This window comes from Myotis lucifugus, unplaced genomic scaffold (assembly GCF_000147115.1).
Source record: "Myotis lucifugus unplaced genomic scaffold, Myoluc2.0 scaffold_71, whole genome shotgun sequence".
NCBI lineage: Eukaryota > Metazoa > Chordata > Mammalia > Chiroptera > Vespertilionidae > Myotis > Myotis lucifugus.
In genome coordinates, this window is record NW_005871119.1 from 3,391,830 (window position 1) to 3,463,918 (window position 72,089).

The window sequence follows — 72,089 nt, forward strand, 5'->3', positions numbered from 1 at the left end:
CTGCTACTGCCTAGCATCATAAGAGAGCATCATACCATATATCACTAGCCAGGAAAAAATTAAATTTGAAGTATGGCTTCTACTAAATACATATCACTTTTGCACATTGTAAAGTTAAAAAAAGCTTATGTTGAATTATTGTAAGTCAGAGACTATCTACATATTTGTTGTATTTTCCTGGTAGATTAAACTTTTATCATTACAAAGTGTTCATCTTTGTTTCTAGGAATAATGTTTTACTTTAAGTCTATTTTGTCTATTATTAATACAGCTCTCTTTTGGTTACTATTTGCAGGTATCTCTTTCCCATCCTTTTACTTTCAACCTATTTGTGTCTTTCTATCTGAGTCTCTTTTAGGCAGCAACTAGTTTGATTATGTTTTTTTAAATCCATCTGCCAATCTTTGTCTTTTAACTGGAGAATTTAATTCATTTAATGTAATTATAGGTAAGATAAGATTTACATTTATTTTGCTACTTGTTTTCTGTATGTCTTATGTCTTTTGTGTTTCTCAATTCCTCCATTACTGACTTCTTTTGTGTTAAATAGATATTCTATCGTGTGCCATTTTAATTCTCTTGTACTATTTTTAGTATTTTACTGTATATTTCTGAATTATTTTCTTAGTGGTTTCCTGGGGATTACTATTAATATCTTAAGGTCAGTCAATTAGTCATATTAATTCCATCTGCAACCTTCTTTGCCATGTAACATAATTTATTATCAGGTTCCAGAGATCAGGAGGTGGACATATTGAAGGGACCATTATTCTGCTCATCATAGGTACTTGCATGCCAGTATGTCCAAGACCTGTTCATTAAATATGTGCCCACAAATACACACACACACACACACACACACACACACACACACACATAGATCCCACAAAATAAATAAGCATATGACAAACTCCTGATACTCTTCCAGTGCTTCCCTACCTCAGTGGCTCCCTGAATCATCAGTGTAGTTGAGTAAACTAGACCTAGAAGTAATCTTTGACAACTTCCCCTCTATCATTTTTCAAATCCCACTCATCATCCAATTCTAGTGATTTACCTCCTCCAAATTTTCTATATATCTACTCCCTCACCCTAATCTAAGCCATTTTTATTAACTTTTTCTTCACTATGATGCCATAAAAAGTCTATTAAGATATTTTTCCTAATTGTTCCACCTAAGAAATATTAATACTACAGAAAATACAGTGTAGCTGTGATTTATACATAAAAGAATACATATAAAGCTCAATATTTGTATTCAATATTAGATGAAGAACTACTAAGTAGAATTTCCAAGTTATAAGTCAAATTAAACACTATCAATATTTAACTTAATTTTACAGACTGGCAAATCTCAGAGGGAAGTGGGGAGGAGGGTGGGAAGAGATTAATAAAAAATCTAATATGCATAACCCATGGACATAGACAATAGTGCAGTGAAGGCCTGGGAGGTGGAGGGGGGGCCATGGAGGGATACCTGTAATACTCTCAACAATAAAGATAAATTTTTTAATACCTGTATATGCTGAGTAATTTTGAATGCAAGTGATATGCTTATAAATTTTAATGTGTCAAATATATGTATATACATAAATACATAATAATAATACCAGTGGAATTAAGTTGTAAAATAACATGAAACTATATTTTCCAGCAAAAATAAAACTATTAAAAATTAAATTAATTGCTTAAAAATTATTTTTAGTGAACTTTTGTTTGATATGAAAAAATAAATGTTAATTTAATTAGCTGCTAGATATACATTCAAATATTACTGACATTTTTTCCTTTTCAGCATTTGATGAAATGGATGATGAGTTGATTAACTTTTATCTAATTAAATAATAAAATAGAAACTATTTTTATTTAATTCTCAAAGTCCAATTCACACACAAAAGCATGAAGATCAAACATAAACAACATCTACAAAGTGGCCAATAGCAGCCCATAGGCTTTCTTGGACTCATCTGTTACAATATAATTCAGGATCAAATAACCATGCAAAAGAAAGTCCCCAATCATAGCAATCTCTTCAATACTTATCGAGCATTGATCTTCCATATACTTTGTATATGTTCCATGAATTCAATGCCAATGCTGCTCATATGATACCTCCAAACAACACCAAAACCCCATGAGAGAAATTAATTACTAAGGCATAAGATTTTATCAGTTAGGACTGAGCTCCTGAGGGCCACAAATCAATGTAATTAGGGGTGTTTTTTTTTGTTCCCACTGAATTAATTTTTGCCTTGTTGAGGATGACAGTCACCCCTGTTGAGAGTTCATGGTCTAAACAATCATCATTTATTACTAGCATTCTTAAAATAATCTCCTGCTACATCTCAAGAACTCCTTCTTGCCTCTCTGATCTATTCTTCAGAATGTTATCAAACGATTTTCCAAAAACATAAACTTGATCACCCCACCCCCTTCAATACTTCCAGTGACTGTCAGAATAATGCCCCAAAGCCTACCACTGCCTAAAAATCATGTGTGTCCTGGTTCTAACTCACATCATCACATATAACAACCTCCAACCCAATCTGCACTCCCGTAACACTGGCCTTCATTTATCTGACCTCTGGCCACAGGGTTTGCACATGTTGTTCTTCTGTCTGAAAGCTTCTTCTCTGCCAACTTGCTTATATAAAGGCTTTTTCTTCAGAATTTTGCTTAATAATTCCTTCTTCAAGGAATCATTTCCTGTATCCGCAATATCTCCAATAACACCAAATCTACCTTTTAAAAAATCTTTGATACCATCATACCCTCCCTTCAATAACACCCATCAGTTGTAATTTTATATTCATTTGTGTTATTAGTTCTATAGACTCTAATAAGTTTTTTATCATTTTTCACCAGTATCTCCCCAGTATCTCCCCAGTATCTAGCATAAATCTGTCACATAGTAGGTAATCAATGAATTTATTAAATGAATGTATAATCGATGAATTAACTGTGTGCTAAAGAACTCAAAAAACTGAGTAGTTAAAATCAGTAAGAAAGAAAAATCAATGAAAGCCATAACATAATAGTCAGCAAAGGCTTGATGAGGTAAAAGTAAACTATTCTAACAAACATAAACTATAAAAATGAGCAATATGACTCTAGACCTTGAATCTTCTATTCAATTTTATTCTGGAAATCTTACTTTTAAGTCCAATTATACAAATAATGTTTGACTGAGAGCTGCCATATTGTCACCTTGGAATGCTAGCCTGTGTAGTAAATACTAAAATTGTTCCAAATGTAATGTCTTGGTTTAGATCACACCCTGGAAACATGCAGTGCCTTAGGACATTGCAAGCCACAATTATCACAGCACAACTCAGCAGTCACAGACAACACGAGCTTGCTTTTAGGGATCTGTCAAAACTGCTGCACCAGCATTTTGCCTCCCGGACTTCTGCTGCGCTGTGGGCTGAGGATAATGCCCTGGCATACAAATGGGCAGTCAGAGCAGCTCTCATAGCCTTAGGGTGTGAAGGCAGCCACTAACCTCTATCAACAGAAAATGGCTTTCATGCCAGTTACAGCACAAGTGTTTAATGCCCTCCATGCTGAGGCCAGCATTAATGCAGTGAAAAGTATGACAGGTTTTAGTCAGAAAGTTGGGACTCATTCCTACCTCATCATTAACCAGTTTGATGACCTTGGAAAATGCATTTGACCTTTTTACATCTTTGTGGGACATTAAACCAGATAAGTAGTTGAAACATTTCACTACTAAGCTCTCCTGTTAATAATATTTAACCATGCACTTTGTCCTTCAAAACATTATGTAGAATGATATTTAGATAATAGAAAAAGGCACTTGGTGAGCAATAATTGCTTCATTTGTTATTTTGTTAAAAATTCTGCCAAATCTCTAAGGGGGAATCAGGAATGGTGGTGACTCAAATGAGGGAAGCTACATTCGACAGAGAACAGGGTAGGTGATTGGGCTAGAAGGACATGTCAATTTCCTCAGGTAATTTAGCGACATTGTAATGTTTTGTTTTTATGGAACAAAATCCTATAAAACTTAGCACATCAGAAAATAAAGCCCAGCAAAAGTATCTATTACTTTGTCTAGGCATTTTGAAATATTGAAAATAGCTCATGATATTTTATTACCACCTCCGGAATTACTTAAAGATCTCAGGCTAGCCTGGCCAGCATGGCTCAGTGGTTGAAAGTCAACCTATGAACCAGGAGGTCATGGTTCAATTCTTGGACAAGGCATACGCCCGGTTTGTGGGCTAGATCCCCAGTGTGAGGTGTGCAGGAGGCAGCTGATCAATGATTCTCTCTCATCATTGATGTACCTATATTTCTCTCCCTCTCCCTTCCTCTCTGAAATCAATAAAATATATATTTTAAAAGATCTCAGGCTAGACACCACTGTACAAGATGGTCCCTGAGGTTCCTAGAAAAAGTGTAGTCCAAAGTAAGTTTCCATTAAATAAGCTTTGGGATTACTGACTTTTGTAATCAAAGTAGGGAAATTGTTTTTGGAAGGGAGCAATTATCCCTTGTACATATAAAATAAAACATGTAAGAAGGCAAAAAATTAAATTATATAATTCAAAGGAAAATATATCTTACTTGCAAGTATTCCTTTTATAAATATTTTTTATCCGTGGTTTAAATTCATTTACATTATGCATTCTCACTGAAGAATACTGCATCCAACAGGACAAAAGTTCTTCCTGGGGACGTGTTACTAAATATCTTAATATTACAACAGATATGGCCCTTCGAATCTCAATTCTCACTAATAAAATCGTATCCCTTAGTATTTAATTCCTCTTGTTAGGTTTTTGTTTTTTAGGGGTATCACACGAGCAGCATTGATGAATTCAACAAGGATACACAAAACGTATGCCAGGTCAGTTCTACAAAACTATGGCTTTGAAAAGGGTGTGAATTGAGGACTTTCTCTTGCTCCATCTCTGTCATATTGTGAGAAGTGGCCTATGCATTGGCTATGGGTTGCTGTTAATCTTGTGAATGTTTTCATGTTTGTTTGTTTTTTAATATATTTTTATTGATTTTTTTACAGAGAGGAAGGGAGAGGGATAGAGAGTTAGAAACATTGATGAGAGAGAAACATCAACCAGCTGCCTCCTGCACACCCCTACTGGGGATTTGCTGGCAACCAAGGTACATGCCCTTGACCGGAATCGAACCTGGGACCCTTCAGTTCACAGGCTGACGCTCTATTCCCTGAGCCAAACCGGTTAGGGCTTATGTTTGTTCTTTATGCTTTTGTGTGTGAGTTGTATTTTGAGAATTAAATTTTAAAAGTTTATATCTTATTTAATTCAACAAAAAGTATTTAATTCATTACTAATTATGTCAAGTGCTGAAAAAAATGTCAGCAATATCTACATGAATAGCTGCTAACAGCTAAAATAAAAAGTATAAAATAAATAAATAAATAAATAAAATAAAAAGTATATTCTCATATCAAACAAAGGTCTAAAGTTAAGTTTGCTAAAATAATTAGAAGCCCAGCCGGCGCAGTGGGTGAGCGTTGACCTATGAAACAGAAGGTCATGGTTCAATTCCCAGTCAGGGTACATGCCTGGGTTGCAAACTCCATTCCCAGTGTGGGGAGTGCAGGAGGCAGCCAATCAATGATTCTCTCTCATCATTGATGTTTCTATGTCTCTCTCCCTCTCCCTTCCTCTCTGAAATCAATAAAAATATTTTTTAAATAATTAGGAAATTAATTTTATTCCTTTCAATTATTTCACTCTTGCTGGAAAAATGACCCTTTGAGTTATTTTTTTAAATTCAGTTACATTACTACCATTATACATATTTATATACATTGTTAGGTTTTGTCCCCTCTTCTTTGCATTCAATAGCTGTCTTTTAAAAAATATGTTTTCTTATTTTTTCTAAATTTTTTTTCAATTTAAGTATGAATATGATTGTCACAACTTTCTATGTCCTCACTGGAGCAGAATGCCACTTATTTTAATTCCGCCATGTTGATGAAGGAAAAAATACTATACAGGGACTTTATATGTTTGAATTAAACCTTTAAGGACAGAGAGGCACCTGAGATGAGGATTACTTCTCCTTCTAAAGACACTGACACACCAGCCAATTGACTCTGAAGGGGGTCTCAGTACAGGAAAGTAGCAAAAATAAAATTTTTAGAAATGAGCCATAACCCTGGAGACAATGCTGATTCTCAGATTGTGGGGCTAAAGCTCTTCACATCCTTCTTATATAAAGTTAGTTGGTCCTCATCTTTGAACTAAAATTTCTCATGGTTTCCTTTTAGGGTCAAACACAGGTGTGGAGCCTCATTGGAGTCTTTTATCTTTGGTCTAGTAGATGTTAGCTAAAGTAGTGTAAAATGCAGATCAAGGAGCTAGAAAGGAGTTCTAGCTTCTGATGTCCCTGCATGGTGGCCCTGTGTGTGGCACAGGTTACAAAGGCCCAGAAGCAGGCAGAGCATGTGTCCTCCTGAAGTTGTGTGTTCTGGTAAGTGATCATGTCCCTGAACTGAAGGGTTTTGTACACCAAGTAAAGAATATGATGAGTTAGCTGAAAACTGTGTAAAAAAAAAAATCTGAACAGAAAAAATATACAATCATTTTACTGTGTAATGAGATTTAATTTATTAGATTGAATGTTTCTTCCTGCCTTCATCCTAAAACTCTAAAATACTTCTTTGGAAAGCACTGATCACTTCCCAAAGCTTTTCTTCAAGGCCAAAGGCATAAGCAAAGCTCCTTAAGCTTCTTTCCCTGTCTTTGGGAAACAGAGTCAAATGAAACTCCCAATTTTGTTCAGGGTCCAAAATACAAAAACTGGTTTGGAACTTAAAATGTTCAAGGCTTTTCCCATCATTAAGAGAGCAAAACAGGCCCTGAGCAGTTTGGCTCAGTGGATAGAGCGTTGGCCTGCGGACTGAAAGGTTCCAGGTTCAATTCCAGTCAAGGGCATGTACCTTGGTTGCGGGCACATCCCCAGTAGGAGGTGTGCAGGAGGTAGCTGATCGATGTTTCTCTCTCATTGATGTTTCTAACTCTCTATCTCTCTCCCTTCCTCTCTGTAAAAAAATCAATAAAATATATTTAAAAAGAGAGAGAGAGCAAAACAGCTTGTTTTATCATACCTAATATTACAGAGTTGGCTCTAATATTAAGGAACTGTCCTGGCATCTGGTTTTCCTTACAGCAAAAGGGATGTACTTGTGTGATGACTAGCCATGTGAAGATCATGCTGACTCTGGTACCTCAGCTTTGCAGAACTCTGTAATCTAGGATGCACACTATCCAGTATTCATGAGGTAGACTGTTAAAAGCAAAACCTATGTGGGTCTTTGGAAAGCTGACAGGCATAGTTGAACACCTCTACATTCCCATTTACCTATTACCTAGCCAATGTAGAGAATAGTTAAGGTACCCAAAATGCTAGTAATAAAAGACGGGAAATGCCAGCCATGCCTCCTCCAGTTCTTTTCTTGGTTTCATCACTATGAGCTCTCAAAACGTTTGAATGGCAACATTTCCTCCTCAATGATCATTTCAGAAATGCAGCAGCACCCATTATAATGCAGCTCTAGCTAGTTCTACTCACCAAATTCCGTGCTGTGACTTAGCTGATGTCCACAAATCAAAGCAGACTGCAGCGAGAATGCAGCTAACTACACCCTAATTCTTCTTCAGTAATGAAAGCCCCAAATGTTAGCTAGGGATATGGACACCCAAAATAAGGACTACATTTTTCCTTGTAGCTTGGGGAGGCTATGTCAATTTCTCACTGATGGAACAGTGGGTGCAACTTTCTGGAAGACAGTTTTAAAGAGAAACAGTGAACCCTTTTCCTTCTCTTTTCTTTTTTCTCTCTCATATCTGATGGCTACAATGCAAACATGTTGGCAAAAGGTGGGGCAACCATTGTGGACCTCAAAATAGAATCTGGATATTGAAAATTAATGAAGCCTTGGAATCCGATAATTGTGACGGTGCCAATCAGCCCCAGACCTCTCTTGTACATGATACAAATAGATAAAAATCCACCCTGGTTAAGCCACTGTCATTTTGAATATCTGACACACAACAAACCTAATTAGAATTTGGTAGCTAGAAGTCTGGTGCTACAAGTAACAGAACTACACATGTGACTTAATGAAAGTGGCCAAACAGTGAAAGATAAGCAAATTAGAATGCTGTGGTAAATATTCGGTAGTAAAGTTACCATAGAAACCTAGGACAAGCAGGAGCAATGTTTAAGAAATATTCAGAATATAGGTATGTTTTGAATGTTTCTTGCCTCCAGCAAAGTCTTACAAGGAAAAGATATATTTGGTAACAGGACTAATTATTACCACAGTCTCCTCTTCTGGGAATGAAATATTTCTTCCTGCGTACAGAATTCACTCACTCCCTTTCCAAGGAAGATAACTCAAAAGTCCCAGTGATGCTGTCAGTCAAGCTCAGGATCTCTGGGTGAGGCATAGTAGTCTTTATATCAGGGGATATTGTGCAAGTAGCCTCTACAATAAGTCCATGTGCAACTCCTCTTGATCATAAACCCTTCCTCACCTCCACACACACACACACACACACACACACACACACACTCCAGTGGTGGAGCAGGGTTAGGATACCTTGAATAAAGTTCTAGTTCTCCTAACCCAAAGGAACAGGATCCATGGGCGTTTCCTATGAGGGGCTCCCCAGTCTGTTGATCTCCATGGCCCTTGGATTTTCTCTTTGGGAGGCTTCTTCTTTCCATTATCCTCTGGGCCTTGTCTGAAGTAGGCATTGAAGAATACCTCTGCCTTACAGGATGAGCAGTTTTCTCAGCGTACTTCTTGCCCATCAATGGTATGGAATCCAAGAGTCATTTTAAGTCACAATAGCCACAATTGCATTTAATCCAGATTGGTGCCTCTTTCAGCTGTAAAACTATCTTCAAAACTTAAACTTGGTTGACTTACCTATTCCCACATTTCCTTTCTAGGCATATTTCTTTGCTGTACTTCTGTGGTCTTTTGCCCGAATGCCTCTCTCATTCTCTCTCTCTCTCCCACCCAAACCCTCCCTCCCTAATCATAGGTTCCTTGAGCAGAGCAGTGAGAGCAACACCTTTTCAAATTCTGAACCATTTTAAGTCACTTTGAGCCATTTGGTCCAATAGAAAGGAATTCCAGGTCACAACACCCGCATCCATGTTAAGTGATCTGATCCTTCCTGCAGAGCTGAGTTTTAACGGGCCTTTCTTGTTAAAGTATCAATTTTATCTTTTACTGTTTGTGTTGAGAAGCAGCTGTCTTCTCCAACCTGACAGGTTCTTGAATTTGTAGTCTCTCTCATCTCTTTTATTTATCCTTACAAACTGATCGATTCTTCTCCAAATATATCTCTTGTAATATCTTGCCAAATGCAGCTAATAGCAACGAATTAGGCAGTAATAATAATTTGTTTTCCATCTCTTCCCTAAAGTTAGGTAGCCTTTTACTACAGGACACACTTTTGCCAAATGTTTCACCACTAGAAAACCTGGATTACCAGACTTTAGTAATAGTTTCCTTGATTCTCTCTGACCAGCTGTTAAGCCAAGGCCACAGATTTTAGGGCTTATTTTATTATTAAAGCAGCACTTCACTCTTATTTCTAAGTTCTGTGTCATTTAAGGATAAGATAAATAATCCTATGGTAATAAAATTTCCCCAAATATTAACAGATTAAATAAAAGGTTTATTTTCACTTGTACCCTACGTCCATTGGAAGTGTCTTCAAAGGCTCTGCCCACTGTGGTCACTCAGGGGCACCATAGACAGTCTCTATCGCAACACCCCTCTCCATAATCATAGCTTCAGAGGGAAGAGGGGGCTCCTCTTAACGCTGAAACTATTTGGTAAGCAACACAATAGAAGCTCTATAGCTCTGAGTTCAGATGCAGGGAACAGATCCCACTGTATCTAATTTAAGGAGGAAGAGACAGATTCAAGGATTCAATGGCTTCTGGATAGTTGGGAGTTATAAATAGACTCTAGGTTGAGCTTTCATAAAAACTCTCCGAAAGTCACACCCCAGAACCAAGTTATCAAAAGGAGCTGTGCCTCTACTGCAATCAGGAATCCACCAGTGTCAGCACTCCATGAGAATAAAAACAGTCTCAATCAGGAGGTTACTATTGCTGCCAGTTCCAGGCCACACCACTTCTGCTACAGTCTATGTCTGCAGAGTGGATGCAGGGAGTCCTGCCTCTCAAAAACCCACAAAGCTGGTGCCTTAGATCTCTGCTGATATTGTTGTAGGAAAATGGAAAACACCAGACCCAGTAGACATAGCTAAATGTGGTCTCCTCCCCTCACATTTTGGCTCAGCAGATAGAGTGTCGGCCCATGGACTGATGGGTCCCAGGTTCGATTACAGTCAAGGGCATATACCTCAATTGCAGGCTTGTTTCCCAGCCCTGGTCAGGGCTCCTGTGGGAGGCAACCAATCAAAGTGTCTCTCTCTCACATCGATGTTTCTCTCTGTGTGCCTCTCCCCCTCCCTTCCACTCTCTCTAAAAATCAATTGAAAAATAGCCTTGGGTGAGGATTAACAAAAAATAAAAATAAATAAATGTGGCCTCCTCCTACTTTACTTTCCAAATCTCATGCTAGTGCATACAACTGGCCAAATCCAAATCATGCCCAGAACCCTAGTTACAGTGGGCTCCAGCATCTGCAGTACAGAGAGAAACACTACAGCAAAGATGGAGTTGAACAAAAAACCAACATGTTCCTCCCTTTCTATGCAGTAATAGGCCACATATAAGGCAGTGCATTCTACAGCAACTGTAATACTTGTATGTAATATTTTTTCCCTGCTTATTTTAATTTTAAGAGGCTTACACTAAATGTTCCTAATCAAGTCCTTAGGTATTCAGGAAAAGTTAAAATTTTCCTGTGCTCTCTTTTATAATTCATGGGGAAATATAAAACACTTTCTTCAAACAAAATATGTTAAGCACTATGCTTCAGGCATATGTGCAATCCCATAGTTTGTCACCATCAATTTTCACACCAATTCTATGAGGTAGTGTGTCCGTTAAGGGTGGCATTCAGCTGCATGTCACAGACACCACCTACAGTGCTCTTGATCACGCATGGTGTTCATTTTTCATATGTAATAAGTAGTCTGGAGCTGGGCAATCCAGGGCCAGTACAGGGACTGAGACGCCTGTTTTTCTGCTCTTTCCCCTAAACTTGTAGCCCCCATCCTCATAGGCATAACTTAGCTGTTCTACTTCCACACATTATTATCAATTTCCAGGGAAATGGAAGAAGGGGAAGAACAAAGGCAGAAGGCAGCTTCGAGGCTGGGTCTGCCTCTTTTATAGGTGGTGTTTATTCTAGCTACCATGTGACTTCTACACACAACTCATTCGCCAGAACAGTGTCACATAGAACCTCTCTCTGCTTGAGGAGCTGGGGAACTAAAGTTTGTGCTTTGTTTTTGGCCAGGACTATTGCCAGAATCAGAATTCTGTTGGTGAGGAAGAAAGCTAGTGTGAACACTGACAGGTAACTAGCAGTGTCTGCCTCAGATCAACATCATTACCTTCATTTTACAACAAGGAAACAGGGTTCAAAAAAGTTAAGTAATTTGATCAGAGCACAATGACTTGGGATTTGAATTCAAGCCTTATGACTACAAATCCAGGGCTTTTTGATAAGCATTTATTTAAAAAATAGTTTAAACTTATTTTTGTTTACATATAAAGAAGCAAATCAGATTACTCAGGAAAAAAACACCCCATTTACTAAAGACTCTAAAGAGCAGAAGTAGGAATCGGAACGAGAAAGGTGGACAGGATGAGATTTTCTGTGGGAATAGCATGATCCCATGCTTAAAAAACCACAATAACAAAAAACCCACTGTGCTTAAAAGCAGGCTTAAAGATTATGGCGCATTTTCAGGCTAGTTTTCCAGTACTGAGTAAATATGTATTGCCTTGTGACTAGCATTCATTATGGCCTGGCAAAACTCACTTTATTGCCTGCATTAACTCCTACCTAGTGCTTGAGATTTGTAATAGTTATTAACTAAGCTAAGCCAAAAATTATCTTTAACTGTTATATGGTATTTTCCAGAATGATTTGTCTCATTCTCATTTCCCCAAACCTGGATTTTTCTGTTCTCTTTTGGCTTTCATTGAGAAAAGGAAATAGTTCTCTCTGCCCTGAAAGGCAGGCCCACTGTGAATAATGCAGGACGAGGGTGCTAGATGTTTCTTAAAGCTCTCAAGAATTCTGAGGTTTGAAGAAAATGCAAAAGAATCAGAAATGGGGCCCTAACTGGTTTGGCTTAGTGGATAGAGCATCGGCCTGCGGACTGAAGGGTCCCAGGTTCGATTCCAGTCAAGGGCATGTACCTTGGTTTCGGGCACATCCTCAGTAGGGGGTGTGCAGGAGGTAGCTAATCGATGTCTCTCATCGATATTTCTAACTCTCTATCCCTCTCCTTTCCTCTCTATAAAAAAATCAATAAAAATATATTTTTTTAAAAAGAATCAGAAATGGGGAGCCAAGTTCCCCAGCTTAGAGGGCAGGGTGTGGTCCTTGAGAGAGGGTGCTGGCAATGGCAGCTATCTACAGGAGTGTATTACTCAGTCTGAGAACTCCACAGCAACACCTAACTGGTCTTCGGTACCTTTCAGCTTGTGGCTTTTCCCCTAATGGGATGAGATGTCCTTACCTTACTGTATCCTCACCTTGAACCTAGGGAAGTCCCTGCCTTCACTTCTGCCTCCTTAAACATGGCTGCTTTTGGCACTGGACTTGCTAACAATCTGGCAGAAAGGGATGGGTGACCGAATGTAGCCCAATCCCTGGTTCTATCTACAGAACATGGCTCATTCGTCCCCAAATAGTTACTGGTATTTGGGAGCTACAGAAAGCAAATTAATTACACTCCTGTGACTTTAAACATCAGCAACAAGGAGACATAAATAACACAGGGATTGAACCTGAAAAGGACTGGGGGTGGGAACCTGCGTAAAACATACTTGAGAAAAGAATCTGCACACAGATGAAATCTGATTGAAAGCTGGGAAAAACAAAAACTGGGTTCCAGTTGGAAGATCACAGGACTCCCCGGTCCCCCTTGCTATTAATGCAATTACAAGGTATGCTTGTACAATCATTGAAATAATAAAGCCTTGAGAAGGTGTGGCTTGTGGGGGTTTGGGCAGGTTAGGTTCCTATTGAGGATGCAGGGCCAGGGAATGTAATCTTGTCAGGGGCTCCAGGAGCCTCCTGCAGGGCTGCCTGGGAAGATGGGAGGGGGTGCTATTCTAGAGATCTGAGATGTGCAGTTTTTAATCACCCTTCAGGGTCCTTGCAAGTTGAGAAGAGGAAGAAGAATGTGAAGGAAGCAGGTAGTGCCAAGCAAAACTGGAATTAAGACGAGATAAAGCACAAGCACAAAGTGAGGTCTGTGGGAGTTTCACCCACAGAACTATGCTCCTGCTTTGAAAGTGTGCTAAGAAATCAAGAGGCTTTCGCAGATATACATCATTAGAACTGCAGAACCAGCATTCAGCAAATATTTGTTGAGAGCTAAGGCCTAGTCCAGAATTCTCAAATTCTAGTATAAAAATACCCGCATGTTTGAAATGCAGATTCCAAGGTCCAGCCATAAAGACTCTGATTCACTTAGTTGGGGTCCAGCCATAAAGACTCTGAATTATTATCAGGCAGCTCCTGTGACTTTGGATGGGTGGCTCTTAGACTGTCCTAATGACTTTGTAAAAACAAAATGTGGATTCTTCAAAAGTTAGCATCCAATCAGAGACTTGACAAATAAAAATAAAATGGAATATTCTTTTGCCACCTTTTGTTTGTTGTTTTTGCTGTCGTTTTGTTACACTCCTAGTCTTATTCACCTCTGGCCTGTTTACTGGAGAGTAACATAACCCAAAATCACACACCTGTCAGAGCAACAGTATATAGATTCTAAATCTGACTTCTCCAGTATTTGTCATTACTTAGAGCAAAATCCTACTAGTAAGTGAGCCTCCTTGAAAGAGAGAAGAAGGGACAAATCAAGAGGGAGGTGATTTGCAAGTGATCATTTCCTTTCAAAATTTCCTTTCAAGATTTGAAGATTAAGGACCTTTCTTCTGAGGAACATATTGATGGAGCCCCACGGATTCAGAAGATTCATTAGGGCTATGCAGTAGCTTTAAAGTTTGTCCACGAACCCATCCTGAAAGTACATTTCAAGTCACAACCTATAAAATACACAACAAACATGCTACATACGTATATGTAATTGTGTGTAGTGTATGTGTATGTGGGAATGTATGGACAAATGGAAACATTTTATAAGACACTACTTACCTTTACCATGTGAAATGCATTCTGATTCTTTCTATGCTCTGCCTTTTCTTCTCTCTCTCTCTTGTTTCTTTCTCTCCCCCACCTTCCTTAATGGTAGTCAGGACAGCATGAATGATTTTGTCCTGCTGTTTGAAAACTGCTGAGGTAGGTGTAGGATTCTAGCCTCTTGGAGTAGAAAAGAAGGGAGAGGAGTTGGAATTGGAAAAGAAGCTTGCTCACGAATTTGTCCTTCTTTCTTCCTCAGGCAGTAACTCCCTTCGTCCATCCACTGTCTATCTTGGCTTAGATAGTATCCACATCCTGCAGAGAAGACTTCAGTCTTAGAGTTGATATATCAAAGCAGGAAAAATGCTCAGGGGAATATACTGATAAGAAAAGGAGTCTTTACTTCCTACCAGGTTGGCCTCCTCACTGTCTTGCATGTGGCAGTCTCATTTTTCTTTTATTGCCTAACCTGTAATTCTAGTTACCCACCGAACCATTCTCTTTGCCTATTCCTCTTCCCTTCAGGGCTGCCAGAGAGGTCCACACTTCTTTTCCTAGACCTTGAAGGCTACTGAAGGTACAGGGAGAACCCTCCATTCTTTAGTGTCCAGCTCAGGGCAGGTGCAATCCACTTCAAAGGAAAGAGAATCGATGTTCTTATTTATTTTCAGCTAAAGTTCTTATTTCCATCATGTGTAAATGAACTAAAGAGACTCAAATGACCCACGATCCCCACAATCAACTTTCTTCATCCAGGTAGCAAGCTTCATTTTCACTGCAGCCACTTTACTATGTGTAGTAAAAGCATTCACACTTTTCTCTGCTCTTGATTGTGTTTAGTCTTGAAAAATAAAAGAAGCCAATTTCATGAGTCATTTTTCATCACAGGAGGAAATAACTCACCCTAGCCCCATCTTTGTTGTGACACCTTTTTATCTCCATAAAGTAAAACAAAAATCCCTGACTGATTGGTTGGGTGTCGTCCTGTGCACCAAAAGGTTGCTGGTTCTATTCCCAGTTAGGGCATATGTTGGGTTGGTGGCTCATCCCGGGTAGAGGGTGACTGATAGATGTTCCCTTCTCACATTGATGTTTCTCTCTCTCCCTCTCCCTTTCTCTCTCACTAAAAATCAATAAAAATAACTAAAGAAAAACAACAATTCAACCCAGATTTCACTTGCTACCAGCTTCCTTCCCATACATATCTTATGAAAACATGTATTCAATGGCTTTTTAAAAACCATCAAGCACTTTGCAAATTAATTCTCTTCTAAGACAACTTCATTATAAATAGGATTTTTACATAAAATTATTAACCTTGAAGTTTCTATCCAGTTTTAGAGCAAAGAACTGGTTTTATCCCAGTTCTTTTGAGTACATTGCCATCCACTGAAAGCAAAGAATCTATAAGCACTAGTTTGAAAAGGTTCTCATATTGAGACAATATGAGCATAAAAAATAGCAATAATGGGAATAGGTTGAAATAGATCCAATATATAAAAATCCACAGGTTCCTTGAGATAGAATAAAAAAAGAAAGTCATTGACCACTTCTGGAGTTTGCTAGGATACCAATTATTCTGAAATTAACAAAGAAAAAAATCAAGCATTAAAATTACTTTATGATGTTGTTTTATACATATTTACAGTCTCTGTGTGACCAAAGTGGATTTGGTCATATTTACAGTATAAGGCTTCAATGTACTTTCCTGTGATGGAAACTTTTGTCTTCTAATATAATTTTGAAACTAACCTTGCCTAATTTTGCTTTTCCTGTAATTTCACATGAATGAAATTATTATTATAGTCTTCTGTATTTGACTTCTTCCAGACAACATTTTGTTTTGACATTTATCCATGTAGGAAATTTTGTTCCTCTTTAGTGCTGAGTAGTATTTCATTGTATGTGTTTATCACACTTTGTTTACCCATTCAGTAGTGCTTTTCCTATAGCTGTTGAAATGATCATGCTGGCTTTTTCCTTTATCCTATTAATATGGTGAATTACATTAGACGATTTTCAGATGTTAAACCAACTTTGCATTCCCAGGATAAACCTCCCTGGTCATGATGTAGTATCCTTTTAAATGTTGTTGGGTTTGATATACTAAAGTTTTTGTTCAAGATTTTTATGTCTGTGTTTATAAAGGATATTGGTCTTAGCTCTCTTTTCTTTTTAAGAAAGAAATGGCCATGCAGTGGCTTTTGGTATCAGGGTAAAACTGATCTCATAAAATAAATTTGGAAGTGTTTTTGTAATGCCCATTTAATGCCTAGCAGATCTTTGAGATCAAACATCAAACTATGCATATTTAAATCATGTATATGAAAATACATGCTTCAAATATAAAAGAATCTGTTATGACCTTGTTCATTCTTCTTTAAATTTCCATGACCAATATATCCTATTCATTTTCAAGCCTCGTTTGAAATAGCCTGGATTAGTGAGTGATTTATCATCACAGATTTTTTTAAATTGTTGACAGTATTTCAGATGTCCCCCATTTTCTCCCACCTTGTCCCCTTCCACCCAGCCCCCGCCCCTCCCCAGGCCTTCACCACACTACTGTCTGTGCCCATGGGCTATGCATATACGTTCTTGTAATCACAGATTTTAGGAAATAAGAGCTAAACAATTTTAGAGGTTAATGTCACTAGATATCTAGAGGCGAAACCAAGACCCTTCGAGATTGCCAGACTTCCAGAACAGAGCACCTTCCCACACTTAAAGGTCTCCATCATATAACATTCCTTACAAGCCTTTATGAGTCGTAAACGTATAATGTGTCTGCTGTGTATATACTTACATTAAAAAGTTAATGTGTCCATCCTTAATAGTTTTCCTCCCTAGGAAGGTCCGCCCACACTGGCACAGTCCAAAGAGGGAGCAGCAAAACAATGAAACTCCAGGATCCTGTGGCTTGGGGTTTACTAGTAGAACTGGGCATGCTCAGTCGCCAGGCAGATTTTTTCCCGTGAATTGGAAACTACAACAGCGCCTACTGAGCGCGCAGAGGTGGGCGTGCCCTCGTGGAATTTAGAACGTTGTCGCAGCCAATGGGGCCTCGCGGCCAGCTGCCGGCGCTTCCCATTGGAGGAGCGGGGAGGCCAGCGAGTAGAGGGCCCCCTGAGGGAGCAGTGGAGGTGCAGGTCGGAGAGGCCGTGCCCCGCGCGTGAGCAGCAGCAGCGGCGGCGGCAACATCCAGCGGCGGCACCAGCAGTTCCAGCCCGTGGCTTTACTTTTTAAGCTGCACGAACATAGTCATTATGCCGAAGAGAAAGGTAAGTCGTACAAAAAAAAAAAAAAAGATTTCAAAGGCCTTCAAATTGTGCTTCCAGCAAACCTTGTCATTGCCATGGCTTGCGCGGAATGCGCCCGGTGCTAAGTCGGCGATTGCGAATCTCTTCGCTCCCTACGCGTGTTTTCAGATGCTTGTTGTGGACATGGCTCTCCCTCCGCCCGTCCCCATCGGTCTCGGAATGTTACTTTCTGTCCGGCGACGCGGTTTCCCCTCTTTTTGAACTCATTCTCTGCGGAATGGTTTCCATTCTCCTGCAAGAAGCAAACGCGGTTTACCTTCCCCTTTCCAGGAGGGGAGTCTCCTCTGCAAACTGCCCGGTTGTAGTTCGTGTGGCGGAAAAGCGGCGGGAGGGGGGAACGAGGACGCGCACGAGGAGATGGAAAAGATAAGTCGGGCAGATGTTGGGGCTCTTCCCAAGGGGGCCGTGCCCGCGGCGGGTGCGCCGCGAGGGCTCCTGCGGCTCCGGCAGAGGGAAAGCCATGTTTAAAATAGCGCTCACCCCCCTGCTCGCTCCGCGGCAGACCCGTATGTACCAACTCCGGTGTCAATCAGGGCCGGGGACGCCGAGGCGGGGCCGCAGTTCGCGGAGAGCGCGGCGGAGTTGGCGCCGTGCACACGGGCGGCGCCTGGCCCCGGGTCACCCACCGTGGCCGCCAAGGGCAGAGGCCACCCCAGTCCGTCCCGAGACCCAATCCCACCGTCGGGGAAGGCGGGGTCCGCCCTCTCCAGCCCCCCTCCGTGCGCAGAGGGAACTGGGGTCACCCTGGTCTCATCCGCTGCTTGCGGACTATTATGTCCCCTTCCGCGCGGGCACCGGACACCAAGTATCTCGCACGCGGACGTCTCTTTCTCCCGGAGTCCGCGCTGCGACTTGTCATTGTCCCGGGGAGGGATGGGAAGGCGTCCCTCCGCCCGGAGAAAACAGGTGTGTGGCGGCTTTGCGCCCTCCCACTGCCTGCGCCCATGTTCCCGACAGTGGCCGCCAGTGAGGGTACTACCTTTGAAGCATAATTACAAATAATATCCTGTTTGATCCGTTAAAGACTGTGGACTGATTTGTGTGTTTAAGTGAATGCATTCCTTAAAAATATTGAAGTTAAAAAAATACAGCAGCTTTTGCATTATCTGTCCTTATTGAAAATTTGATGAAAACTTGTCTCTACTCCTTTTTAAAAAAACATTAATTAAACCAGTTTTTTAAAAAAATAATCTTAGTTTATTTTGCACATACTCTGTGCCTCTTACTGTGAGAATATTTGACTTGCATTATCTATCTCATTTAATCCTCAAACACCTTGAGGAGTGTTATCACCATGGTACTGGGTATTAGAAACTTGAAGTACCCACTGTCGCACCAACCAATAGCTAGTACCAAAGATTTAATTAGATTCTGTAGGTCCAAATTTCTTACCTTCAGACATTATTTACTCATTCTCTTCATTTAGTGCTGGGTGGGTCTAGAGGAATTTAGGAAATCCAAGATACTTCAAGCCTAAGAAGATGGATGGCTTGTTGAGAGTGCCAATACTTGAGATTCATTATTTGAACTTAATTTTTATGAAAGTATTTTGTTCCAGCCCTGTTGTATTAAAATAAGGATATTAAAATGATTCACCATTTTCAGCATTTCATCTGAGCTTTAATGACAAGGCTTGAAATTCTAGTAGAGTCAAAGGAACTACTCATCAAGAAATGGGCTACAGGGTTAGTTGGTGCCATTTCCTTTCCTTAGAATTATTAACAAATTTAGATGAACAGTAGGTTAGATGTGCACAAACCTTTTATGTTTAATGGACCCTGACATGGTAGAATCCTTGTTGTTCAAGAGCCAGAGTTGGTGAAACCATTACTTTTTCTTTCCCTCATTGTCCACCTCTCTTAAGGAAATAGAAGGAAGGGAAAGAAAAACAGTAGAGGATCTGGCTTTTGATTATTGTTTTATTTCTCTGGAAGGCAGCGAACCCCTTGAAGAAGCTAGCCAGGCATTCTGGGACTAGGGACAGACCTCTGTACAGGCACCTGTGTATCTTCCTTCAGGACATCAAAGTGTTCTTCAGAGATGACAAACTTCTCCTTGATTAGTAGAAAGGTCTTCATTTGCACCTAAAGCTCAAAGACCTGGAGAGGAGCAGCCACAAATTAAACATGGCTACTTGGCCATTCCATCCATCAGTTCAACTTTATAGCTGCCTCATGGAATCCTGGAGTTCACTGGAATGTATATTGGAAGCCATTGTCATTAGGTAAAGCCTGCCTAGATGCAAAGAAAAGAACTGGACATAATCCGTCCATAGCTTTTGGAGATCTGTAAAGCTGGAGTAACTGTCAAAACATTTACATACTCAGTGTTGTTGTTTTTACTAAAGGACTGCCTGTTCTACATTATAATAAGTTTTAAAAGTGCCCTCACAATACTTTGCCATCTTGACCTCTTTTTTAACCTGTTCGCAGAAATCAAGAAAAATTATTTAATGAGCACATGTTTAGGCTTCTGCAGAATAAGAAGAGGCATAAACCATCTGGAATAAAAGTATAATAAAATTTAACAATAATAGAAAATCATCTGGAGTCCTTGCACTGCTTTAATGCCATGGGGATGCACAGGTTGTTCTCATGGAACTTATATTTAATTCAATGAGGTGACGAGAGTGGCAGAATCAAAACAATTGAATAATATTAAGCCTATATGTATGTTCTAGAATATGTAGTATAGATTCTAAAAGGTGTAGGATAGAAAAGGAAAGAAGGTTGAATTTGGGCTGGTCTTGAAAATGTGGGTAGAACTCATATACAAAGAAAAAAACAGTCATTCTCTGTTATCAGGCATTTGAATGCCTCTTCAGATTGTAACTTGATAAGGCCTCAGTCACACAACTCAAAGCCCATAATATCTACATTAATGTAAAACATTCTTACATTTCTTTTTTTAATTAAATATATTTTTATTGATTTCAGAGAAGAAGGGAGAGGAAGAGGGAGAGATAGAAACATCAATGATCAGAGAGAATCATAAACTGGCTGCCTCCTGCACATCCCACACTGGGGATCGTGCCTGCAAACCAGGCATATGCCCTGACTTAACCGGGAATCAAACTGTGACCTCATGGTTCATAGGTTGACACTCAACCACTGAGCCATGCCAGCCGGGCCTTACATTTCTTAATCATATATTTATTTTATCTGTATCTTTGCATGTGATGACTACATTAAACCAATTGGCTTTTTATTATTCCTGTAGTATTTTTTTTTAAGTAGTACATCACTCGACAGTGAAGAGTTCTTCAGTTACATTAAATCTCTTTCTGAGTTTGTGAGATTTAAGTAAAATTGACTTTCCCATATATTTATTACCTAATGGGTGGTGGCTCAATGGGTTACTACTCATTACTAGTGAGTGGAATGGCAGGGAAAATGACAATATTCGTGGACTAAGGTGGTGGTGGGATAGTGTGTGACTGAGTTCTAGACTGTTCTGGTCAGATGTCCATGAATGTCTGCAGTGGTCACGTTATTTGGTTATGATCTGATGTTAAGAGTATCAGCCAGGCAGGCCTAGAGTCCTGGCATAATTAGCAATAGCAAACACATTTTCACATCCTTCTTTTTTCCCCCCCAGTTCCTCATTGCTAGAATTATTAGAAACTAGAGGCCCAGTGCATGAAATTCGTGCATGGAAGGGAGGGTCCCTCAGCCCGGCCTGTGCCCTCTTGCAGTCTGGGATTACTCTGGGGATGTCTGCCTGCCGGTTTTCTTCTGTCTGTTTTTAATATGTTCTCTGCCTTTCTTTTTTTGTTTTGTTTTGTTTTTTGTAGTTTCCCTCTAATGCACCCAGGTATTAATTTTCTTTTTCCTCGCAGTCCTCGCAGTCTGGGACCCCTTTGGGGGAGTAGCAGTGCACCAAGTGGCAGGCGGCCAGGAAGGAGCCTAAACTGGTGCTGGGCACCAGGCCACTCGCGCTCATCCTGGCCCATTGCACCTGCCACCGCCACTTGGTAGTACTGTCTCGGAGTCAGGACGGCTCCTGTCACCGCAGCTGCGCTCACCAGCCATGGGCCCAGCTTCTGGCTGAGTGGCACTCCCCCTATGGGAGCTCACTGACCACCAGGGAGCAGTTCCTACATTGAGTGTCTGCTCCCCGGTGGTCAGTGAGCATCATAGCAGCCAATCGTTCTGGTTGTTCTGCCGTAATAGTCACTTAGGCTTTTATATATATAGATGTCTAGTGTATCACATCAGAAATTCTGTCATGAGAAGATTTTCCATGAATTTGGGATGTAAACACTAGTGTTTCTTTATACTTAAATAAAGGGTTAAGGGGATGGGAGGAAGGCTGTCTGCCTCCTGTTTTGAAATATGAAATTAGGTTTGTTTTTCTTAAAATGGAAAGGCTCAGTAGTGCTGGGCTTGGCACAGGGGATGCTTAACTAATAATACTCAAGATTCCTGATTAATCTTTCATAATAATACCACAGGTTATAACACCAGAGACAGATATAAATGAAAATACAGATACATTTGACTATATGAAAAGGAATATTTTGATATGGCAAAAGAAGAACTGTTAAAATTTAAAAACCTATGAAAAACTGGGGGAATTATTTGTACCAGATATCACTGAAAAAAAGTTTGCTATTTTATTTTATTTTTAATAAAAAAATTTTATTACATTTATTAGAGTGACATTGGTTAATATGATCATACAGGTTTCAGGTGTGAGTTTCTATGTTACAAGATCTGTATATTGCACTGTGTGCCACCACCCAAAGTCAAATCTTCTCCCGTCACCATATAGTAGGGCCCTTTTATTCTCCATTCCCTTCCCTCTGGCACCACCACACTGCTGTTTGTGTTCACGAGTTTCAGTTTTATATCCCACATATGAGTGAAATCATATAGTTTTGAGTTTTTTCTGACTGACTTATTTCACTTAGCAAAATATTCTTGAGGTCCATCCATGTTATTGTAAATGGCAGTATTTCATCCTTTCTTATGGCTGAGTAGTATTTCATTGTGTATATGTACCACATCTTTATCCAGTCCTCTATCACAGGACACTTGTGTTGTTTCCATGTCTTGGCCACCATGACTAATGGTGCAGTGAACATAGGGGTGCATATATCTTTGCAAATACATGTTTTTGAGTTTTTCGAGTATTTACCCAGGAGAGGGATTGCTGGGTTGTATGGTAGCTCTATTCTTAATTTTTTGAGGAATCACCAGACTGTTTTCCATGGTGGTTGTACCAGTCTACAGTCCCACCAGCAGTGAATGAAAGTTCCCTTTTCTCCACAACCTCTACAACATTTGTTATTACTTGTCTTGTTGATAATAGCCACTCTAACAGGGGTGAGGTGGTATCTCATTGTAGTTTTGATTTTCATTTCTCTAATTGCTAGTGAGGTTGAACATCTTTTCATATATTGTACATCTATTGGCTGTTCATATGTCTTCTTGGGAGAGGTGTCTGTTCAGGTTCTCTGCCCATTTTTTTATTGGGTTATTTGTTTGGTGAGTTTTATGAGTTCTTTATATATTTTGGAAATTAATTATTTGTCAGAGCTACTGTTTGTAAATATCATCTCCCATTTGGTTGGCCGCCTGTTGTCAGTTTCTTTTGCTGTGCAGAGACTTTTTAGTTTGATAGTCTCAAATGTCCTTATGGAAAAGATGTATATTCTTATAAGAAAATAACAGGCTCAAATAGATGAAGATGTTTAGTTGTACTATAAATCAAAGAAATGTATATTATTAAGAATAATGAGATGCAGTTTTTAAAAAAGATTGAAAGTACCACTGCCCATGGCTGAGTGAAATTGACACTCCATGCAACTCTCAAGCAATGTGTTTGGGAATATAATTTCCTTTAAAAAAAATTTATCCAGCCAGTTGAACATCAAACTATGAACCAAGAGTTTATTCCTGGTCAGGACACATGCCAGATTGCCTACTCGATCCCCAGTGGAGGCGTGCAGGAGGCAGCCGATCGATCAATGATTCTCTTCTCCCTCATCATTGATGTTTCTATCTCTCCTTCTCCATTCCTCTCTGAAATCAATAAAAAAAATATTTTTAAAGAAACTTTATTGAGCTATGATCTACTTACCATAAAGTTCAGTCATCTTTTCAGAGTATACAGATCAATGATTTTTAATAAATTTATAGAGTTGTATAACATTACCATAATTCAGTTTTAAACCATTTCTATCACTCCAAAAAAAGTCTCTTATGTTGTTTGCAGCCAGTCCTTATTCCCACCCCAGTCCCAGGCAACCACTAATCTACTCTCCTTAAGGTTGCCTTTTCTGGAAATTTTATATAAAAGGAATCAAACAACATGTAGTCTTTTGTGTATGGTTTCTTTCATTCAGCATGTTTTTTAATTATAGCACATATAAATATTCATTCTTTTTTATTGCCCAATAATACTCCATTGGGTGGATTTACTACTTTTTGTTTATCTTTTCACAGTTTGATAGACATTTGGATTACTTCTATATAAGTGTTTCATGGACATGTTTTCATTTCTCTAGGGAAGTTTTCAAAAGGTAGAAATGGTGGTACCATGAAAGTGTCTTTAACATTTAAGAAACTTCTGCACTATTTTCCAAAGTGATTGTACCATCAGTGCATGAGAGTTCAAGCTTCTCTACATCCTTGCTCATACCTGGTATTGTTAGTATTTTTGCTAGAGCCATTCTGATTAATGTAATTTAGATTTCCTATAATAACTAATGATAATGAACATCTTTTCCTGTGCTTACTAGCACAGTGTATATCTTAGGTGAAATGTCTATACAGATATTTTGCCCATTTTTGAATTGTATTGCTTATGTTACTATTGAGTTGTATGAATTCTTTATATTTTCTGGATGCAAGTCCTTTATCAGATGTATGATTTATAGATATTTTCTTCCAGTCTGTGTCTTTAAAAAAAACCCCTGTCTTAATGATATATTTTAAAGAACAGAGTTTTAAATCTTTGCCTAATCCAAGGCCATAGGTATTTTCTTCTAGATTTTTTATCTCATATTTAGGTCTATGATCTATTTTGAGTTAATATTGGATATAGTGTGAGATAAAGGTTTAAATTTTTTTTGACATGTGGATATCCGTTTGGGCCAACACCAATTGTTGAAAAGATAATTCTTTCCCACTGGCTTGCCTAGGTACCTTTGTTGAAAATCAATTTATCATGATTGTAAAGGTTTATTTCTGGGCTCTAGGTGGTGTTCCATTCTCTCCATGTCTATTCTTACATTAATACCACATTATCTGGGTTTTATAGTAAGATCTGAAATCTAATAATGTCAATTCTCCACTTTGTTCTTCTTTTTCAAAACTGTTTTGGCTATTATGTCCTTCACATTTCCATATAAATTTTAGGAGCAGCATGTAAATTTCTACAGAAATGCCTGTTGTGATTTTGATGGGAATTTAATTACATTTATAAATTAATTGGAGAGAATTGCCATCTTAGCTATATTGAGTTTCCTGGTCTGAATATGAAAGGGTCTGACCGATAGTATGCCATCCATAAGTGCTTACTGAATTTGAGTTAATATTGATATGGAGCCTATATTTGAGTAAAGACTCCCAAGGACTCCTTTGTTCATTTTGTTTATTTACTAGATGCCCGGTGCATGGATTTGTGCACCGGTGGGGCCCCTCAGCCTGCCCTGCGCCCTCTCTCAATCCAGGACCCCTCGGGGGGTGTAGCAGTGCACGAGGCAGCAGGTGGCCAGGGAGGAGCCCAAGCCTGAGCCGGGCACTGCTCCTGCTCATCCAGGCCCCGCTGTGTCTGCTGCTGCCGCAGCTTGGTAGTGCTGCCACAGAGGCAGCCGCCACACTGCCCTCGCCAGCCATGATCCCGGCTTCTGGCTGAGCAGCGCTTCCACTGTGGGAATGCACTGACCACCGGGGGCAGCTCCTGCATTGAGCATCTGGCCCCTGGTGGTCAGTGCACATCATAGCAACCGGTTGACCGGTCGTTCAGTCATTTGGTCATTCAGTCACTTAGGCTTTTGTATATATAGATTCACTCACTCCATGTTAAATATACATTTCTTGAGCATCATCTTTATGCAAGCACTTCAGGAAAGTTATTATTGTTTTTATCAATCCTTTTAAAGTAAATGAATAAATGCCCTGTTTTAAGGATCTTTCAGTCTGACAGGGTAGGTTATATACATATGCAAGTATTTATAATTCATGACAAGAAGTGATAATAAGCCACAAGAAAAGCTATGAGCTATGGAGCATTTCAAGGATTGGCCAGAATACATGTCCAAAGGGAAAAAAACAAAAAACTGACAAAAGTTGTTTGGTTTAAATGGTTGGGGGTTATAGCTTCTTTTTTTTTATTCTTAAGAGGATGAGTGCTAGTTTGTTACTACAGGTGATCTGTCATTGGTCTTTCTATGAAGTATTGCTTTCTTTGCTGTATGAGGAAGTTAAATTCAATGCCTGTTAGTACAGTTGAGATTGGATTGTGAACAGTAGCCATCCTTCTCATTAGTAGAGATTCAGTGACTTCTTGATCCCTATGCCTTTCTGTTAATGACCTTCTTGTGTTTTAAAGGTGGTTGTCTGGGACCACGTTTCTAAGTTGGCTCACCTTATTTGATTGATTACCTAATTTTGAATTAACTTTGTAATCCTAATTCCACTTTAGCATGAAGTCTTTGATGGCTCTGATCTTTTTTATCCCCATAGCTCCTAGCATAGGTACTGTAACTGTTTGTTGAATGAGTACATGAATGAATGGTTTTCAATAAGTATAAATATAATTATACTTAAGTATAAATTTAATTATTTCATATACTTGTTCGTAAGATTGTCCAATTTGGTCTGGCTTTACAGTTTACTAGATATATGATTTAGGGCAGGTTACTTCTTCCTAAGCTTCTAAGTTCCTAAATCTCTAAGACTCAGTTTCCTCATCTATAAAACCAGAATAGAATTATCTTCTACCTCATTGGGTTGTTGGAGGAATTAAATGACATAGTGAATGCAGAGTTCTTAGCACAGTACCTGGCACATGTAAAACAGTAGAGATATTCGTTATGGGATAATGATATTTTTAATTATTAAGAGAACTACTGTGAAATAATAGGCTTGTAGGAAGCACCAACCTTCTATTTTGTAGGAGAACAAATGGCACACACAGTGGATAGGGTGTAAGCATCTCACCCTGGATGTCTAATTTACTGCAATTATAGGAGTAAATGTTCAGCAACCAAATGAAAATGTAGTACTTTTGAAAGAACATAAGCTTTAATCTGGTTCATTTTCTTGCAGAAAAGAAATGTGTTTAAAAATATCTTCACATAACATTAAAATTCCCTTAGCAAATCAGTTATCAAGTGATCCTCTTCTCTTATATTTTCCTCCTAAAACATTGCTTTTGTTTACACCAAAATTAAATGTATTCCACTTTTCTTCAGGGTACAATTTGGAAATGGTGATTGAAATAAATATCATTTAAATTGACTGCTTTCATAGTACCTAGTATGTTGAAATATGAGGTTAGTCTCCTGAGTAATTTAAAATTCAGTGTTGAAGATAACAAACCAAATCAAAATGTTGAATTCTTTTTTCACTGGCTGCTTATTTATTGTACATTTCATTTTCTTCTCAGAAAAATTCAGTCAAATCACGTATTCCTAGTCAGGATTTTTATAGAATCTAATATTCGTATATCTGTGGACATGTCCAGAAACAGCCATTTAAATATGCTCAAGGCAAATGCATATTAAGTCGCCCATAAAGTAAATGATATGCATATTCACAAGTAAAGAATAGAGAAAACAACTTTAAATTTCAAAATTGGTTCTGAAATTTAATATTTGAAGAGAAATGAACATCAGTAACAACATATAAATATATTTTTTACTATTAAAATTTAAATAGCTACCATTTATTGAATGCCTGTATGTGCCAGTCCTGAGCTATGGGCTTGATATACATTAGGCACCTTAGTTTTAATAAAAAAATATGTGAAGTTATAAAAATATATGTGGGAAGTATTAAGGTATAATTTCATATAACTTCATTTTACTCTCACAACAGTTCTGAGGTTGTCCTCGTCTCACAGATAATGATATGACAGTCACAATAAATAACAGTTAGGTAGCTTTCTATAGCACAGGCACTGTTCTGAGCACTTTGCTTTAATGCACTGAATCCTCCCAGGAAGGTGTGTACTCTTCACACTGCCATTTTGCAGAAGGCCCCTGTGCTGGGGAATGGCCGAGCTGGGATTGTGGGCCAGGCAGCATGGCTCCAGAGCCTGTGCTCTTAACCACTGAGCCCTCGGTCTTTCTCATACACAGTAAGAATATTAGGATTTAGTGAGATTGAGGCATTTTCCCTGGGTCACACAGCTAGGAAGTGATAGAATCAGGAATTCTAACCCAGCCTTCTTTTACTCAGGAATTTTGCTCTTAACCATTCCATAATACTTCTCATAAATATTTATTTCTTTTTTAAAAATATTTTTAATTGATTTAGAGAGGAAGGGAGAGGGAGAGAGAGATAGAAACATCAATGATGAGAAGGAATCATTGATCAGCTGCCTCCTGCATGCCCCCTACTGGGAATCGAACCCAAAACCCAGGCATGTGCCTGGAGTCAAACCCGGGACCCTTCAGTCCGCAGGCGGACACTCTATCCGCTGAGCCAAATTGGCTAGGGCAAAAAAATGTTTTAATAGAAAACTATAGTACACCTGTTATCAGACTCTAGTTTTATTCATTTTCTTGGAATGTTTTTTTTAATCTACCTGTAAGCCAGAGGATCACCACAATAGACCATGTATGGACAACCTTCATGCTTGTTGCATGGGCCACTCACCACACACCCAAGGGCATCATCAAAGACAGGCAAAGTGCAAACCAGAAAACTCCATCAGGTTGAAACTGCTATTCTCATCCCACTATCTATAGATGCTTTGTACTCAAATCTAAATATTTCTCAATTGACTGCTCTCCAAACTCAGAAATTGAGTTTATAATTTACTCTATTAACCTTTGTTTTTCTTTTGTTTCCATAGAAATTTCTCTTATTAAATTACCTGATTGCTCACATGGTTACAGGCTTAATCTAGGTGGAAGCTCACCTGCAACACCAAACATCAATGATGAGAGAGAAATGAAATGAAATATCCTCATGTTCATCCTGTCCTAGGTAATCATGAGTATATGCGATTGCTAATACATCATATTGTGCGATGTACATAATAGAAGAAATTGAAACCCAATTACCCATTATTCCCAAAAATTTAAACTGACTTAGAAGTGTAAAACCTGAATCTGATTATAACCTAGTTGATGTATTTAAATCTTGGCTCCTGGGAATCTTTGCTCTGGGAAATTTTTCACTCCTTGCCTATTATTCTCCTCATAGTTATCCTATTAACCTCCCTAGCAATTGTATCCTTGCAAGACTTTTAAATTCCTTTCAGCAGCCACTCAAACATCAAGTGATTTCCAGCAAGATTAGACAACTCAAAGAATTCATTGATCCAACCACACGTGAGATATGAGACCGTATAGAATGCAGGCTTCTGACCTCAGTCAGGTGTTTCCTCCATAAGCTCATCCCATACAAAACCACAACACATGGAAAAAGATAACTCTCATGAAAGAGGCAACTCATAACAAAGAGTTGTGTAAAATATTTTGAGTTAGCCCTAACTGGTTTGGCTCAGTGGCTAGAGCGTCGGCCTGCGGACTCAAGGGTCCCAGGTTCGATTCCAGTCAAGGGCATGTACCCTGGCTGCGGGCACATCCCCAGTTGGGGGCGTGCAGGAGGCAGCTGATCGATGTTTCTCGCTCGTCGATGTTTCTAACTCTCTATCCCTCTCCCTTCCTCTCTGTAAAAAATCAATAAAACACATTTAAAAAAATATTTTGAGTTATTTATTTCATATTAACAATATACTCCCATTATTGAATTATGCATATTTATGCTAATAAAATTTCACTGAACCTAGTTGAATATGGCTTTTTCTTTACTTTCAATTATCTTTTAAAACGTGAGATATTTTTCCTAAAAGTATCCCTCAGAAAAGAGAGAGCTGCTGTTTATTTCCATTCATCCAAAGTCTTTTAAAGCAAAATTATTACCCAGTTACTTTTTTTTTAAATATATATTTTATTGATTTTTTACAGAGAGGAAGGGAGAGAGATAGAGAGTTAGAAACATCGATCAGCTGCCTCCTGCACATCTTCTACTAGGGATGTGCCCGCAACCAAGGTACATGCCCTTGACCGGAATCGAACCAGGGACCCTTCAGACCGCAGGCCGACGCTCTATCCACTGAGCCAAACCGGTTTCGGCATTACCCAGTTACTTTTATCATAAACAACAAAATATTACTTTGGGAAGACACAAGGCTGATACGACTTCAAAGTACAATTTGGGTTTATAGAAGTTGATGAAATCAATTGACATAAGCAAAGGAGGAAGTAGCAAACATTTAGCATTTGTTTGATTATTACTCCTCTGCATATGATCTCTCAATTCCAGTATTGGATTTTTAAAGATTTATTTTAAAAAGCAGTATCGTGGAGGAAGAAGGGGGTAAGAGATCAACCAAAGGACTTGTATGCATGCATATAAGTATAACCCATGGACACAGACAGTAGGGGGTGAGGGCAAATGCTCGGGGGTTGGGAACGACAGGGGAAAGGTCAATAGGGAAAAAAGGAGACATATGTAATACTTTAAACAATAAAGAATTTTTTTTAAAAAAGCAGTATAGTATTGGAAGGTCCCAAAATTCACTTTTAGGATGAATGAAAAACAGCCATACTAATGTAAAACAAGGATACTGATGGCTTTGAATAAAACTTTTAGTGTCTATTTCATGTATTATAGGAATATTTGAATTTAAGGGAAGTGTTATTTGAAAAACCTGACAAGATTTTATGGACAATGTAGAGGGAAATTAACATTGCTTTATTCAAGTAGTTGAATTATGTGTTAATTTTAACAGACATGTTTCAGTCTTCTCTGGATTGGTTATTTGGATTTTTTGTCCTAGAATGGTTGTCCTTTGCTAACCAGCTCACTTTTTTCTCCAGCCTTGCATTTGTAATAAAAATTGTAAATTAACTCTAAAAGAAATTTCAAATAATAATTTTTAAAATATTAGCCAACAAATTAAAGACAAATCACCTCCAAGTAATACATTCCCAGGTTAAAAGAAGTGATCATTGGTTATATCTACTCCCAGCTTTTCCATATTAGCATGGATAACCCAGTTGTTGAGACTGGATTTGTTCTATGGCTGCTGGCAAATGGTTATAATAATGCAACTAATTCACTTAAGTTATAAAGCAATAGCTTCTGTCACTAAAAATTTAGAAGTAAAACTCTGAGAGCCTATACTTACCAGGAAAGACTTTGGGGAACTTTAATATCAGGTCCAGCACACGTTGCTGAGAATCCTGAACTCTCCTCTTTCTTGTGTGAGAATGAGAAACATGGCACCAGGGGTACTAGACTCACACTTCCCAGCTTCCTGCCACACCCTCAGTATATCTTCCTCTGCAAACCCACAGGCTATTGCCATGTGGAAGTGTTCCCGAGTAACTATTGAAAGGATTTTCTCATCTTCTCTGATCCCTTCCTGAGTTTGGAGGGAGAAAATTGGGCTCATGACCCCCACAGTGCCCTCTATAAAGTGGTATCTGCTGTTTATTGAAAGAGAAGCTCAGCATTTGGGTAATTTTTCCTGCTGATTCCATATGGATGATCTATAGCAGGGGTGGGGAACGTCCGGCCCAAGGGCCATATAAGGCCCGTGAAATCATTTGGGCTAGCCCTGCCAATGCATTAGGGGTGAGTTAATTCAATGTTTGACCAAATATAGCAGGCTAATTTTTAAGTTGATAATTTTGAATGGCCCACAACTGATGTTATAAATATCCAAATGGCCCTTGGCAGAAAAAAAGATTCCCCACCCCTAGTCTATAGAATAAAAATTCCAAAGTTCTTTTCTTGCTTTCCTGATAAGGACTGCTGGTCCTGTTGTAGTCTTAAGGAAAATATAGTTGTGTCCCCTTCAGTACACTACAGTGCCCTCAGATGCAGGACCCAGGCATCTCTGTGTAATGAAAGAAAGGGTACAGTACCATTGGCCAGCTGCTGAAGGAATCCATGCGCTCTCTGCCCCACTCTCCTCCCACACTAGTGCGAGAGGGAGAGTTTTGAATCAGTGTTCAGAGGCTTCTAGTATTGCCCGACTCCAGTTCCTTCAGATCAGCACAGATGAAGCGATTATGAATTACGTGTCTTGAACAGAAAAAGAAGAGGCAGTGTATGAACCAGATTTATAAGCTATTGAAAAAACACAGAATATGCTATGAGTAAACCCAGTCATGGAATTTGTAGTAGAGAATAGATGTGGCACTGTTAAACTGGGCTTTACTTCTCGCCCAGTCCCCACAATATTGGTAATATTGTTTGAAAAAAATTAATACAGAAAAATCCAGGAAATAATATAATATTCCCATTTACCCACTGCTCAGAGTTTACAAAGTTGACTTATTTTTTTAGCATATTTGGTTCAGATATTTGTAATAAATAAAATGTTACCAATAAAGTTCAAGTTTGAAACACCCTTGTTTCCCTTCTCTTGTCAGCCTCCCTAGAGACAACCATTATGAATTTGGTGTGTATCCTTTCAGTCCATGATTTTATGGATTTATGATATATATTATATATGACATATACAAATCCATAATATTGATTTGTTCATGTTTTAAAATTTGTGAAAGTGGAATCACTTTCTTCTTTTATTCCTTCTGTCACTTGACATTGTAATGATTTAGTATAACTTGCTTAGTTATATTGTGATTTTTAATGTATTTGGACCTTTTCTAATGACTTATTTTGTGGTTTCTATTTATCATGTATTTTTCCTTGCTTTGTTTTTTTCTTCCTTGCCTTTTATTTGTAAAATTTGCTTATTTTCACTTCTCTTGACTTGTAAGTTTATAGATCCTATTTCTTGTCTTAAAAATGTTAATGACTGTCTTTAAATTTTATTTTAACAAAGCCTAAAATTGTTCTGTCTTTATTGCCCTTGAGAACAAAACCAAGACCTTTGACTTCTGATCTATTCTACTCTCCTCTTTTGTGGTGATTATTGTTTAGAACTGTGCTGTCCATTATGGTAGCCAGTAGCTTTATGAGGCTATTAACCACATAAAAAAAAATAAGCTCAGTTTTTAAAACTTAATTTTTAATCTATTTAAATTTAAAAAACTGATATTAGATTCAGTTATTGGAAATTGTAATATGTTTGAAACAACCTGGATATGTAAAATCACTATAAACTTTATGAACTTTAAATACATAAATAGGTGTTCCTGGTGAAAACTTAGCACTTGAATGAAGATGTGTTATGAGTATAAAATACATGTCAGATTTTGAAGATTTAGTACAGAAAAGTTTGTGTAATATTTCAAAATTTGTATATTGATTACACATTGAAGTGATAAAATTTTAGATATATTTAGTTAAATAAAATATTATTGAATTAATTTCATCTACTTTTTATTTTTTCAATGTGGCTATTAGAAAATTCAGAATTATATATTTCTATAGGACAGCACTGATCTAGGATTTCTACTGAAACTTTTAAGCTGATGTCCTGACCTGCATTCGTAACACAGTACCACACTAATCCCTGGGTAAAGATCAGTTGGGTTGTTCCTGACTGTAAATTTGTTACCTGCTTGTTAGTACAGTGGTTCTCAACCTTCCTAATGCCGCAACCCTTTAATATAGTTCCTCATGTTGTGGTGACCCCCAACCATAAAATTATTTTCGTTGCTACTTCATAACTGTAATTTTGCTACTGTTATGAATCGTAATGTAAATATCTGATATGCAGGATGTATTTTCATTGTTACAAATTGAACATAATTAAAGCATAGTGATTAATCACAAAAACAATATGTAATTATATATGTGTTTTCCGATGGTCTTAAGTGACCCCTGTGAAAGGGTCGTTCGACCCCCAAAGGGGTCGCGACCCACAGGTTGAGAACCGCTGTGTGAGTAGAAAGCACTTGTGGAGAGATTGCCAGAGAAACCAGCTTTGCCTAGAGTTGTAGTTCTTATGTTCATTCATCTGAAGGCATTAATATTTTCAATTACACCTGTTTTTTTTAATGTGGCATCTTTTCAAGTTTCTCTTTTTCAGTAACTTACATCCAATTCAAACATTATTAGGTCAGTGTTTAGAGAGTGATCTCTCAGTCACATTGCTGTCACTAATCTGCTTAGAAAAATATTGAAAATCATTTTTTGTTTTTTAATGTCATTTAATATCAATAGCTATGTGCTGCTTCTTTAAATGCCTATCAGTAACAGGTAGAAGTACTCCAGATTTAAATCTATCTAGTGTCCTGACAGGTATACGGGCAGTCCAGCACTCCTTGACAACAGAGGGTCTGGTTTGTGACCAGAAGGGTCGAGTTTGTGAAGTGAGCCGCGGATGTGAGCACAGCTGAATAGCCTGGGGATTGTCTTTATGTGTTCAGACTTGCCCTCCCTAACTCGGCTGACTGATGTAGCACTAGATCTGTGAACCAGACAATCCTGTGCAAGAGAGTGGAGAACAGAAAAGGGAGGCTCAGTTTCCCTTTATGATAGAGGAGGTCCCTTGGAGGAGGGGAAAAAGTTCATTGATTTGGGAAACAGAAGAGAACTCCATAGGTCTACGGAGCTCTAAAAAAAGGTTGAACTACTGGGTAACAGGAAACCCTAGGAAGAAAGAAGATTTACTAGGTCCTTTGACTTGAAGAAAAGCTTTTGTCTTTTTCAAAGACTTTATATACTTCTGACCTATGTTTTATACAGTATTTTGTGTTTAAATTTAGCATTATTTTATGTGTTCTTTCTATGTAGTCACATAGTCTAAATATTTTAATCTCATTGCATTCATAGTTACATAGTGTATTTAAACATTTCCAGTAACTCATTTCCAGTTATTTCATATTAGAAAAAATACAAATAAAACCATATTTTTTTCAGAGTCTTTCTTTGAGTCCTGGTTCTAAAATTGGAATTATTGGGTTATTATATGACTAGTTGTATGTATCTTTTTCATATTCCCAGTTGTTCTTTGAAAATATTATATTAATTTACAGTGTCTCCTGCCCCACCAAACAGTGGGTTTTACGATCTTATTTTTCCCCCCTCATATTAGATAAGGCATTAGCTGCTTTATTTTGCTAAGCCAAACATTGTGCCAAACATTGGTTTGCTATTTGTATTTTTTTTTCTAATGGGAACTCTATTCATATCTTAAATAGTTTAATTTTCTGATTGTTTTAATCTTATTGTCTTAGCCAATAAAAATATATTGGGGTATATAAAAATATATTGGGGTAGTTGGTATGTCATGTAAATCTAAATATACTTTCCCCATTGTATGCAAGCCTATAAAAGAAGCAGGTTTTAACTGTCACAAGAGTGGGTAGGTGCTGCACAGGGCTGGATTAAAATCAGGGAACAAATCAGCTCGGGTGGCAGGGCTCTTGGCTGTCCTGTGAAGCTGGGAGTGTGGTAGAGATGCTGGAGTTGATAATGGAAAAATAGTAACCTTTTTTAAAATTTATTTTTATTGATTTCAGAGAAGAAAGGAGAGGGAGAGAGAGATAGAAACATCAATGATGAGAGAGAGTCGTTAATCAGCTGCCTCCTGCAGGCCCCCTGCTGGGGATGGAGACCGCAACCCAGGCATGTGCCCTGACTGGACTAGAACCTGGGACCTTTCAGTCTGCAGGCCGACGCTCTATCCACTGAGCCAAACCGGCTAGGGCAAAAAATAGTAATATTCTATAAAAATAATGAGTATCAAGTCAAGTGATATCAAGAAATGGGCTAGAAATCAAAGCGAGACATCCTGCCCTCATCTCAGAGAATCAAAGGAACTGGAACATGCAGGTGGATCGCAGGCACCCCTGCCACTGACTACTGGGTTTCTGTTCTTTAACTCACAAGAATGAAAATTGCTTAGTATGAATGTACATTGAGAACAGGGACTCATATCAATTCTTGCACCACTCCTCGTTTAAAAATGAGAGCAGTTTTGCAGTGTGTGTGTGTGTGTGTGTGTGTGTGTGTGTAAACAACATATTCTTTTGTAAACTTACTTTTCCCCCCACAAGATATCTGTTGGTGTATGTGGTCCAGAGAAATTAAATAGCTTAAAAAAAAACTCCCTCTGATGTGTGTTTCCCAATTTAAATACAATTTACTGAAATATTTTCTTTCTAGTCTCCAGAGAATACAGAGGGCAAGGATGGATCCAAAATAACTAAACAGGAGGTAAGTGTATCTTTGACATCCTGTATTCAGTTATGTAACTGGAATTTTTAATATTGTTATGATTGTCTGCATCTGAATGAATACTATTCCTGTACAAGGTTGTTGAGACTACATAAGCCAGAGAGTGTCACTGTGTAGTCTCCCTTGGCCTAGGTATATTTCAGTCGGGTTCACAGATGAGTCATTTTCCACTTACTGTGTTGCTTATGTTTCTACCTGTGGGTCCTGCTGTCTTATTAAAGCAGATACTGAGAATTCCTTCTGGGCAAAAATCGAGATAATAGGTAAATTCATCTAGGAGAACAAAGTCTGCCTTTTACAGCAAGGAAATCAAAGACTGTTGATTTAATAAATTCTCTGCTCCAGTGAGTGAATTATATAATACTTTTTAGGTTCTGAAATTTGCCTAAGGAGTCATGTCTAAAGCCAGAAGCTATGGAAGGATACACAAGATGTCAAAATACTAAAGTTGGGTTTTTTAAATCAGAAAAAGTCTTAGGGTTTTTTAAATCAGAAAAAGTCTTAGGGCTTAGGATAGTTAATTAGGCAATAATTCAAAGAAGCTCTGTATTAATATACAGAAACCTCCAAACAGCTAGGATCTTGGAAGAGATGCTTGCATTTGACCCGCTGTGTTAATATCATAAACTTCTAAAGGAGATGGATGAAAAAGTAGCAAGTGAGATGGTAACTATGGTGACAGTCATTCATTTTTGCACAGAGTTTGCAGTGAACTTATAAACTAAAATGGGTCGTGAGATAGATAAAAACAATGTCTAGTTACAGATTCTTTGATTGGGTGGTTCATATTGAGGATAATAATCCAGAAGAGTTTATCGTGGTAGTAAAATCCCTACAGAGGATTTGTACAAAGAAATTCATTCTGCCAAGTGGAAACCCTTTAACAGAATCTATAAAGAAATAATTTAAAAGCAAAACAAAACTGCCTATAACCACATCCCCACCATCCACCTACCGAGCATTCAGTCTAACAGTTTGAGAGGTGAAGTTTGTGATCCAAAATCAAGTCACTATACTAATGTTAGAACCAACCAAAAATTATGAATGTTTGAATTTTCTTGAAAATATAATTTGTAAGACAGTTGGCTACGTGTCACGAACATTAATGTTTTCAGATTTGGGCATGAAATGCATTTGGGTTTCTCCCTAGGGATTGCTATTGAAATTGATCTGTCAGTCAGAAAATCTAGAAAGCACTGCACACAATAGATCTTGGATAGTGAAAACAGTCTTTCCGATCCTTCTTCACTAAAAGCAATAGAGCTGCTTAGAATACATGTAAAAGAATTTTGCTTCTACAGCTGTCTCAGACATGTTGTTTTGGCCCTGGAATTTTTATTATTTATATTACAGGCACACCTAATTTTGTGACTCACTTTATTGTGCTTTTCAGATCTTGCATATTTTACAAATTGAAAGTTTATGGCAACTGTTGAAGGCTCAGACGGTGTTAGGCATCTTTTAGCAGTAAAGTATTTTTATTGAAATATGTACATTGTTTTTCTAGCATAATGTTATTGCACACTTAATAGACTGTAAACACAGCTATTATATGGGCTGGGAAATCAAAAATTTGTGCAACTCGCTTTACTGAGATATTTACTTTATTGAAGTATTCTGAGAGGTATGCCTATATTATTATTTTTTTAATTATTATTATTTTTAATATTCTATTTTATATATTTATATGTATTATAGTATTGTTAACCAAAATATTTCCTAGACAAGACTCTACTTGTCATTTAAACTAAAACCAAATTAAAACTCATGATATTCCTTCAAGACATCAACACAATTGTTTGAAAAGTGAAAAGGTCATTGGGTTAGCTAGTGATTTAGGGTTTAGGATAAGAACTGTCAGACAGATATTGATTGATTTTACCCGCACTGAAGTGTTTAGATTTTCTAGTTAGGCCATTGAGTGTGCTCAGCCCTGACTATAGCGAAGGTACGAAGGATTTAAAGAGCTTCTATTCCTTCCATAATATTTGCAGGGTGTGGTGCAGTTGAGTATTTGGACAATAAGTGACCAAAACAATATATTACAGTCATTACACTTGGCCGTTTACAAAGCCCTTTTGCATACATTCTTTTTTTCTGACCCTTACAATAACCCTGGAATGTGAGCAAAACAGATTCATTCCTTGAAAGAAATGTATTGAGCACCCTTATGCACCAGGTGCTGTCCTAGGCTCTGCAAGAGTCCTCAGTGAACAAAAGAAGCAAAAATCTCTGCCTTCATGGAGCTTCCATTTTAGCAGGGGAGAGAGTAAAATAAAACAATTGGATATTTGCTATAAAGAAAAATAAAACAAGGCAAGCGAATAGCGAATGTCAGAGAAGTGCTGTTTGATAATAGGCAATGTTATTGTCTTCATTTTCACAAATGCAAACAGTGTCCTCAGAGACATATATGGTTTTCCCCACGTGTCGCAACCTGTGAATTGCAGAACCAGGAAAGGTAGCTGCATGTCCTGCTTCAAAGTCCTCAGTCCTCGTGCCCCTTTTGTGGTCATCATAAAACTCTGATCGTCCAGTGCTTTTTCTCTGCCAAGGCTCTGATTTACATCTTCCCCTACCTCCCAGTTTTGCAAAGGTCATTTCTATTTAGTTCCTCGTTTGTTTGGGGGAATTAAAAGCAGCTTGAATTTTGGTTTTGTTTGAAAATACCTGGTCAGACTCAGGAGCATGAAGAAATCTCATAAAAAATAAACATGTTTACAAATTCCAATGGAATGACCCATATACTTCAAGCAGTATTCAGCAAAGTCCAAAGATTCTACGTGAATCTAGCTATCTCTAGCCCAGTGAACTTTGTAATAACAAGGTTAGACTTCCATGTTGCTTTTGCCTCTAGGACATAAAAGTAAAAGAATCCATGTCTTTCAGAGTAGCCTTCACCAGAATTGTCTCCAGCCCAGGGAATGATAAGCTAGTTAGTAATTGCATACTGAATAATTCCATTGTGACCAGCACCTATATACCACAGTGACAAATCCTCACATTTTTCTGTAGCTCTCTTGGTGACCTATCACTCTGAAAGTCTTCCTTCCTTCTTTGAGGACCATTCTTTTGGCCACTTTTCCTGAGGATTCACAATCAACAAATCAAGAGAAATTCTTACTATATTTATTTTCATAGTGGCCCTGCCCAATAACCTGAGTCTCAAATGAATACTTCAAATTCGAGTGTTTCAAAGAGGAAAGAAATAGCAGTCTAGTCTATTTTATGTCCAATAAATATAGTCCAATCATTTACAGATTTTAAGGCTATGAACGCTGATAGAACTTTCCAGGAAGGTGTACACCAAGCATGTCAAACTTGCACATGTACCTAGTTCTGCTGGTTAAGTGAAAGGTTCCTCTCAGCCTCCACTGTTTTCAGTGAAAGAGAAAATCTCTTCTGATGGTTCCCAGAAAGGAAAATTTAAGAAAATTCTTTTTTTTAATAGCATAGAAAGAAGAGCTGGTAAATTGTCGGCAGGCAGTCATAAAGTGATTTTACAGTAAAAGATGTGCTTTTTAGAAATTAGTTACTTTAGACAGCCCAGAGAAAAAACTTTGTTTTTGCCTTAATTTCCTGACCTAGGCTTTTGATTTTCCAGCTCTGGTACTGGGCCTGGATTATAAAAGGGCAGGGAGCCTTTGCATCAGAGCAGCTTCCAGGCCCCGCAGAGCAGTGCTTCGGCTGGAATGTCTCTCTGGAAATCCCACAGGGCTCTCGGACGTCACCCCGCCTCTTCGGGTGTTTGGGTGTTCACATTGGGAGGAAAGGAGCGATAGCAAATGTGGGGGAATTTTTTATGTGCTTTGGCCTCACTTCAGTGATTATCAGGACAGCTAGTTGGCGGTTAGGGAGGCAGTTATGAGTAATGCTTAACATATTTAGCCCCTTTCAGGCCCTGCACTGAATAGGGCCTGACTGAGTGCAGGCATACATCAGAGATGTTGCAGGTTTGGTTCTAGACCAGCCGTGGGCAAACTACGGCCCGCGCGCCGGATCCGGCCCGTTTGAAATGAATAAAACTATTGAAAAAAAAGACCGTACCCTTTTATGTAATGATGTTTACTTTGAATTTATATTAGTTCACACAAACACTCCATCCATGCTTTTGTTCCGGCCCTCCGGTCCAGTTTAAGAACCCGTTGTGGCCCTCGAGTCAAAAAGTTTGCCCACCCCTGTTCTAGACCATAAAGCAAATATCATAATAAAGCAAGTATATGAGTTTTTTTGTTTTCCAGTGCATATAAAAGTTATACTTACACCCTGGCTGGGTGGCTCATGATTGGAGCGTTGTCCCATGCACCAAAAAGGTAGTGTGTTCGATTCTTGGTCATGGCACACACCTAGGTTGCTGGTTCAATTCCCGGTCAGGGCTTATACGGGAAGCAACTGATCAATGTTTCTCTCTCTCTAAAAATCAAAATATATCCTCAGGCAAGGATTTTTTTTAAAGTTATATTTACACTATACTGTAATGTATTAAGTGTGCAAGAGCATTATGCCTAAAACACAATGTACATACCTTAATTTTAAAAGACTTTATTGCCAAAAATGCTAGCCATCACTGGAGCCTTCAGGGAGTCATAATCTTTGTGCCCGTAAAGGGTCTTGCCTCGCTGTTCATGACAACGATCGTCTGCAAAGTGCAGTAAGATGAGGTGGTGACCGTAGCACCCCTCCCCAGTTCACACTGCTGCACATTTCTAGTGTTCACCTCCACATTTACTGAGGGCCCAGTAGGCACGGGAGCTACTGTTAGAGAAGAAGGCCCTGTGCAGGAGGGGCACAGATGTGAGACAGACGAGGCGAACAGTGAGGTGAGGCCAGTGCGGTACACAAGTGGAGAGGGATCCGCAAGGTCCGTTCACCCCTCTTTAACGTAGAGGCTGCCACTTTCCCTCTCCTAGACTATTTCTAAGCACTTTCATGCTGACTGGGCCTTACTGTGAGACAGTGTGAGTAGTTCTTGAGGCCACACAGAAGCATCAAAGCTGAGCTCTGTTTGGTAATTGCCAGGTGCTCATTGCTTCTCCATGCTCTGACTCTGCATTGAAGAACAACTCACCACGTGCTGCCCGGTTTAACTGATAATGTTGCCTTTTCTTCCATCATACCAATTTATGCAACTCCCCATCCCGGGAAAGGCATCACAGATTTTGGGTTCTGCTTCCAGTGCGACGTGGTGCATTGTCATGATAATCCTAACAGACACGGTGGTATTCCCCATGGAGCATCTGACACAGGCAGTCCCCCCGTGCTGTTAGGATGCCCAGCGGTACATCCTCTTTCCCTATCACAGCCACCACTTAACCTGCACAGCCCCCTAGTCCCGGCACATTCTGCTGGTCGCCTGAAGTCCAGTTCTGATCTTTCCTTGAGATCCCAGGGTTAAAACTATTCATGAAGGCTCTGGTCCTTCATTTTTTTTCTGTAGTTTAAAGAAAGATGAGTTTAGCTTCCTGTGGCTATTTTCAGCAAGAAATTTCTTAGATCTAGAGATGGCAAGAAATAGTTCTTCCAGTTTGGCCTGACCAGATGACCTAGACTGACCTAAGCACAGCTTCAAGAATTTCATGATTCTTTGCACTTATGGCACGGGCTGCTACTGATCATTTTTGCTAAGCCCTTAAAGAATTATTTGAAACATTTAAGCTATTGGAATAAGACAAAGTCTGCATAAGGCAGCAAGAATTAGGAAAAAGCTTGAGTTCATTTTTTGACCAAATGTTATTGAGCATCTACAATATGTTAAGTGGCGTATTATTCTACTAGAGTTAGAGCAGGGAATAAAACAGACAAAAAGTGTGGAGTGTTTATTTCTAGGACACATAAAGAAAGGCAGTTGTACTTGTAGAATGTGAAATCCCTTGGGGAGCCATCTTTTGCTGGTGGTAAATGGAATATCAATTCTGTGTGCTTATTTCTGAAATGCCTGGAAGAGTTCTGTTATTTTAAATTTTCTTTGCCATCTCATTTGCTAACTTGCACCATCACTGAAGAAAAGATTTCCTGAAACACATCATTCTCAGCACGGTTTCTCTCTAAATTCTATAAACTTCCAAATTAAAGGAAAATATTAGTGAAACTATTTAAATCTTTAAACATATACATTTAGTAGAGATATAAATGTGTTTATTTTGTTTCAGTTTAAAGCAGCGGTTCTCAACCTGTGGGTTGCGACCCCTTTGGGGGTCGAACGACCCTTTCACAGGGGTCGCCCAAGACCATTGGAAAACACATATATAATTATATATTGTCTTTGTGATTAATCACTATGCTTTAATTATGTTCCATTTGTAACAATGAAAATACATCCTGCATATCAGATATTTACATTATGATTCATAACAGTAGCAAAATTACAGTTATGAAGTAGCAACGAAAATAATTTTATGGTTGGGGTTCACCACAACATGAGGAACTGTATTAAAGGGTCCGGCATTAGGAAGGTTGAGAACCACTGGTTTAAAGGAAACATTTCTCATTAACTGCCTAAAACTTGTTGTCATTCTCTTTTCTAACATATAACAAGGCCGAGTCCTATTATTTTGATTTCTACACAATTATGTAAGTCTCTTGTATTAACTTAAAAGTTTTAGTTCCATTTGTAAGGAACAAGAGTCACACTGGAAGCTAGTTCTTAAATAGCACCTCAATGTTCCCACTGTCAATTTTATCACAAAAGTAGAGATTATGAAAAGTAGAGATTATGGTTTGGAGCCTAAACTCATCTTCCTTTTCTTTCCTTAGTCGCCACACCCTTAGTGAAATTATTAAATGGGAGAGGCCATTTCTTTGAACAGTGTGCCCACACCCTTCAGAAACTTCCTCTTGAGCTTTAGGGTGCCCAGGGTGATTGAACTCACCTGGAGAGGGTGATGGGAGCCATACATTACATTCTTTCCACGAATATTAGACATCAAGAAAGAATTTTTTAAAATCAACTTGGTTGTGTATAATTGTTGCAGGAGGATTTACTAGGCCAGATTTCCCACTCATGAATGGGAATGAGGTTCTTGGGGTACTGCTGAAATATGCATTTTCAGAAGCCCCCAGGAGAGGATGGGATGTGGAAAAGGCCTTATTTGCATGAAGTTACTTTTCTTGGGTTCCAAAGTCCCCTGCCCTTAAGCCAGTCCTGGGAAAGGTGCAGCTGGGAGTTCAGCAAAGCCAAAAGTAAGGCCAGTGTCCAGAGCTTTCGTTCCATGTTGCTACTGGGTGTAGTTCAGCATCCAAGCTAATTAAACTCCAGGTTCAGTCCATTGTGTAGTCCAAGATGGCCATGAGGGAGCGCATCATCCCCTGCCACGGGAGAGCTCAGAACCCTGTGCACCAGAGAGAAAGAGAGTGAACTTCCTTTGGTTGGAATATTCAGGTTTTTCTGCACTGGCAGTGGCCACGCCCATCTGGCCACTGACTAGATTCCAGGTGTGACTGACAGGCAAGTGACTTCCCACGTCACTCAGACCTTACTGGGCATGCGTCTGTCCGGTCTTCCCTTTCCTCCTTTCCTGTTAAATAATAACCAGGTTATCACAATGGCATCATAATCATCAAAAACATCTTTTTCCATTTCCTTTGTAGCCCACAAGACGGTCTGCCAGATTGTCAGCGGTGAGTACTCTAGAACCCCCTGGTATTAGTTCCTCTGAGTTCATGTTCCCCGTGTCCAGAGCAGAGCAGCAGAAGGAAGATTGTTTCCCTTGAGTGTTTTATTTGCTTTTTGGAAATTACGTGGGTCACAATAGATAGCAAATTCAACCATTGTTGCCAAGCAATTCCCTTGATCAGATGTGTCCGTGAAAAACAGTGCGCAGCCCCATTACCAAGAATATAAAGCACAGGAAGTTGTTTGACATTGCTAGATTTCTGAAACAAAGGAAATATATTAAGCAAAATCGTAGCCTATGATGTGCTAAAGTGGACAAGAATTCTGATTCTCTGTCTACAATGCATACTTTAGTCAAAATGTTCTGAAAGTTATGACTCCGTATGCTTTAGCCTCATTTCAGAACTAGAGAATCTTTGAAAAAGTAATGATTCCACTTTGCCACTTGGAGTCTGTCTTTGTGGGCCAGGCCCAGGGAAGAGGTGAGGGTTAGATCATTAAAGCAGGGATGGCAGGTATGCCAGGCCCGGTGATGTGCGCTCCCGCTCTTCTCACCACGCTGGCTCCTCGCTGGCTCTTGTGCTCCTCCTTGTTGCTGCTGATTGGTGTCTGGTCTTCATTCTGCGAAGACAGGTCAGCCTGGCTCTCTGGTGGAGGATTTGGGTTAAAATACCAGCAGCCCACACTGCCCACTGAGATGTAGGGGAAAAGCATTGACCTCAGCTGACAGCTTATATCCCCATACTAGATTGTACAGGAGCTGCAAGCTCCTTTGGCCTTTGAGGAAGCATGGAATTCATCCTCCGCCAATACCCGTGCCTGGCACAGGTTAAGAAATCAAAGCAGAAATGTATATTAGGACCGGTCACAAATTCAGAAGTGTAACTGGGTTTGAGTTGAGTGAGCCAGTGTTTCACACGAGTCCCAGCCTAAGGAAGTGGTATCAGAGGGAGAGATGGGAGGTGCGGTTGTGTGTGTACATACTTATTCCAGATTTTCCCAAAACCCCTCAAAGATGGTGTGCTCTATCTCAGAGTAACTTTCAGCGAGGCTCAGAAGTGAGTTTAAACGCTCTTTAGCTTAACTATAGATTTTACTGAAAGCCATTGTATTCCATGGATCTCTAGCCCATTAAGGGGTTGTAAGTCACATAATACCCAAATCTTAAAACAAGGCTTTTCCTGAGCACCAGGAACCGGCAATATAAGCACCTGCCACTGAGATCATCGCTGCCGGTGCTGACGCAGAGCCTCGTCAGAGGCCAGTGGGGTTACAGACTGAAACCTCGTCATTTCCTGTCCCATCAAAACACGTGAATGCTGAGTCGGGGGGGAGGTGTCTTACAGAAATACTAGAAAGGGAAATTCTTTGCTGTAAATTGAGAAAACAAGTGTATATTAATACAATATATCAAAGCTAAAAATAAAACTTAAATCATGACAGTTTGGGGGCCATGCAAGCCGCTGTATTTGGGGAACAGACACAGATTTAGAGTGGTAAGAAGATGAATAAAAACATTCCTGACTTTTCAAGCTCAGTTTTCTTTTTTCATTGGAAAGGTCATGTCTAACAGCCAGCCTTCAGGAATTGAACTGTCTACAATTTTACTTTATGCCCTTGATGAAAAGGGCCAGATTCAATATGAACCTGAAGCACCTAGAGGCCTTGGGGAGGAACATGTATTTTTCTCCACAGGGGGAGACCCTGGCCCGTGTTTTCTATCAAAAAACCATTCCCCCTAGTGCCAGGAGAGATGTACATGCATTTTTTCTAGCTGAATGAGAGAAATACTTTTCCTAAAATAGCTATAGGAAACTAGAGGTCTAAACTGGTTATTTTCCCCAGCGTCCTCATGTGCCACCCATTCTCAGGGCCCTGAAAAGCAGGGCGAGGTGGAAGCCCTGTGTGGAGGGGACCATGGCCACAGGGCACGCCAGCACTGCTCACAGGAATGGGAAGGAGAACCATACGAGGCAACAGAAAAATAGTTGCCTCGTGGGCTCTCTGGTTAATACCATCTGTGAAAAATCTTAAACTTTGGGGGCTAACAGTAGACATTTCGTCATTACAATCGTGTTCTTAATAGAAAGCTCCAGGGGCAAAATGAGCCAGCGTCTGGGTGGGCAAGAGATTCTGTTCACCTTGAGCTGGCATTGGAGACGACGAAAGTAAGAAGGTGCTTGGCTCCAGAACTTGAAATCTACATCAGGGGTGAAAGGATTTGGAAATGATTTTGAAATACTTCCCAGGCAGCAGTCTTCATTACCGGATGGGCTTTGCCTGTGATTATGCTGTGACTTCTAGACTGTTGGGAAGGCTAGTGTGACTGAATTCATTGAGTCATTTGGACGAGAGCCTGAGTCATTCCTCCTGCTGCTGTGCTGTGATAAAAGGAAGTACCAGACATCAGAGATAGAAGCTTAACCTGTTCCCGGAGAAGAGCTATTCTGGACTCGGGAATAATGAGTCGGCTTTTAAATCTCACCTGCCGTTCACTTGAGGACCCAGATGAAAGTAGTTATGAAATTGCAGAGAGCTTTATGCTGTTAGCTGATGCTGAAAATAGAACGAAATATTTTTTAAATGAACAAAATCATAGTCAAAATGCACTGTTGTCTTATGTAGCCTTTTTGTGTTTTTCTGGTTTAGTTTTTTTGTTAGTTTTTTTGGGGGAGGGGAGGGGGGAGGGTTGTACTGAGGGTTGCCTTTGTCAGTATTGGCATAATTTAATTTATCTTTGCAGAAACCCGCTCCACCAAAACCTGAACCTAAAGCAAGAAAAACATCTGCTAAGGTAAGAGGTGCTCCCACTCCCACTTCGGCTTTTTAAACAATGAATAAATTATAATTTCATATCCAAAAGTCATCCAAGGAAAGATCACATTTAATGCTTCAGGCTAAATGTACTGACTAAAAACCTGTTACCCCTGCTACAGGCTTTCTCAACAGGCATAAAGCACAGTTAAATGCCTTTACCAGGGATGTGTTTTCCATCTGGTCAGTAAAGCGAAGGAAGTCAGCGAACGATGCTCTGAGAAGCCTCATGTCCATGTGGGTTTGGTACTTCCTCAGGAGCACGCTGTTCACACGGTGCTCAGAAGGGTGGGCCTGGCCGTGGGCAGTCCTACTGCCGAGAGCGGAGGACCTCGGGAAAGGGCTTCTGACTTCACATCACTGGTCTTAGTCGGCCAGTCTAACTCATAATAATCACATGCTAACTAATACTAGCAAATAACTAACACCAGCAAACATTTATATGGCCCTTATACTAAGCCAGACCCTGTTCTGACTGCTTTTCTCATGTAACCCTCACATCAGTCCTACTGAGGTAGGTGCAAATAGCCCGTGTTGCCGATGAGGAAACTAACGCACAGAAACTGACCCAAAGTGGCTTTTCTCTACTCTACTCTGCCCTTCAGAGCCTTGTCCCTTCTTGTGAATTGTTTTAAACTGTGTGCTGTGGTGTGAGTAGGTGATGCTGAAGCAGCACTCACTTCTGTGGCTTGGTCTTAAAACTAGGATCTGGGTCTTCATTTTCAAGTTCTCTCTCAGCTTTGTAGTCACTCGAGCCCATGTCCCCACGTGAGGTGTTTCATGTGCTGGGTTCTTCCCTGGCTTTGCCTCATCCTTCACCAGCTGCTGCTGTTCTCTCCATGGCAGAACCACCTCCCACTTCATCAGGAGAGGAGGGCCACCAAACAAATACACGAGGGGAATCATCATGTTTTCGCAGAAGGGAAGGTCCAGTGGGCTCGAAGCAGCCTGTTACATGTTCAGAGACTCCGCAGAACTCAGTTGGTGCCCAGAAAAACTGAGTTCCCATTTTCCCCCAAAAGCTACCGAGTTGGCCATGGTTGTGCTTTACCTTGTGTTTGGACGGAGACTGACTGACGTTAGCTGACAGCACACCGTGTCTAACATACTCTGTGCTTTGATTCTCTGTTAGAAAGAACCTGGAACAAAGATTAACAAAGGTGCTAAAGGGAAGAAGGAGGAGAAGCAGGAAGCTGGAAAGGAAGGTACTGCACCATCTGAAAATGGTGAAACTAAAGCTGAAGAGGTACTTTGCATAAATACCTCCCACTGATTGAATCAGTGTCTTGAGAAATTGCTGGATCCTTCAGCTGCTGGTGGCATGTTCTTAATGTCTCTTTTCATTGCCTGTAATGTTATTGCAGATCCACATCTATCGCTCAACTGTTAGTGTCTCAACCTCCAGAGGTACCCCACCCAGCACACTGTCAGGAAAGGGGCAGATTGAAACAGTGAGAGTTAAGGGTACAGTAGAAAATTCTGCATGTGTGCAGTGACTAGAATTAGATAGTGGTGTGGTGCTGTTTCTTCAGAGCCGTGGGAGCTTGTAGGGAAAGCTTCTGCGGTCGTTTGAAAAGCAGAAAGCAATAAATGCAGCAAAGTGTTTGCGTAATATATTCCTGCCTTGTCTGTCTCACACCCAGAGTTGAAATAGGTTTTGGGGTAGAGCTGCTAAAAAACAGATGTTCTAAAGTGTGTGTGTTGGCGGGGTGGACTTTTATTTGGCTTATAGTAGTTTTAATAGTAACTTTGTTTTTTTTTCCCTTTTTTCCCCCACAGGCACAGAAAACTGAATCTGTAGATAACGAGGGAGAATGAATTGTCATGAAAAATTGGGGTTGATTTTATGTACCTCTTGGGACAACTTTTAAAAGCTATTTTTACCAAGTTTTTGTAAATGCTAATTTTTTAGAACTCAACTAGTTGGCATACAAAAATATATAAGGATGGACATTTTACCTTCTTATAATACATCTTTTTGGAGATTTCCATCATCCTCAAGTCAAATAAATTTAATATTGGAAGCTGTGTGTAAAATTGATTCAGCATTCCATGCATTCGCTTTAAAAACTTAGTCCTGTGCATACTGTGGTGTTTTTACTGTGCATATTTGAATTTTTCATGCAGTTTTTCTAGAGCAATAATCAGTGGTGCTTTTGTACCTAGGTCTATGTGATTTTAATGAAACATGGGTAGTTGTGGCCACCTGCTGACTATTTGTGGTTTAAAATAAAAAGGTGTTCTTGCCTGCAAAATACCTGCTTCTTAGTGTTTTCACTAAATTTAGGCAGTGTTTCATTTTTGCAGAAGATGTAAAGAATTTCTACAGTCTGTGCCCTGAGGGTATCTTTAATAAGTCAAGTAGGATTGTTTCTTAATTTTCTGGCATTTAAAAATGCCACTATTTTAATAAAGTCATCTGTGAGTGCCAGTGTGGAATCACATCTAAAACACTTCATACCAGAAGTGGCCTGCAATGATTACCATATATAAAACAATAAGACACCACTTTTTTTGAAGTCCTTATAAACAGATAGTGTTCTGCTAAACCACAACTTGTGAAAAACCATAAACTCAGGATCATCCTTGAAAAGTCCCCACTTTCAAAATAATACTGAGTCACATTCTTTGAGGACTTCGCAGCTTTGAAAACACTTTACCCAGCGTGACCACATTTCAGCCTTGGAGCAGCCTGAGAAAGGAGTTGGCATAGGTATTATTAGAGCTCCTTTCTAGGCTAAGAAATAGGGACATGGAGCGTATGTGACTTACTTCAGGCCCATGGGAAGAAGAAAAAACAGAACTTGAACCTGGTCTTTTGAATTATATACGTAGTGTCTATTTTAGTCTGTTCAAGCTGCTATAACAAAATATCACAGACTGGGTAGCTTATAAACAACAGAAATTTCTCTCTCACAGTTGTGGAGGCTGTAAGTCGAGATCAGTGTGCCATTCAGTAGGGTGAGGGTCCTCTTCCAGATCGCAGACTTCTCATTGTATCCTAAGGTGGCAGAAGGGGCCAGGGAGCCTCTGGGACCTCTTTCATAAGGGCACTAATCCCACTCACGAGAGTTCCACCCTCGTGACTTAGGCATCTCCCAAAGCCCCACTTCTACTACCATCATCTTTGAGTGGTAAGATTTCAGCATGAACTTTGGAGGGACACAAACATTCAGACCATAGCGATGTCCTTTTGTATCTGGGAGTCCATGGCTGTGTTGGGAACAGAGGAGCTATTTTATTGCTGTAAATTTTTTTGTTCGCTTACATTTCCTGAGAAGTTTAGTAACTGCATGAGCACTCAGGGAAGCTGAATTCTGGGCATTCCTCTTAGATGAAGACCTCCTGAATTTTTAGGATGTGAATAGTGCCTGTGCTGCTCAGGGACTCTTGCCAAAAGGCTGTTGTTCCTCAGAGCCTCAGATGCTTTTCTGTTGTGGTTATCAACAAACACAGGCCCCTCCATCATGCTTGTATTTTGTGTCATTGTCCCTAATCTATAATCTACTGCAGATAACAACCTTAGTACACAGAATAATCTCATTCGAAGTTTCCTTTGCTTCTGATTAGGCAATGTACCTTAATTCATGAGTGTTATATGTACTGAAAACCACTTTTACCCCCAAGAAAAAATAGCTGGTATCCTGTGAGCACTTCATAAAAATATTTTCAATAATTTTTGGTACATTGCTGGCTAGCTTCCAATTCAGAAGTGGAATATAAACTCCATAGACTTACTTTTTTAAAAATTATAAAGGTGCTACAGGTAGTTTTTTAAAAATATCAGACATTACAATAATAAATAAAAGGAAAAGTCAAAGTTTTCCTTTCCCCCACTCGTGAGTTCCAGAGGTAATCCCTGCACACCATTTTCTCTATGACTATGCATACGTGTGTATGTAGGTATGCGCATACATAAACATGTACACATGATTTTTAAAGGAAGGAAATATACAGCCTATCTAGAATTATTCAACCAATAAATTGTAATTGGAGACAGATTTCAAATATTGCAATGCTGCCATTGATACTGCAATAAACATTCTTGTGCACAAAGCTTTGCCTACTTATATATTTCTACTCCAATAATTTCCTAGAAGTGGAATATCTGAAGCGGAATGTCAACGGGAAGGTACATTTGACTATTGCCAAAAGCATTGTGCCCATCCACTCTGTCAACAGCGTGCAAATGACATCTCTTCTTACCTTATTTTAGTCTCATAAATGAAAAATAATGCCTTAGTATTTTAATTTTAAATTTATTTTACCACAAGTAAAATGAGTTTTTCATGTATTTAATGGTCATTTGAATTTCTTCTGTGAATTGTGATTTTTCCCCCTATTTTTTTTACTGGGAAGTTGCTGTTTTAAATCATTATTATTTACAGTGTCCATTGATGCCATTACTTTTATTTCAAACATGGGTTCTGCAGGCCATGGATGTGTATCTATTAAAATGTATGGGTATTATTACCACATTGACAAAATAAGGGACTACTTTAAAGCAGACAGCTACCAAAATAACCCAGAACTTGAAAACTTGATGGATGTACTTACTGCAAACACATAGAAGGTGGGGGGTACCCATTACTGCCACACTGCTACCCCTTCGGTAGATTTATACAGGCTAGGAAAAGGATCCCCTTCTCCAAACATGTGTGTTCATTTGCAGGAAAATTGTAATAGCCCTTTGCATCTATAATGACTTTGAGTTACATGGCACCCCTGTAGTTAAACAGTGAACTGCTTGTACAATCATAGGTGATGTCCTCAAATCCTTCCTGGAGACTGCCCCACAGATTGTGGTGGAGTAAGAGGGGCTTTGAGAGGCAAATGCCCTGAAATTCCTATTTTTAAATTCTGTGAAAAGATAATCTGAACCAAAAGTCAAGACCCTTGGTCCAACTTTAGTGAACTGTCCCATAAAATTTTGAATGTACATTTACATAGTTAAGGAGTTTGAAACAGGTCATGGAAAAAAGATTTTCCTTGTCCTAAATTTTTAGAGGACTTCACTCTTTAAAAAAATATATTTTTATTGATTTCAGGGAGGAAGAGAGAGGGAGAGAGAGATAGAAACATCAATAATGAGAGAGCATGATTGATCGGCTGCCCCCTGCACACCCCATACTGGGGATTGAGACTGCAACCTAGGCATGTGCTCTGACCAGGAATCGTACCGTGATTCCTGGTTCATAGGTCAATGTTCAACCACTGGGCAACACTGGCTAGGCAAGGACTTCACTCGTGATTAGAGGTACAGTGCTGTTCCTTAGGTTGCCAATCCTAACAGGCATGGGAGGTTGTCTCAGCTTCTCAAATAGTATAAGAGCCATTACTGAAGCCTAACCTCTTCCACAGTAAAACCTTCTTATACCTCTAATGGAGTCCATTTTAGAAAGATGTTAGCCACAAACCCACAAGAAACTAAATAACTTAACTTATTGAATGGCTTTTTAAGTATTATTCACTTGGTTGTTATAGAGTACCAACAAACGACAGTTTGGACTTGGTATAAAGAAAGCGTAGTTGTACTTCCAGGAAATAATTGGTCCTGAGTATTTCTTGTGGCTCTTACACAGCTGTCTTTTTTCCAGTCTGTCACAAAATGACCTGTGGAATTTGAATGACTTGGCAGGTAAAACAGAATTTGAGGGGAGTAGAGGATGGGAGGAAGGGGGTCTCAGAGTTGGGAATCACAGAACTGGGATAGACCTTTGTGAGTATCTGATGTCCTTTCCTTCTTAGAGGCGAGTCTCCTTTGAATTCCAAAAGATTTGTTTTTTTCCCCTCAGAAATTTTCGAGGTCTTCTAATAGTAGGCTCTAAATCAGGATAAGGTGATTTAAAAATATGCATTCACTCTTTTTGATGGAATTCAATTTGAGAAATGGGTAAGCTGCATTCTTAAAAACTGGTTTATTCAGCACATACTAAGTCCTACAAGCTGCATTTAACTAGCGACTGTTAAGCAGCTACTGTGTTCTGAGCACTTTACTGGAGAAGTAGTAGCAACCCCAAGAAGAGATGTCATTTTTGGCTTTGTTCTTATGAGATAAGACAGGCCTTTGGCCATATGCACTTCCAGATTTTTTAAATAGAAAGTTTAATACTGATTCATCAAAACTGAGACAGTAAAATCCTTGAGTGTCTACATTGTTCCCATGGTGGAGAGAAGCAAATGAGAATTGCACTGATCTTCTCTGACACAATGAGTTGCTTTTCCTCTTGCATTCACACAGCACTTTTCTTGACCTAAATTTTGTACTTATTTCATTCTGTCCGATTCTGTAAAACAATGTTTCTTTTTTATTTCCTCAAGTAGAATTTGAGCCTCTCCAGGCAGGGAGTTTTTCTTCCTTATAATCTTCAATGTACTTACCTGGTGCCTGGTACTTAGTAGTTACTCAATGAATGTTTATGGAATGTTGAGATGAACTAATTGTAAGTCCACATTGTTCTCCCAACTTTCAAAGTATTACTGATCTCTGAGGGAGGCAAAACTAAAATATATAAAAAAAGGAACAGAAGACTCCAGGGTACAAAATTAAGTGTTAAATGTGTTAAGTTCAGACAAAAGACTCTAGGAGACCAGAGAAGAGAACCATCTTGAGCAGCAGGGGAGAGATTTAATGGTGGTGAAAGCATAGTACTCCCGTTTTTGAAGGAGGTATGAGTGAGTCAGAAAGGGGCTGAAGGATCCTTCAGACAAGGTAACGGCCTTTATAAAGCCCAGAGGAAGTATGTGGAGTGAAACATTCCTGGAGTAGAACCGTGTTTTAGATACCTGAGCAGATCCATTCACTGTCTCCTGCTCCCATTTCTTTTGTAAAATGATTGGGTTGGATTTTGATAATGGTTTGTTGAAACCACTGTTTTTAAAGCAGTAGGATACCAGTCATTCTTTCTTGGTGGGGCCTTCAGGGTGTGGATGACACACTTTCTTGGCCATGACCTCACCCTTTGAGGCCATTCCTAAGGCTCATTGGCTGGACCCACAGAACACAATGTGAAGGCCAGTGAATCAGGGGATATCTAAAGGCCTGAGTGGCATGATGACTGCCCAACCATCAATGTGCACAGTTTGTGCGGAAAGACAGGGACACCGTGGCTGGAGTAGAAAGTTGATGGTGGGAAGCAGGGGAATGGACTGGGAACATCCAACACTCAGGACCATGCCTAGCACAGTAAGCACTGGAGAACGTCATGTAAACGCCTGTGGGAGTGTGATGTTGTAGGCTAGGAATGGGAGATTCACGTGCTCAGGAAGCCTTGAGTGCTGGTCACCAGTATTGGTACTTAACTCGGCAAGAAACATGGAGCCTCCCTAGATTTTTTCCCCAGGGAAGAGGCAGGATGAGCATGATGTCTAGGGAAGAGGAGCCTGGCAGCTAACTGGGTCCCCCAATCAACCTATATTTTCCCTTTAATTAGAATATAGTCTGGATATTGCATATTAGAGAACTATTGTTAGTTTTTCTAAGATGTAATTATGGTTATTTTTAGGAAATGTGTGCTGAAGTTTTTTTTAGGAGTGAAGGGTTTTGATAGCTGGAACATACTTTTAAATAATTATATACATAACTTATATATGCAACATATGTGCACATATACCATCTGCATAGATAAAATATGGCAAAATGTTAATTGTTAGATCTTGTGGTAGGTATACAAGGGTTCCTTATACTTTTCTGTATGCTTGCATATTTTCATAAGAAAAGGTTAGAAAAGAAGTGGGGGAAATGTTTGTTCTTTAATCCTCTTATCAGAGCAAGAGGACAATTAATGATGATAGTCATACACATCAGGAGCATACTTACCCTGTGCCAGGCTGTGTAGTAAAGAATTTGTCCTGACCCAGTCTTTGTCCCTAGCTCAGTGATGGCGAACCTATGACACGCGTGTCAGAGGTGACAAGCGAACTCATTTTTTTGGTTGATTTTTCTTTGTTAAATGGCATTTAAATATATAAAATAAATATCAAAAATATAAATCTTTGTTTTACTATGGTTGCAAATATCAAACAATTTCTATATGTGACACGGCACCAGAGTTAAGTTAGGGTTTTTCAAAATGCTGACACGCCGAGCTCAAAAGGTTCGCCATCACTGCCCTAGCTCCTGAAAAGTAATCTTTAAACCCTTGGAATTTCCCAAGTGATAAGAGTGTCTTTGTTATTCATGTTATTCAATTCTGGACAGAGGTGGAATGTGGGGGGTGGGGGGATGTACTGGAGACTTTGTTCAAACCCCTGGGCAATCAATCAATCATGCCTATGTAATGAAGGCCCAGTAAAAAAAAACTCTGGACTCCAAAACTCTGATGCACATCTCAGGTTGGCAGCAGTCCATGTGTATTGTCACACATCCCTACCAGAAGGATGACTCGTCCTGAGGACAATGGAAGCTTTCCTTTGGAACCCTCCTAGACTCTGCCCCATGTCTCTCTTCCTTTAGCATGTTCTAATATGTATCCTTTCCCTGTACGTACCCACACGTGTAATAGCTTTCAGTGAGGTCTGTGACTCCTTCCAATTTTATGGCAGCATCAAACCTGGGGTTGGTTTTGAGAACTCCCTGAACTTGTGATTGATGTCAGAAATGATGACAGTCTTGGGGACTGTGCCCTTAGACTTTGCAGTTGGCTAACACCAAGCATGGCATTCTCCTTTTGCATGCATATTTAATACTCATGAGTTGGATGGGACCTACCATTTTGCCTGTTTTACAGATAAGGAAACTCCAGAACAGATAGATAGCGAACTTGCCCAAGGTGATACAGTGAGTAGAATTTAAATGCTGGCAGACTGCCCCAGAGCTTGTGCATCTTGCTGATAAGAAAACCAGCTTGTATCAGGGATATACAATGGAAAGAATCCCAGGGTAAGTGGGTTCAGGGAGCAATGTAGTCTGAGTCTTGTCTCCTTCATTCTCTAACTGCAGTTCTGCACAATAATAATGAACCTTCCGAATCAAGACACTGAGGCAAAAGAAGACACAGTGCCCTGAAAGATTCAGTGATGTTGAATACTCCACACTTTGTTTTCTTTTTTTAATTTTTAAAAATCTTTATTGTTGAAAGTTTTACATAGGTCCTCCTTTTCACACTTCATTTTCTAAGGCCATTAAGTGGACTAATTAATTTTATAAAGAAGTCCAAGAGTTCTGACAGAAAGGGCTTTCTCATCAACTTTTCCCTTATCCAAGTAACAAGACTGCCACATCCCCTGTTAATAGGAGGCTGCTGTACAATTCCAGTGGCACGGAAAAAATGCTTTCAGAGCGAGAGAGCAGTCCCACACCTCTCGCCACTAATTGATAATTGACAATAATCCAAATCTAAATAACATGTGCTTCAGAATTCTAAAATAAAACTGGTGAAAATCTCAATACGCTAAAGAAATTATTTAAGGGGAGATCTATGTAACAAGGGCTGCTCCTCTATACTCTCCTTTTGCAAAATTCAAAATGCTCCTATAGGAAAGTTCTAATTTCAACAGGCCACTAATTTCAAGATTTTGCAAGCACTTTGGTAATTTTCTAAACCAATTAGCTGAATATACATTAAATTTTAATCAAAACATCACAAAAGCTTCCAGATAAATGGCACTGTATAAGTGCAAGCAAAACGTGTGAATGGCGTTCTGCGGTAGTCACCAAATTTGGGCATTTGCTCTTTGAGTGTGTGCATTGAGGTGTGAACAATGCCCTTACACAGGTAGTGAGGATGCTATTCTTCTCTTGCCACTCCCAAAAAGCCTGGAGGTAAGCAATTGGGGGTGGGGGGGGGGGGCATTGTGAGGGATAGGCAATGCCAAGAGCATATAAAAACAAGAAAAACCTAAGAGATTAAACTCTGGTTTATTTAGCTGCTTTATTCTGCTAAATTAAGCCTAATGGCCAAAAGGATCTCTAAGAGGTATTATTTGTGTCATTCTATGGACTTCCCTAAGTGGCTTATATTTCACCTAAAACAAAAAAGAAAAAAAGACAACTCCAAACATTGTGTCTTGAGATTATGCTTTCTTCTGATCTCTACTGTAGTCATTTTCTGATTTTTTTCAATCATTAAAAATGTTTCTGAAACATAATTATGCACTCTCCTAGGACCTTATCTAGAATGAGAGAGAGAGAAAGAAAAAGGGACGGGAGGGAGAGGAGGGGAGGGGAGGGGAGGGGAGGGGAGGGAAGGGAAGGGAAGGGAAGGGAAGGGAAGGGAAGGGAAGGGAAGGGAAGGGAAGGGAGGAAACCAAATAAAATAAAACTAAGGGGGAAAACCACCACTCAAGGAAAATAGACAACAGTGTTTGCTCAGTTCCTCATCTGTGAAATAAGAATAAGAAAAGTGTCTCTCAAGGTTGTTATGAGAATTAAATGAATTAATATTTTAAAGTGCTTAGAACAGTGTCTGGCACATAGTGAGCTATAGCTTTGTTTTAACAATTTTTTTAAACACAAGTAAAAAACAAAACAAAAAACGTTGCAGATCCAAGTGGAATGAAGCAAGTAAGCATTAGAAAACCTGCCTTTGTCCTCCTTACAAGTAATTAAGTACCATGAGGCAGTCTGGAGGCAGAGAGAATTGAGGTATGGTGGGAGAAAAGTGTTTTCAGCAAGTCTCAGCTAAGTGTGTTATCCCTTGGTTTATTTTCATTAGATGAGGGGTTTTTTTTGGGTCCTGCATACTTTGAAGTTTGCCTCAAGGGAAAAGGTTGAATTGGGAGTCTTTGTGACTAGAATCTTTGGCCTGGAAGGTTGGCGCCTTCAACTGTTTTTCATGCCAAGCCTTTGAGATTCTGTCCCCGTTCCAAAAGCAGACAGGAGCTTCCTTGCAAGTTTTTCTGAAAGAAATGAATGAGACTAAACTCCAACAGATTTCTGCCTTTATGGACCTTTAGCCTAATTAGTTTGGTGAATTAGTGTGACGGCTGGAATGCAGAGTGCAGCAGGCCCCAGTTCTGGGGGTAGAGACACACGAGGCCCCACAGATCCTGAAGCAGGTACCAGTCCTACAGCTGGTCAGGGGCACTCGAGAGGCCACAGTGAAAAGACTGCAGAAGAGCTGCTGCCATCTTTTGGCTGATTCCATGGGACTGTAGGTTTTAACTTTGAGCCATGCAAAATTATATTTATAGCCAGAAAGGCTTTGGAATACCAAACCTGGTGAGCTCAAGATATCACATCATTTACACTTGTGACTTGAAAAGATGAAGAAAATGTTAAGGTGGTCTGAATAGCTCTTTTCTGTCTGCAAAGAAAAGGGGGAAATAAAAACAACATTTTGCAGCGACAGGAGGGATCCAGGTCAAAGAAAAACTTCCAGGCCTTAAAACAGTTGTACTGGACCCCATCAGATTCACTCACCTTGTATAACAAATATTTGTTACCATCCCTTTTACTTTCCTGAACTAAAGCTCATAGATAGTTTCAAAAATTCAACACACTGTTCTAACTGCAAAATGAAGAATAATTTTTTTAAAGTAATTTAAACAAACTATTTCAATGTGTGAATGTTTGGGAGTGACTTTACAAGAAGACATAATGGAGTGGATAGATGCACAAAATAAGTTTAGATTTAAGAAAAATAAGACATTCGGTGAATTATCAACATTCTTTATACTTTAAACTTTAAAATAGGGGATAAATATGTTTATAGGTTTGCATGGAAACACTGTGACCAACAGCCATAGTTGGGAAGGCTCAAAGACTATCGACGACACTGTTGCTGGTGATGTGACTTTCTGAAATGGAGCACAACACTTGTTAAAGTTGCAAACTAAGCACAATATTTAAAACTACGCAAAAAGTATTCAGAGTATTCAGTGTGTATATGTTAAAACAGAATTAGACTCTAGGCTTAGAAATGTATAAATAGGATTTCTGAAAAATCTGCATGATTTTTCACCAATGGGACAGGTGAAAACCCTGAGAGAAGTAAGGCAATGCTACACTGTGTGGGACTGTTCACACACTGCAGGATGTCTAGCATCCCTGCTTTCTGCCCAGGAAAAACCAGTAATCACTTCCAGACCTTCCTCACCCACCTCCCCACTTCTGGCCATTTTGACAACTAATGACTCCACGGAAAACCAGAACAGCCTCTGAGGGCCTAGTGCAACCCCCATTAAGAAATATCACTTTAGCCCGGCCGGCATGGCTCATTGGTTGAGTGTTGACCTATGAACCAGGAGGTCACAGTTGGATTCCCGGTCAGGGCACATGCCCAGGTTGTGGGCTCCATCCTCAGTTTGGAGCGTGCAGGAGGCAGCCGATCAATGATTCTCTGTCATCATTTATATGAAACGTGGGGTGCAGGGTACAGGCTTTTCTCGTGGGTCCTTGTCTGGCGAAGTTGAAGAATAACTTTGTGGACTAAAAGATTTCTTTAGTAAAAATGTAGAAGTTTATTGTAAGCATATACAAACTCTCCCTGGGGAGGGATCCCCAAAGAGAAGCCCCTGGGAGCCCCCCCCCCCCAAAATGGGGAAAGCTTGCTCTCTCTCTAATGGGGAAAAAAATACAAAATCTGTCTCTTGTCCCTTTGTCTCGGGTTTATATAGGCTGTAGCTCTTTGTCTGAAGATGACCCTTTCTAATTGGACCCTTCCTTGATTTAGGACCCCTGTGCTTTCCTCATTGGTCACTCTGCTACATGGTATCAGTTTCAAAGTCCAAAGCTCACATGGTGCCCCTATCTTTCTCTCCCCTCATCTTGCAACATTCCCCTATCCTCTGTGAAAATATGTTTCCTTCTTCCTGGTATCCTGTGACTTTTCTTTATATCTCTGTGAAAGCATAAAAGTGTCTTGGAGCTATTCCTGCCTTCCACATATGCATTCCTCTCCCATGGAACCTCTTTATTTCCTAACTGCCTGTCCTATCTCTAAAATTCCTTTCATATGTTTCTCTCTCTCCCCCTCCCTTTCTCTCTGAAACCAATATAAATGTATTTTTTAAATATATTTTAAAAACAAGCAAACATGCGAAATAGGAACATAGATAATAATGTGCATAAGAACACATGATTATAAAATAGCAAAGACAGGATTCAAGTCTATAATATTTGTTCTGAAAATACTTTTTTCAATCTTGCTTCAATAACAAATGTATCTATGGGACTATTCACAATGAATTGTAAGTTGTTCTCTTCGTGCTGCCTGAAGTTGGATCGTGAGCTGATTCATGAAAGCCCTGGCTGGGCTCTACTTTCTCTTTCTGTCTCTAGAGCCTGCAGGTCATCAGGCACATGGAAGGTGCTAGTCATCCAGGACAGTGAAGAGGCATCTTTGTGCTGGGACCTGTGCTAAGTGCTGGGGGTGCACAGGCGACTGGACAGAACACATTCCCTGGTGTCCAAGCCTCCTGTTTGGTAACCATGAGAATGCATGAGTGCTACTCTCCGAAATGGGTAGAGGAGCAATGATTTCAGGAGGATAGCTACACAGAGACCAAAGTCCTCTCAGATTTGCCTTGCTTTGCACCTTAAAACTTAAAAGATTAGCCGGAATAGACTGAAACAGATACACATGGAAGACAAACTAGATTCATAAGATAATGGAGATCTTGAGAGGGGAATGGAGTTAACAAAAGAGGAGGCCAGTACAGGTATGTTCTGACAAGAACAAAGATGGAAAATGATTTTCAGTAAATGGAAGTGACTTATGAGTAAGGCCAACAGCAGTTTATATTAATGGTGATGGGGAAATTGTAAATGTGTGGATTGATATTTTATCTGGAAGAATATTGAATAGCTTAACAACAGAGAAACTATTTCTGGTTTTCTAGGTGGTTGAGGAGAAAAAGAGGAACAATGTAAAGAGATAAGCCTTCAGCAGCAATATGGTAAGAGAAAGAGTAGGATTTAGCAATAAATTAGTAATGGATATGAAGTTGAAGGGAGTTTGTGGGGAAGCACGGGACTTGGTTGGAATGTCTGTAAGGAGGATTCTCTGAAAGGCTGGGGGCCTCTGAGGGGACCTTGCCAAAGGCGGCAGCCCCTACTTTTGACTTTTCCAAACAAGTCCGATCCCCCGGGGTGTTTTGCTAGAATCTCTATATGTTTAGTCTTTAAAGACCTGACCTTGTAGAAGCAAGTGCTTTCTCAAGGATACTTACCCTGCTAATTGTATCTAGAGCTTAATTTTAGTTCAGGCTGTTATGACAATAAAAACCTAAGGAGGCAGGCGAACAGGGCTACTTGGCGGCGATAGCCCAGTAGTGCCTTAGCCCTCTCTTTCACAGAAACGTGTGTTAGTGTAATCATGCTTCCATCGTTCAGGGTCTGCCGGTCAGCCCTGGCAGGAGTTTATGAAGTTATCAAATAAAGTGCTATTGAAAAATTATGAAGAAAAAGAAAGAGTAGGCAGTTTTGTTTTGATTTGATTTGTTTTGTTTTTTGGGGGGGAGGGGGAACAATTACATTGTCCAGTTGAGGAAGAAGTAATGGCAATGAACTCCTGTTAGAAATTATATCCATAAATACCATCAAAACATATTTGAATGGCCAGTCTTGCATTTCTTTTCTTTTTTAACCTAAGAAGGAAATAACCATCATCAACTCTGGTAATAGCCACAATTATAAATAAATACATAAATATAATATATAATAATAATCACCTTTATAAATAAATAACTGTGAAGTGGTAGCCTATTCTTGAAACCAAGAACTAGGTTCTTGGTTTTATCACTTGCCACACAGACACCTTTCAAAAGTTATATGTACCTCCTCCCAGCACCTCTTTCTCATAAGGAGACTAGATTTGATATCTATTATTGGATATAAAATTTCAAGAGAAGTAAAACTGTCTTCATTCATAGACAACAAGAACCTGTATATAGAAAAGCTTAAGAACCACATGCAAAAACTATTAGAACTAAAAATAAAAAATTCAACAAGATCTTAGGATATAGGACCAATATACAAAATTATATTGTATTTCTATATACTAGCAATGAACAGTCCTAAATGTTCTAAAACTGGATTTTAGCGATGGTTGCAAAACTTGGTAAATTTATTTAAAAATCATTGAATTGTACACTTAAAATGAGACTGTTTCATGATATGTAAGTTATATCTCAATGAAGTTTTTTTTAATTGGGAAATGTCAAAAGGCAAAGAGGAAATTTTTTTTTTCAACAAAAGGAGGATTTTGTTTAGTATTTATTCCTAACTTCTATGTTGTAATCTCCAGCATCAAATACTCTAACCCTGAGGGGGAGAGCCCTAGTTGGGGAATTCCTAGGCTCTTTCTGGAGTAAAAGTTGAGATGTGTGGCTACCAGTGTCTTAAATCTCAGCAATGACAGCAGAGGGCAGAACTTTGACATTCAGCTTGTACTGCTGTTGATCTGGAAGAGCACTGAAGAGCCTGGTCACAAAGAAACAGATTAAGGTAAAGTGAAAAGTCAAGTCAGGTAGTCAAGGACAGTTCTGGGGGAGTCAGGATCCCTATTCCCCAGGATTAGGTGGGTCACACCCTAATGGGATAAGAGTCACTTTGGAAGGAAACTCTACCTCTTTGACTTCCAAGAACCAGTCACCTCCTTGGGCCAGAAGGAGGTCCTGGCTTTAATAACCCTAAATAAATAGAACATATAGAACTCTCAACACTGAACTTTCAACAACTCTCAACGTCTTTGAAGACAAAGATAAAAACACAATCATTGCAGGAATTCCAATGGCTCATTTACATCGATGGCCCTCTGCCTTTGGCTTTTCAAAGCCCTACCCACATATAATTCAAATCACATTTGTAAACATAAAACATTCTCAGTATCAACTATAAGAATATTTCATACTTGCATGAATAATTTGTATTTCCTGTCTTGAAATATAAAAACCATCAGTGGAGTGAATTAAAATTCTGGGCTCAGAAGCAAAGTTTTCAGATAGATTTTCCCATGCTTTTGTGATTGAAATAAACAAGTGCTCAACAGGAAAAATAAGTTTCCTTTTTTTTTTAAATGCAACAATGAAACTCATGAACTGATTCTAGAGCATTTTGCCTATAACGGTTTTTATTTCCATTTTGATTTGTTATTTTTTTAATTATTATTTTTGAGAAATATTGATAGACTTGTGAAGAATACAGCACTCCTTTGTTATCCATCATATTTTGGGACTACTGGGCTAACCAAATACTCCAGTTCAAAGAGAGTTGACTGTTTGTAAAGAATAATAATAATGGGTATAGTAATAGCTACATAACATGTACTATTACACAAACTTAACACAAACCTGTCCTAATTTTCTGCAAAGAAGTTTTAGTGAGGAAACTACAGCAACTTGTCTGTGATCACATGAGGCAGCTCGATAGATTTGCAGTGCTAGAAACAGTGCTAAGCATTTTACACACACTATAACCTTTATTCTTCATAATGCCTCTGAGAAGAAACTATAATCCTAATTTCATAGATGATAAAACAGGGAGTTAGGAAAAATTCTTATCCCAAATTTGTATTTAAAGTTTTACCAAAGAATCTCATCAGACACTACCTGGCTTCTCTCTTCTATGTGGCATCCAGCACATCTTGGATGATAGAGAATACATATCAAGCTCTGCAAGGATGTCAATGTGAAAATGAATTATTATAATTTCCAGGAAAAGCTGGTTAAACAAACTGACTTTTGTCACACAAAAAAATCATTGTCATCGTTGGTAACAAACATCTGCCATTCCCAAAAAGAAGCCACCCAATTTTCATTAGTGACTCTGAGTTGTGACAATTCCTCATAGCTGGCAAGTTAATGGCTAGATTCAAAATACAGACTCAATAAGAGGGGAAAAGCAAAAGGAGGCAATTCTTGCGGCTTCGATGCAAAGCATGCATTAAAAAGGTAATTTATAAGAAAGGTAGACTGAATAAATTTGAGGATGAAATAACAAATGTTAAATTAGGCTTTAAAATTAAATTAAGGAAGTTTCAGAGTGACCAAATACAAATTTTTGTTTCAAATTTTCTTCTTTTGTGTTAGCATTTGTTTTAGAATAGCCAGTTATTCATCTTTACTGGCTTCTGAAATTAAATATATCGAGTTAAAAAAAAACAGCTTTAATAAAATACCCCTGTTCTTGATGCATGTGTGTCTCCATCCACAATGTTTTCTTCACAGGGTCCAAGAGCTAAAGAGCAATTTGGGGTTGTGGCCTTTCAGAGCCAGGCAAATTATCACTGTAATGGGGTCAGCAGAGGGCCAAATTGCTTTTCCTGAATTAGCATGTGAAAGGAATGTGGGCAAATTAACTGTGTCCGACTAAACTCTACTTTACTTGCTATGAGGTGACATATTGCTAAAGCCAGATTGGTCTCCCAAAATGGAACTCTTAGGGGATCCTGTGCAGGTTCATTTCACTTTCTGGTCATTGGTCTGCATAATAATAAGACTCACAGGTATTTAGAACTCACTACATACCAGGCTTTAGTGCTTTATAGCTCTTACTTTGTTTTCAAAATAAGCCTAGGAGATAATTGATTCATCAAGATGCATTACAGAACAAAAGGAACCAATCTAAGTATTTTAAGCAAGGTGGAATTTAATATAGGGAATTGGGTGTTTACAACATTGTTAGCTGGGCTGGAGGGATAAGTTCTAGACCCAATATCCAGAAGTAATTCCCAGAGAAATACAGAACTAGCCCACTAAGATAGCAACTTTCATGAAGGGCACCGAAGCTTGTAAATTCACCAACATGTCCCAGAACAGGAAGCTGACTTCAAGAAGCTGCTTCTACTGCCACAGCCTTTGACACCCAGGAAGCTGGAGAAAGGATACTGGAACCCTGCTGAGAATAAAATCTCACATCTCCAGGATCTTTGCATGCCAGTGAAAAACTGGCCAAGTGAGATGCCAGGATGGCTTCATGTTTGCCTTCCAAATTTCAAACAAATCCATCTAAATGACAAGACCCAAATCACATCCACACCCCTAGCTGCAAAGGGATTTGAGAAGTGCAGATTTTTAGTTTTTCAACCTCTACAAGAGAGAAAGAATCCAAGGAGGGAGGTGGAATGTAAGATAAGCAAAGCAATCCACAGTGTTTATCCCATGTGCGTACTATATTACAATCCTCATGATCCCTTTAATAGGTCAGGAAACAGAGGCACAGAGAATTAAGTAAATGGCCCAAGGTCACACCAAGGTGGTCTTCTCTAGAACCTGTGCTCTTCACCACAGGACTTTACTCGTTCCCTACAGCCAGGTTGTGGTCCCTTGTCCACATAGGCTAAAAGAAAATCCCAGCAGCATTGTTCACCAAGGCGAAACATGTTTCAATGATAAAAAAAATTCCAACAAGGTAAATCAGGAAAGAGCCAAAGCCATAGTATACTACTGTATTCTTCATACCTTTATAATACTAACAAAATTCCATTCAACCAGCTAGATCTAGCAAAGCTCTTGAATTTTACTCTTTCAGAATCTCTGACTATTGATTCAGGTACTATGAGATGCTACTGAGAAGGTGTTTCAGCCTAGAGAACCAGGAATATCCAGGGATCCGATCCCAGATAAATCCCCATTAATCACTAAATTTAAACCCAAATCTTAGAATTTACTACCAAAATGTGGGGAGGAGCCTCTCCCAGAGAGATGAAATCAGAGCTCCAGAAAACAATAGAAATGTCTTTCGTTCCTTAGCCCAGAGCTGGTGTGACAGAGACAATGCCAAGGGTTCACCAAGTCCATTTTACTGTCCCCTTGGCAGCTAGGTTGGAGCTGTGTGAGTTCTGGGCAGTGGAAGCTGGGAAGCAGTGATGCACAGTACTTGCAGGCCTGGCCATCCCTTCTTGATGGCCACGCTGCGAGTGCGCACTGGTGGTGTCACAAGATAGAAGGAGCCTGAGCTCCTCCTGAATGATTGCCAACCACATTAGACTGTGATGTGAGCAAGCAATACATTTTTCTTGAATTGAGCCATAGAGGTCTGGATCTGTTTGTTGCAGCAGTGAGGTTGACTAATACAGCTGACCTGAACCTTCTGCTACATATCTTCTTAACAAAGGCAGGCCAAGTCGGATTTATAAGGGAGTATGAAAAAAAGGCATTACTCTCTGGATAGCCTCAATTTCATGACATTTTACATACCTCTCATCAACATCAGACTCTTTATACAGAAGTTCATTCAAGAGTTGCCATCCCCTTTGCTTTGCCTCTGCTTCTTAGACCAGGCAAAGCTGGACACAGTCCTGGAGAAGAGGGGGAAAAAAAAGCTAAACGGAGTCAGAGAGAAAGGGGACTCTACCTGAAGTTGCTGGACCTTTAAACTCCTTTGATAGTTCCATCCCTGGAAAACAGTAGCCCCTTCCATTCACTGAAATCAGATCACTGGGATCAGCCCTCTTCCGCCTGGGGTGGGAGCAAGCAGCATAGAAGGACAGCAGGGAGAGAGGGGGTCTATGCGGACTCTTCTGGGGACCAGTGGTGACCACTGAGACAGCCTGCACTGGTGAGGGCTCCTTCCTGTGCACTGAAAACATGAAGAGGCTAAATCAGATTTCACCCCCCTAAGGAGAAAACCAAAGATCTTTAAGAGTACCATTTACATACGATAGCAAGTATGTTCATTGTAGATCACTTTTAGCTGTTCATTAGACCAAATCCCCTGGGGATCTTTTATGTCAATGCTTTGGAAATTAGTCCTTGTTACTTTATGTAATTAAAAACAATAAAGCTAAGTGCCTGTTCTACTCTTTTGTAATTTGAAACAGGGACTCCCAACCTCAGGTCCTATCTCCAGGCCCCTCCATGGCCTCAGAGGTAATGATAGGAATCTATGCAATATTTTCATCATATCAGAAAACCTTAGAGAAACAGGACATTTAACTTAAAGCTGAATGAGCTAACCAAAATGTCAAGTTTCTGTTTTTTGACTGAGATCACATCAGCTTAGTATAATAATTATCTCAGAGGATAATTGATTGATAATTATCTCATGCTATTTGGACACTCAGAATAACAGTCATTTAATGTATTTGATTAATATAAATGGGTTAATGACTCAATAAGACTTTTATAAAGAACATCTTTTAAGAAATAAGCTCCATGAAGGAGGCTATTCTTAGAAGTTTAGGAATCTAGCCAAAAAATGGAAACAACCCAAGTGTCTCTCAACTAATAAGTGGATAAATAAAATGTGGTATAACCATACAATGACATATTATTTAGCCATAAAAAGAATGAAGTACTTATACATATTACAACATGATGAGCCTCAAAAACCATCATACTTAGTGAAAGAAGCCAGTCATAAAAGAGCATGTAATATATGATTTCATATATGTGAAATGTCCATTAGACACAAATCTGTAGAGACAGAAGTTGATTAGTGGTTACAGAGTGCTGAGATGGAGAATGAAGAGTGATTGTTAACAGATATGAGATTTCATTTTGGAGTGATGAAAATTAGGTTATGGTATTGCTGTACAACTCTGTATATATACTAAAAACCATTGAATTGTACATTTAAGCAGGTGAATTTTATGGTATGTAAATCGTGTTTTTGTAAGCTGTTAACGTTTTTCAGAATTATAAATTGAACTCCATAATTTTCCATTTGACTTGATCCCAAATTTGCCTGAATTCATGGAATCTTACAGCCTGGGAGTAAAGTTGGGTTCTGGAGAAACAAAAGCAAACAATAACTATGTCGTCTCTCAGAGGAAAACGCTAGAACTTCAGCCCTCTCTCCCCACTTGCATTGAGTCCTCCCATATTCCCAGCAGGAAGCTGTGAGAAGCTCTGTCCTCATACAGGACCCGGGCCTCAGACATACATACATTTATTTATTTATTTATTTAAAATTTATATTTATTGTTGAAAGTATTACAGATGTCCCCTTTTCTTCCCACATTGTGTTCCTCCACCCTGCCCCCGCCCCCTCCCCAGGTTATGCATATTATATGTGGAATCTAATGAACAAATAAACTGATGAACAAAATAGACCCAGAGACACTGAAGCACACAACGGAAGCGCCTTTTCAATTCCATGCAGAGAGTAAGGCCTGTGGCCCTTCAACCACACCAAGGCCAGTCGTCCTTCTTGGCAGTTTCCCCTTTTCCCTTTGCTGCCAGTTTTACCTGGCACCACATCTGCACACATGGCATGCTTTCCTTTTCCCCTTCGAGGCATTTAACAAATTTTTACCAACGTCATCAAAAAGCACAAAAGCATTCTCCTAATTAAATTGTAAGTCAATTGTGAAAATTTCAGAAAATATAAAAAAGTAAAAGGAAGAAAATACAACTACCATCTAATAATAACCTTTGTTAACATTTTGGCATAGTTCTTTCTAAAATGTAATATACATATGTATATACATATTTTTTAACCAGTTGATATCATACCGTAAATTCATTTTTGTAGACTATAGAATCATGTAACTAGTCTCCTTATTGTCACAAGCTGCTAAAATGCCTAGAATCAAAAGCACAAAGCTTACAACATTCATGTTCTGGAGAAAACTCACTCCTAGCTTAATTTTATGTTTTTCTATTTAGATTTCTTCTGTCCTACTTTTCATGTTTTTATTTCTATATTTAATCTTGTTTTATTATATGAATTTCTATAAACTACTTTAAAGGCTTTCCAAAGTCATTTTTTTCATCATAACCATTTTTAAGTGTACAGCTAAGTATTATTAAGTATATTCACACTAGAGGCCCGGTGCACAAAATTCAGGCCTAAACCAGCAGTCGGACATCCCTCTCAAAATCCGGATGCTGCATGCACCAGTGACCATACTTTTCATACAGGTGGAAAGCATCTTGCTGTTGTATGGGCAGCTACATTTTTTTGCCCTGATTATAAAAAGTAGTACATAACATGATTCTTCTGAGGCAGTAGTACCATTTTCCCCATCTTGTGGGTGGAAAAACTGAAGCAGAGAGAAGTTAAGTAATTGGCTTTGTCACACAGTTATAAGTGTCAGAATCAGGGCTGACCACAAAATGTGCACGCCAGAGTCCATGTATGTCATCGCTGCATCATCTTGTTCTTTCAGTGTTAGGGTAGTCTTGCCAGGTTTTAATTTTTAAAGAGACTGTCCCCAATATAAAGGGTAGGGTCCCTAGGCCTGGCTGGTGATCAGGGCCTATTTGTGGGGCAACCAGCGGGCGGGGTGATTGGGGGCCCCCCTGCTGGCACCCGCCTTGGCTGTCAGCCTGGTGCAGCCCACTGGCCAGCACCCTACCCCGATCGCCACCGCTGGTTGCCTCCCTCTTGGGGCGGGGGAGGGGGGCAGATGCCCAGTCAGGGGCAGCTCCTGCGTTGAGTGTGTGGTCAGTGGGTGTCATAGCGGCCAGTCATTCCACCGTTCAGTCGATTTGCATATACCATTTGTATACCATTTTTAAAGAAATGATTATTCACATCTTTTGCCTATTTTTGTTTTTATGTTGTTGAGGTATAGGAGTTCTTTATATATTCTGGATATTAACCCCTTATCAGATATCTGATTTGTAAATAATTTTTACAAAATGGGTTGCCTTTTCATTCCAGTGATGTGTCCTATGATACAAAGAAGTTTATAAGTTGGATGCAGTCCCATTTCTCTCTCTTTTTTTTTTTATTGCTGGTGCTTTTGGTGTCATAATCAAAAAATCAAAAGCAAATCCAATATCTTGAAGCTTTTTCTCTGTTTTCTGCTAGGAGTTTTATAGTTTGGGATCTTATGTTTAGAGGTTTAATTTATTTTGAGTTAATTTTGTATATGGTATATGACATAAGGGTTTAACTTCACTCATTTGCATGGGGATATTAAGTTTTCCCAATACCATTTGTTAAAGAGACTGTTCTTTTCCCTTTGAATGGTCTTGGCATCCTTGTCAAAGATCACTTATTTGATCATATACAGAAGGGTTTATGTCTGTCTTCATGCCAGTACCACACTGTTTTGATAGCTGTAACTTTATATGTTTTGAAATCAGAATGTGTGATACCTCTACCTATGTTCTTTTTCAAGATTGTTTTGGTTATTTGGAGTCCCTTGAGATTCCATAGAAATTTTAGGATGAATTTTTTTCTATTTCTGCAAAAAAAAAAAAGCCATTGGGATTTTGATAGGGATAGCATTAATTCTGTAGATCACTTTGAGTAGTATTGACAACTTAATAATATTGTCTTCCAATCCATGAACACAATATGTCTTTCCATTTATTTACCCCTTCCTTAATGTCTTTCATCAGAGTTTTGTAGTTTTCAGTGTATATGTCTTTCACCTCTTAGGTTTGGTCTATTCCTGAGTATTTTATTATTTTTGATGTTATTGTATTTGAAATTATTTTCTTAATTTCTTTTCAGACTATTTATTGTTAATGTATACAAACATAACTGTTTAAATGTTGATTTTTCTATCTTGAAACTTTCCTGAATTTGTTCACTAGTTCTAACAATTATTTTTGTTTAATCTTTAAGTTTTTAATGTATAATATAATTTCATCTTCAAATAAAGATAAGTTAATTTATTTGGATGCAATAAACAGTTTTTTAAATAGTAAATTATTTCCTGTTTTATTGAGGCATAATTGACATAAAATATTGTATTCATTAGAGGTGTATAACATAATCATTTGATATATGTATATAGGTATACCGGTTAATAATGGCGGATTTTGTAATCAAAGAAAACATGACAATTTCAAGAGAAACATCAAAAATGCTTTATTCAAAGTAATGTCCACCGCTAGCTACACATTTCCCCATCTTTCAGGTAATTTGTGGATACCATCCCAATAGAACTTTTCTTGCTTTGAGGCAAACCATTCAGAGACCCAATTTTCCACTTCTTCGTACGTTTTGAAGTGCTGCTCAGAAAGTGTGTGTGCCATCGATTGGAACAAGGGGTAATCTGAAGGAGCAAGGTCTGGTGAATACAGTGGGTGGGTTAATATTTCCCAGGCAAGATGTTTTAACATGTCTTTAACTGGTTTGGAAGTGTGTGATGGTGCGTCATCATGAAGCAAAATTACTTTGCCATGGCTTCTGGCTTATTCTGGTCATTTCACAATCAGAGCATGGTTCAAATTGATTATTTGTTGTTGGTAGTGATCAGTATTAACATTTCACCTGGTTTTAGAAGCTCATAATAAATACACCACACCTTCCTGATCCCACCAAACACAGAGCACTGTCTTCTTTCCTAAGCGATTCGGCCTTGCAGTCGATGATGATGGTTGACTTGGATCAACCCATGATTTTGTGCGTTTGAGATTCTCAAAATAAATCTGCTTTTCATTGCCAGTCACAATTCGATGCAAAAAAGTCTTTCTTTTGTGCCATTGAAGCAACATTTTACTGATGACTTTTCGGTTTCCCATTTGTCTTTCGTTCAGTTGATGTGGCACCCATTTTCCTTCCTTTAAAATCTTTTCCATTGCTTGTAAACGATCGGAAATTGTTTGCTGAGCAACGTTTAATTTTTCTGCAAGTTGTTTTTGAGTTTGACATGCATCTTCATCCAATAATGTTTGTAATTGTTGGTCTTCAAACTTTTTCGGTTGACCTGGATGTTCTTTGTCTTTCACATCGAAATCATCACTTTTAAAATGTTTAAACCAGCATTCACAAGAATCTTGAGATGGAGCATGTCCACCATAAGTTTCTCGAAGTATACGATAACTTTTTCTTCAAAATAAAGTAATGAATTAAAACTTCCCGCAAATGCTATTTTTTTGGCACGAAATTCGACATTTTTAAGCGTAAAAATATCTATGATGTTAACACCTTCAGCAAATTTGACATATGAAGTTTTGAAGCTTGTTGTCAATACAACAAAATAGCATACATATCAAATGGCATATATATCAACATATATGTAACTTCATCTATTGAAAAAAAACCACATTATTAACTGGTACACCTAGTATATTGTGAAATGTATTTACTAAAGTAAGTTTAGTTAACATATATAACTTCATATACTTAGAATTCTTTTTCTTTAGATGAGAACTTTAAAAATTTACTCTCTTAACAGCTTTTAAATATACAATACAGTATTGTTAACTATAGTCACCATGTTGTACATTATATCCCCAGAACTTATCTACCTTATAACTGGAAGTTTGTACCTTTTGATCACCTTCAACCATTTTCTCCAACACCCCTCCCTGCCCCCCACCACCTCTGGCAACTACCAATCTATTTTCTTTATCTATGAGTTTGTTTTTTTGAGATTTCATATATGAAGTCATATACCATATTATTTTTCACTGTTTGACTTATTTTACTTAGCATAATGCCCCTAAGGTTCATCCATGTTGTCTAAATGGCAGGATTTCCTTCCATATGACCGAACAATAGTTTATTGTGTATGTATACATATATATATATATCATATTTAAATTTTTTTATTATTTTTTAATCCTCACCTGGGTACATGCTTACAGAGAGGAAGAGGGGAGACAGAGAGATGGAGAGGGAGAGAGAGAGAGAGAGAGAGAGAGAGAGAAGAGAGATGAAAGAGAAAGAAACATGATTGGCTGCCTTGTCTAAGTGACCCAACTGGGAAACGAACTAACAACCTTTTGATGCACAGAACGACACTCAATCAACTGAGCCACTCCAGCCAGGCACATATTTTTAAATCCATTCCTACATTAATGGATACTTGGATTGTTTCCATGTGTTGGATATTGTAAATAATGCTGCAATGAATATGTAGGTA

General features: G+C 39.1%; 1 protein-coding gene across 5 annotated transcripts; it reads left to right on the forward strand.

Moving 5' to 3' along the window:
* Positions 1-17,403: 17,403 nt before the first annotated feature.
* HMGN3 (high mobility group nucleosomal binding domain 3) lies at positions 17,404-48,691 on the forward strand. 5 transcript variants are annotated; one of them, XM_023755193.1, is made up of 7 exons: positions 17,404-17,619; positions 35,937-35,987; positions 43,596-43,625; positions 46,364-46,414; positions 47,567-47,680; positions 47,799-47,891; positions 48,214-48,691. In XM_023755193.1, exons 1-7 carry the CDS (start codon positions 17,605-17,607, stop codon positions 48,250-48,252), a joined length of 393 nt encoding a protein of 130 aa, XP_023610961.1. In that variant the 5' UTR covers positions 17,404-17,604; the 3' UTR covers positions 48,253-48,691. The 5 variants fall into 5 exon arrangements, with proteins under 5 accessions (XP_023610961.1, XP_014312712.1, XP_014312711.1 ...); XM_014457226.2 differs by having other exon boundaries at positions 17,406-17,619; positions 47,799-47,898; XM_014457225.2 differs by having other exon boundaries at positions 17,408-17,619; positions 47,799-47,885.
* The last annotated feature ends 23,398 nt before the right edge of the window (positions 48,692-72,089 follow it).

Bases quoted from the DNA above. Each gene is read 5' to 3' on its own strand.
- HMGN3 (XM_023755193.1), top strand. The intron at 35,988-43,595 runs GTAAGTGTATCT...TTTCCTTTGTAG, and splicing joins CCAAAATAACTAAACAGGAG to CCCACAAGACGGTCTGCCAG. The intron at 46,415-47,566 runs GTAAGAGGTGCT...ATTCTCTGTTAG, and splicing joins CAAGAAAAACATCTGCTAAG to AAAGAACCTGGAACAAAGAT.